At 37.2% G+C, this 72,089-nt stretch overlaps 2 protein-coding genes and 1 long non-coding RNA gene across 7 annotated transcripts; 1 reads left to right on the top strand and 2 right to left on the bottom strand.

Moving 5' to 3' along the window:
• Positions 1 to 20,890: 20,890 nt before the first annotated feature.
• On the top strand, positions 20,891 to 31,540 carry LOC129438031 (uncharacterized). Of its 3 annotated transcripts, XR_012365634.1 has the most exons (4): positions 20,891 to 21,124; positions 21,392 to 21,430; positions 22,387 to 22,510; positions 30,398 to 31,540. It is a non-coding gene; the product is annotated as an uncharacterized lncRNA (long non-coding RNA). The 3 variants fall into 3 exon arrangements; XR_012365633.1 differs by having other exon boundaries at positions 21,076 to 21,124; positions 21,392 to 22,510; XR_012365632.1 differs by lacking the exon at positions 20,891 to 21,124 and having other exon boundaries at positions 21,280 to 22,510.
• Positions 31,541 to 39,074: 7,534 nt separating this feature from the next.
• Positions 39,075 to 43,193, bottom strand: dleu7 (deleted in lymphocytic leukemia 7). Its single transcript, XM_055204629.2, has 2 exons — positions 42,639 to 43,193; positions 39,075 to 39,910 (listed from the first exon to the last, which is right to left on the bottom strand). The coding sequence occupies exons 1-2, from the start codon at positions 42,933 to 42,935 to the stop codon at positions 39,704 to 39,706; spliced, it is 504 nt and encodes a 167-aa protein (XP_055060604.2). The 5' UTR covers positions 42,936 to 43,193; the 3' UTR covers positions 39,075 to 39,703.
• Positions 43,194 to 48,257: 5,064 nt separating this feature from the next.
• Positions 48,258 to 69,517, bottom strand: agpat3 (1-acylglycerol-3-phosphate O-acyltransferase 3). 3 transcript variants are annotated; one of them, XM_055204627.2, is made up of 10 exons: positions 69,317 to 69,517; positions 60,144 to 60,202; positions 57,971 to 58,228; positions 57,649 to 57,818; positions 57,217 to 57,378; positions 54,312 to 54,465; positions 51,726 to 51,828; positions 51,385 to 51,460; positions 49,962 to 50,160; positions 48,258 to 49,356 (listed from the first exon to the last, which is right to left on the bottom strand). In XM_055204627.2, exons 3-10 carry the CDS (start codon positions 58,146 to 58,148, stop codon positions 49,265 to 49,267), a joined length of 1,134 nt encoding a protein of 377 aa, XP_055060602.1. In that variant the 5' UTR covers positions 58,149 to 58,228; positions 60,144 to 60,202; positions 69,317 to 69,517; the 3' UTR covers positions 48,258 to 49,264. The 3 variants fall into 3 exon arrangements, with proteins under 3 accessions (XP_055060602.1, XP_055060603.1, XP_073717351.1); XM_055204628.2 differs by lacking the exon at positions 69,317 to 69,517 and adding an exon at positions 61,234 to 61,506; XM_073861250.1 differs by lacking the exon at positions 69,317 to 69,517 and adding an exon at positions 61,234 to 61,506 and having other exon boundaries at positions 57,971 to 58,225.
• Positions 69,518 to 72,089: the final 2,572 nt, after the last annotated feature.

Genomic DNA, 72,089 nt, shown 5'->3' with positions numbered 1-72,089 from the left:
TTTTATCGTAGTTTTTGCCAACTCCATTGACTTGTATTAGTTGTGCTGTGAGGTACGGTATTACTCCGCGCCGGGAACTTTGTTTCTATTCTTGCAATTGGCAATGGCGGATTAGCGCCACCAACTGGTCTGGAGTGTCTATTATTCAAGCTCTAAGCGGAAGAATATACGTGTGTGAGGCGTTTGGAAAAATAGATCCACAAGTTAACAACGAATGCTAAAACAGCTGTTGGAAAGCATCTTTTAACGCGATTTTTGTGTGAGCATATCAGTGAACACCCCTGACCACTCGATAAGTTTCACGTCTTTGTAAACGAAAGTTTAATGCATTTTAGGAAGGATTGTTCCAGTGCACCATTAAACTCATTGTAAAGGTAGGAGCTGAAACACAAACACCCAAAAATTCTCGGGGCAGCCGCACAAGTCGAAATTCCAGTCAAAACCGCTCCATTTCATCACAAACAATCCGAAAATAGGGCTTTAGGTGTAAAACACCAAACCTGTCCTTTAACGGAAGTAACGCTTTGCAATGGAGCGTGGCCAGACTCTCTGTACAAATGAAATGAATGTACGAGAGTCTGGTTGGATCAGGCTAGCGCAACGTAACCATGGCAACCAATGCTCACTATGCTAAAACTCTTGTGAATTGTGTGAGTCCAAGATGTAAACAAGATGGTAACCTTCGTTACCAGAAGCTAGTTATTATAGCTTATAAAGTTCTGGGTTTGAGCTAAATTAGCTAACCTTGTGGTATGATGTGTATTTATGCATGATTAAACTTATTCCTCCATTAATCCAGAGCATTTCAAACATTTTACACACTTTTTCTTATAAATCTGTATAGATGTACAGTATAAACAGTGTTTTAGTGCACTAAACACTGTTTACGTATCTGACAGAATGTTATGCTATCTCAAAGTAAATCAAAACATTAAGCATGTTGGTGGCTGATCATTCCAGGCCCAATTCACTTTTATAATATGAAAAAAAGAGAGTAGTGTCAGCATTTCTACTTTTCTGCTTTACCATGAAAGTGATATAAGCTCACTATAAAGCTCATATATATATACACACGCAATATTTACAGTGTATACAGTATATGCTATAAACACTGGGGCCATTATGAGATATACATCAGGGCCTAATGGTTAAAGAGTTGGGCTTGTAACTCAATTATTTGATTCTCATGGACAGAAAGAAGCAAATAAGGTGCCTAATGGTTTAATAAATACTACATATAGCTCACTAATAAGTCAGCTAAGAGAAGTAATAGGGTACTCCCTAAGCATGAGTACTACACGTTCCTTTAAGCATTTGCCAGATGCTTTTCTTCAAAGCAAAGTGATAGTGACAGATGCTAATAACGCTGGGTTGTTTCAACCGATGGCTGTGTCAAAAGTAGGCAAACTCAACCACTGATTTAAATGAACCTATACGTTATGCTGTTTTAACCCATGGTTGGGTCAAATATAGGGTGTCCATACGTGCCATTTTTCCGGGACGTGTCCTTGCCTGGATTTTGTGTGTATCTTCTAGAAGTTGTATTTGTCGACCGTATACATCATCGAGGTTTCTTATTTCAGGTTCTACCATTACAACCATTACATTTCCAGGTAAGAATGAAACTACAATGATTGTATACAGGGTTCCCACACCTTAGTTATCTTCATATTCAAAGACCTTTCAAGGACTTTTCAGGTCCAATACCCTCAAATTCAAGGACTAAATGTGGGGACACATTTCAAGTGAGAGCAAGGTCATGTTACCTTTTAAGATACATTGTTACAGTTCCCTTTTGAGGGAACTTGCGCTGCGTCACTGCGGTGACACTTTGGGGACGCCTCCAAGGGTAAGTGCATCTGAATGTGTATATCAAATTCAACCAATGGTGAGGCTTAACGACAAAGACATGGTGATGCAGGAGCCAGGAAGTATATCGCTATCTGAAATAGTGCCAAAGACGATGTTACAGGGGCGCAGGAAGTATGGCAAGGGAGACGCAGCGTCTCGTTCCCTTCTCAGGGAACAACAGTTACATACGTAAAGAGAGACATTTTCATGTGTCAAACACAACTATGCAAAAAAGCATTTTGGTATGAATCAACATTTGCATACAAAAGATATAATCATTTAAAGCAAACAGTTTAGCACGTGTTAATTAAACATTTTATAATAAGCTTTACTTTTTATTGAATAGTTTATAAAACAAAAATTTCATTTTATCTGTTTAGTTACTTGTAATACAGTTTACCATTGAAGAAAAGACAAACTCTATTGCCCATCATAACTGAACACATCTGTATGCAAGGTGAGCTTTCTACTGAAAGATAAGAACAGAAGAGACGCATCTGGACTGCACTGTGACCTGGTGCTTGGCAGGACTCTGCAGAGAATAACGAAACTGCAGTTGTGGTTTCCCAAAAGTGGGAAGATTGGGGAGTCCCCATTCATTTCCAAGCCTGACTAAGAGCTTTCCCTGTGGTCTGAGGGACGGGGCACGGCCCTTGCCTACAGTGATGTCCAGAAGCGACTCGTTACACTACAGACCCTCGCATCTCACTCCTTCTCTGATTCATTGGTGCGTCTGATGGAAAATGCAGAAAACAATTTATCACTAAAATATGCAGACATGAAACAACTCAGTTATGCTACTGTTATGTCTCGCCCTGTGAGGTCTCAGGCGGCGTGCATGACTAACCGTCTACATTCTTCACACAGGAACCACACACACCTTACAAAGTCCTGTATCGCTTCCCCACTTCCACACAACATAAAAAAAACATTTCCTCAATAACATTCCATTGATGTCATCACAGACAATGCGAGCGATTGGGCACCGGCCTCTCGTGAAATAGCTCCGGCTAAAGTATCCCGAGAATTTCCAGACCAACACTTGAGACATTCTTTCCCGTCAGTCCTACACAAAAGTTCCCACCTCACCTTCGCAGGGGCGACGCGATGTCATCGTGCACTTTGAGAACTTCTGTGAGGGATGTTTCACTGACATTACGCTTTCCAGACCCGAGTTAAAAAAAGAAACGTGAATGTGTGAGTCAATGACTATATTCAAGGAGAATATTTATAATAAGGTGAGCCGTGTAGATCTCTCTCTCTCTCTTTTACACACATACCTAAACATGCACTCTCCCAAAGCATAGTTTCCACAAATATGTTGTAGCTACTTCAGGAATTGCTATTTTGATAAAACCTGATAATACAAATATTAAGGGGATGCCTTTGTAACAAATTCTTCGCATTTTTATTTTATTTTAAGCAATTTAAAGAGAAACATCTGAGACTAAGTTGATACTTTTTAATAAAAACACAACTGAGAACTCCAACAAATCTCCTGAGCTATGAAAGAGCAACCGCTGAGCAATAACAAAAAACACGTAAGAGTCCTTAAACGATTAGTCAATTATCTTTTAAAAAAAATCCAGATAATTTACTCACCACCATGTCATCCAAAATGTTGATGTCTTTCTTTGTTCAGTCGAGAAGAAATTATGTTTTTGAGGAAAACATTCCAGGATTTTTCTCATTTTAATGGACTTAAATGGACCCCAACATATAATAGTTTTAATGCAGTTTTAAATTGCAGTTTCAAAAGATTCTAAACGATCCCAAACGAGGCATAAGGGTCTTATCTAGTGAAACGATTGTCATTTGTGGTAAGAAAAATAAAAAATATGCACTTTTAAACCACAACTTCTCTTCTTCCTCCAGCAGTGTGACGAGCCAGTGTGACCTCACGTAATTGCGTAATGACGTTGAAAGGTCACGTGTAACATATATGAAACGCACATTTCCAGACCATTTTAAACAATAAACTGACACAAAGACATTAATTAGTATCAGTCCACATAAAACAACGCCACTTTCTCCACACTTGTATACACTGGGGCATAGTTTCGATACGTCATCCGTGACTTCTTGACGTGATGACGTATTACATGAGGTCGCGCTGGCACGTCACACGACCAGAGGAAGACGAGAAGTTGTGGTTTAAAGGTGCATATTTTTTATTTTTCTTGCCAAAAATGAAAATCATTTCACTAGATAAGACCCTTGTGCCTCGTTTGGGATCGTTTGGAGTCCTTTGGAGCTGTGTTGAGGCTGCGGTTTTGACCTGCATTGGAACTTTTGGGTGTTGGTGTCCATTAAAGACCATTCAAATGAGAAAAATCCTGGAATGTTGTCCTCAAAAAACATAATTTCTTCTTGACTGAACAAAGAAAGACAACATTTTGGGTGACATGGTGGTGAGTGACTTGTCTGGATTTTTTTTAAGAAAATGGACTAATCCTTTAACAGACATCACATAGGTCTCATTTTACAAAACAAGCAACAATATTATCCACAATAGGAATCAATGATGTCCGTATAGTAGCAAGCACCAATAAAAAACTCAAATATTGTAACTTTGGAAGCAACTATTCAGTAGTAAATTTGTTGTGATGATTTCTGATACCTGTCACTCAACCAGTAATGCATTGCATTAAAGGAATATTCCATTTTCTTTAAAGAAAAATCCAGATAATTTACTCACAACCATGTCATCCAAAATGTTGATGTCTTTCTTTGTTCAGTCGAGAAGAAATTATGTTTTCTGAGGAAAACATTGCAGGATTTTTCTAGTTTTGGTGGACTTTAGTGGAGCCCAACATTTGGTACTTGGCTCAACACTTAACAGAGTTTCAAAGGTCTATAAACGATCCCAAACGAGGCATAAGGGTCTTATCTAGCGAAACAATTGTCATTTTTGACAAGAGGAATAAAAAATATGCTCTTTTGGACCACAGCTTTTCGTCTGGGTCCGGTCCAGCGCGACCTAATGTAAATGCGTAGTGACGTAGGGAGGTCACGTGTTACATATATAAAACACACATTTGCGGACCATTGTAAACAATAAACTGACACAAAGACATTAATTAGTATCAGTTGACATACAACAACGTAGGAACGGTCCTCTTTCAACACACTTGTAAACACTGGGGCGGAGTTTCGTGTTCGTCCTCTGTGACCTCTTGACGTTATGACGTATTGCGTGAGGTCACGCTGGCGCATCACGACCGGATCTAGACGAGAAGTTGTGGTTTAAAAGTGGATATTTTTTTATTTTTCTTGTGAAAGATGACTGTCGTTTTGCTGGGTGGGACCCTTGTGCCTCGTTTGGGATTGTTTGTGGTCCTTTGAAACTCCGTTGAAAAAACTGTTAAGTGTTGAGTTAAGTATTAAATGTTGGGCCCTATTAAAGTCCATTAAAATGAGAAAAATCCTGCAATGTTTTTCTCAAAAAACATAATTTCTTCTCGACTGAACAAAGAAAGACATCAACATTTTGGATGACATGGTGGTGAGTAAATTAACTGGATTTTTCTTTTAAGAAAATGGAATATTCCTTTAAGTGCACTTATTAATAAAATGTATACCCTCAATGCACTGTAGATCCCTATGGGGGAGCATCTGCCAAATGCATAATGCAAATTAAAATGTAAATTTCGAAAAAGCTCACCTATATGTTATTTTTTTTCCTCCAACCCTTTCCATGAGCGGGCTATGACGTCACCCCTGGAAACGGGGTTCATTGTGATCAAATTGATTGTTTCAACGCCTTGCTCTTAATCCATTGAATGAGCCACTCAGGGGGATTGAACAGACACGTCTAAATCACTATGATTCATATGAGAGACTGACACATCACAGTGTACCACTGCCCACCCCTGCCAAACATGATTTTACAATGAACCTTTATATATTTGGGCTAATCTGTGTCCAATATAATACACGTGTATAAAAAAAGCATATGCGATACCAATAACACTTTAATTTTATTTTAGATTGAAAAAAGCTCATAAAATTAAGGCGTACATTTTACCGGCTTGTATGCCTCAAGGGATTTTAATCTACGACCGTGCCATCGTAAGCATCATGCTCTACCAGATAAACTAATAGGGACTGCCATAACCACAATAATAATATATCATTATAGCATAAGAACACCAATAAGCGAGCACACGTGCAATGCATACAGCTGCAGATTATTAGAAACTTTGGATAGTTGCAACAACAGAAGTAAAAACGTGTCATCTGTTGTTGGTTTGTATCCAACATTCCTGTCCTGAGATGATGAGTCCTAGTCTGTGGGCAGTTGTGAGACAAAACAGTACCACAGGAGACTGTTAATATAACCCCCATGGTGCCGGCCAGGGGAGGATGATGATGTCATCATTACACACCTATGAATACAACGCCACATGTATTGAACACACATGCACCCATGTGTGATGAAGACACCACACAGTGAGCTTGATAAATGCAAACACACACATTCTGTGACCAATTGTCCCTTTTTGTGCATGTCAGTGTGAATATGTGTGTTTGGGTGTAGTAGGCTTGTTTTTTCTCCTGGCCACTTTTGTCTCTTTCATACACTAGACTAAACACAGAATTTGTCTCGCTCCCAAAGGGATAGTTGCGGGGCCCCGTTTAGATCCGTGAGACTCTCAAGTGTTGCTTGGAAAACTAGAAAAAACCAGTTGCAGAGAATTTAAAGAGCGCTTATTTCATTGCTAAAAAAACAATGTTATTTTGTGTATTTGGTATAATACAATGTGTTAGCGTAGTTTATGGTTAAAAAACACATTATTTTCCACATACCGTACATTTTTGTAGCTACAGATTTTATTCTCTTGCTGAAACGCACGAATTTGAAAAGCGCCAGCTAATCTGTACCTTGTGATTGGCCTGAATAACTCTGACGTCAGCCGGAAACATGACGCTCCTTACCATGTTTGAAAGATTCGGTTGCTAACAGGAGTTAACTTACAGGCTGTAAGTCCAAAGCGGGAGGAATTATGATAATGTCGGTCTTGTCTACATCAACAATCCTAGGAAGTAAACTGTTGCCTACAATCCGTGTATTTGTTGTAGTCAAAGAAAAGAGATTTACGTTGGAGACAATAACTCACGTCATCGTTTACTTTGGGGTATGTACATATTGCATATGGTTAACATGTACTAATACACACCAAAGGAAATAAAAAAAACGTGAATCGGACAATAGGTGCTCTTTAAATACATCTAGCTGATATCATAGAGACGTGTATTTCAGTGTCGACCGGTGACTTCTTTTTTCGAGGGCGCTCGATGCAAAGTTCGTCACAACATCATGTGTGTGGTTCCTTTTTTCAAAATATGTGTTCTGCGCATCGAGAGATCCTGTGTGCATCACGTCTCAAAATAAGTGCCTGCTGCAGATGCGTTTAAAGGGTTTGTGATAAAAGAGGCGCTCGCGTTTGCGTAATCAGAGTTTACTGTTAAGGGAGTGTCTTGCAGGTATTTTTTGAACGTGTGCGTCTCTTTTATCATAAACGGTTTTGACGCGTGTGCAGCAGGCACTTATTTTGACAAAACATGTGATGCACATGGTTTACATGACGCAACAAACACATATTTTGAAAACACAAAAAACACAAATGACACTCCGAACTCTTAGTTTGAATATGCGTCCCTCGGATGAGCAGTCACGAGCCGCCACTGGTGTATTTTAAAGACACACTATGCAGTTATTTTACCTTAATATAACAGCTTCAACGTTATTTCGGTGGTAAACAAAGTCATAGTAAGGCGAATCATCCTCCTGTTGAAGCTCGGGGAGGACGCCGCATCCAAAACCAGCAATGCAAGCTTGAGAGAACCGCCCCTGACAAATCTCGCGAGAATCACGACTTGCTTTACGGCAACGACTTCACACACGTTAGGCTTGTTCGACTTTGTGTGGCGCTGCAAGAACCGACTGCCGGATGACGTCAAAGTACCGCGAGAATGATCCGAGATGGCACTTTGACGTCCTCCGGCTGTCGGTTTTTGCAGCGCTGCATGAAGTCGATCAAGCCTACAACAACAACTGCACTCGCGAATTTGAGACGTGAGGCTAAACGATTTAAAAGTTAAGAGAGCGCGTTCGGAAGTGAGTAGGAAAAGAGAATCTGACCGCGTTAGGAACCGGACAAGAGTCCCACTCTGTCAGGTTTTTACTCGTTGCCGTGAGCTAAAAGACAGCACTGGAGGGATGCTGATCTGGCGATCTTGTTAATGGACTAGTAAGTAAATCTCTCATTTGTAAACTTGTTTGCGGTCTATGTTGTATGTTGTTGCACTTGCTTGTAGTATGTCATGCGATTATCATGACAACAGTTGTCAATATCTCAAATAATTATCAGGACATAAATAAGCCTAGAGGTTGTAAATAGTATAAACATGCACAATTTGCAAACTATTATGATAAATAGCAATAATCATGTATAGTGACATTATAATGTAAGATAATTTCCTGAATAAATATAGCACCTCCCCAAAGGATACTGCATGGGGGCAAAGTGAGTGCTCGGGAAAGCAACTCTCTACGATTCACAGTGGACTTCCCACTGAGAAACATTTGGGTTTCAAAGACACACCTTTAGGGTGTCATACATTTGTATTCTTATTGTCTCAAAGCAAACTGTATATGAAATGCTACATGCACAAAGAATCTAAAATCTGTATCTTATTTGTTTTTCATTGAAATATCTCATTGCAAGTGGTTACAATGGTCTCACCCATATAACAACAGAATACAATGTTAAAGTATATGTGAAACTTCATTCAATGTTAATAGACACCTCCCACTCTAAGCATAAACCAATCACCCACTGTATACAGATTAAGGACAGCCCTTAGTTCTACAACAACCAATCAGTACCAAATTCCTATATGCTTTGTTCTCTGGTTATTTAAGGAGATGTGTAGAAGATTTAGGGGGACTTTCAATATCTAGAAATGCACCCCCATGCTGCTGTATCTTTGATATAGCATCATGTATTTTTATTTTATTTTGAGGAATCTGTAACCAGATCTTCATCTCCTTACCAGGTATGAAATGGTTTTTCGTTTGTTTTGTATTTGAATTGGAATGTAAATTGGCTTCTGAATTATGTTTTTCCTTACCTGGTTAATAAATTGTTATGTTTGATTTTATTCTGTGTTGCTCGGTAAATGTTGACACTGCAAGTAATACCGTTGTATCCGTAGTTACCGTAAGGACAGAAATCAGGCTAGGATCGGCCCAATTCCCAGTTAGATAGTGAATAATACATCAGCTGAGGATTTGTGAGATACGACTAGCAAATTGGCGTTAGTTTAAGTGTACTTAGAAGCGTGGAGGCTGTGTTTCCGTTTAGAGTAACATCTCTGATTACTCTAAATAGGGTAAGTCTCAACCTCTGTTTATTTCAATCTTATTCTATTCATTCATTTTGATTAGAAATAATTATTGTAATAATTAAGTGTCACCTCTAAGGGGACTAAATAAAGTATGTTTAAAGTTGAGCACGCAGAGAGCGGCCGCTTAAGCGTATAGTCCAACCTCTGGCAGCGACCAATACTGATTCGCTTATGACCGTTGACCAGTATATTAATTATGAGGCCCGTACTAGGATCATGTGCGACTATGAGAACCGAATGAACGAGTGTAATACCAGAGCTTTATCAGAATAAACAAACAAACATCCATCTAAATTCTGTAAGTTTTAAAAGTAATAATCAATCTGATTTGTAATATAATATAAACAAAATCTTTGTCTTTGGAGTCAGATAAGAGATAATAATACAAAATTACATAAATGCCAAAACGTCACCTGCAAGCGCCGGAAAAGACTGAACGCGCTATTACCCTTCGTTTGGATTCCGTCGTTGGGCCAAACGGATGGATGGGGTCATATTTGGACCCCTTACAATAACGAACAATGTTATGAGATAATGCAACGTACATAATTAACTTTGTAATGGCATTTTGTAATGTTTACTTGTGATTTAGCTGCAATCATGTAAAAACGCTATAAGCTAGCAAACGCGGTACTTTATTATTATATGCACTCTACACTTGGAATAAACTTCTTCTTATCCTATTACCATCATCTGTAGTTTAGTAGACTATGCAGTAGCCTAATATTTGTATGAAATTGTGAAACATTACCTGGTCATTATCTTCGGAGTACTAGAGTGGGAAGTTACGACAGTTGCAAGTATTCTCCAGCGACTCTAGGGGTCGCTGTTTGACAAAAACGCCGAATTGCATAGAGCGGCTTTAACTGAAAAATGTTTCTGGCTTTGATTAGGAAGATATAATAAAGCTGTCACTTTTACTTTTTATTAAATTACATAAAGCAAGAAAAAAGTTGTCTCGTCCCACTTCAAGACTAAGAATCCTAAAAAAAAAAATAGTACACTGTAAAACATTCCTGTTTGAGCTTCAACTTTTAGCTTAATAAACCTAAAATTACGATTAATTTAAATTTCCTAAGCTAATCCAACTTTGTTTTTATAACTTATAGCACCTCCTCACTAGTCAAGAATGCTACCGTCATGAATGTGTTTCTGTTTGATCATCATGTGGTTGTTTGGTAAAACATTTGATCTCAATCTTAATGCTTTAAACATTTTGGTTAGTCTAAACTAGGCATTAAGGGGGCAGTTTACTCAAAAATAAATATGTATCACTTTCTCACCTTCATGTAATTTCAGCCCCCTTTGACTTTCTTCTGTAAAACACAGAATGAGAAATTCTGAGAAACAATTACTGCACACTTAAATGATGGATGATGGAGAACGAGGGATGTTGAGTTCCAAAATTAACAATAAAGGCGTTATTAAAACAGTCCATATGACTCATACACGGTTTCTACAACTATGTTGAGGAACTGCCTGAAATTTATTGGTTGTGTGCAGAAACTCTTACTCTGAAAATCTTATTTGACATCCATGGTCAACATTCACTTTCACTGAATGAAACTCAACAGACTTTCTGCTACAGTATAAGCAACTTTTGGTTTCAATGGAAGTTATACAAATATAAAAAGGAGTGAAAAGCGGTCCTAACAGCTTTGGATAAAACTTACTGCTACAGTCATTGCACAAAAACTGCACTAAAAATACTTATACTCAATCTTCACTCTAAAAATGGCTGGGTTATTTTTAACTCATGCTAGGTAAATATTGGACTGAACCCATCGCTGGGTTAAAATGACCAAATGTTAAGTTGTTGTTATGCAACCATGGGTTACAATAACCCAGCATTTGGGTTAAAACAAGCCAGCATTGGGTCAATTTTAACCCAACAGTGTGTTCTGTCCAATATTTATCCATAGCTTAAAAATAACCCAGACATTTTTAGAGTGTTCATAAAATATCTCCAGCAGGCTTTCAATAAACCAAACTGTAAACAACAGTGATGCATGCTACACTGTCAGAAAAACTGTTCAAAAATGTGACCCTGGACCACAAAACTAGTGTCAAGTAGCACAGGTAACAATAGCCAAAAATACATTGTATGGGTCAAAATGATGCCAAAAATCATTAGGATAATAAGTTAAGATCATGAAGATATTTTGTAAATTTCCTATATAATTATATAAAAACTTTTATTTTTGTGAGTGAATGCATTGCTAAGGACTTAATTTAAGATGTAAAATAAGTCTTTGGTGTCCCCAGAGTAAATATGTGAAGTTTTAGCTCAAAATACCATGTAGATAATTTATTACAGCATGTTAAAATTGCCACTTTATAGGTGCAAGCACAAATGTGCCATTTTTGGGTGTGTCATTTAAAATGCAAATGAGCTGATGAAATGCAAACACTGATCGTCATACTAGTGGTTTGTTGAAATTGAAACTCAATTGTGCTGTCAGTTAATTTCTCTCTCTCTCTTTCTCTCTTGGATAGTACAGATTAAGGGCCGGTATTATAATAACAAGATCCCCTTTTGACATCACAAGGGGAGCCAATTTCAATAATTTTGAATAATACAAATATTTTTTTCACATGCTTGCAGAGAATGATTTACCAAAACTAAATTACTAGGTTGTTCTTTTTCACATTTTCTAAGTTGATAGTAGCGCTGGGCCAAATATAGCACTTAAACATGGAAAAAGTCAGATTTTAATGACATGTCCCCTTTAAAAATTGATATTCTTAATATTTAGATTTTTTGCAACAGATTCCAGATTTTTAAATAGTTTTATCTGGGCCAAATATTCTTATATCATAACAAACCATACATCAATTGAAAGCTTAATTATTTTACTGTCAGATTAAAAAAAAAAAATCGCCCTGGTTTTGTGGTCCAAGTAGGGATGCATAACTATTCATATTCATATATACATTATTATTATACACAGTTCACACACATATATGATGTAAACAAAAACTTTTATTCTGCTAAAGATTAATCACGATTAATCGTTATGCATCCCTAGTGCCAAGCTATCACTGGGGCAGTAGGCTACTCTTTAAAAAGTCCATAATGCGCACCATTTATGTCTATAATTGGTACTAATACTGTATGTACCTTTGAGGTACTAATATGCACTCTTAAGGTACAAATGTGTACTTTTTGACCATTTTATTCTGACAATGTAAGTAAGATATGTACCAGTACTTGTGCATCATAGCATGCAAAAAGGAATACACATTGGTGTTTTAAATACATTACCTTTTAGGTAATGTGGGAATGTGTGTGTGTTCTTAACCGCTTAAGTCAGCATACATTAGAGCAAAAGACTCAGAATAAGCACAGTGACATCACTGTATGTGGCTTGGGCCCAAGAAAGATTTCAATGGTCTTGTGTGTTTGGCGTTTGGCAGTGATTTTGCGTGTGAGAGAAACTTCATGAGCGTGCACGAGACCCGAGCGCAAGACAGAAAGAAAGATAACCTGACAATAAATCAAACTGGTAAGCAAAACTTAGTGCTGATGAAATGTACCTTTACTGCTTTATTTGATTTATGCCATTCATATCATGAGTATTTGGTGTTGCCTTTCATATATACTGCTGATGTAAGCTTGCTATCAAGAAACCCTAAATTTACCCGAAAACCATTCTAGACTGTGTTAAAGATACCTGAAAATTAGTCTCATTCTCATGTCATGGCTGAACATCTGATGCATGAGGCAAACAAAATTAGAAACACTTCAAGAGTTTCAAAGTCATCATCTGATTTGTTGACTTCTACAGAATTTAAGGGATATGCGTGTGTCGCTTTCTTTATACAGTATTCTTTGGAAACAAAGCCAAAATGTGATTGGTTGCTTTACATGTCAGTCATACAGCCTCTTGGGTGGTCTTTAAAAAGCTGCTTTGGAGTCCAGAGCTTTTGCTTATCGGTCTGAAAGTCTGGCTACACAAAGCTACCTGAAAATAGTCAACATTGTTCACAATTAATCTTTGTACGGCGCTTTGTGAATGTGTTAGCATTTAGCCTAGCCCCATTCATTCCTATGGCTCCAAACAAAAGTTTTATTTTGTGCCACCATACTTGCTCGTGTAACTACTCATGAAACAGTCTTTAAATAGAGAAAACATGGAAGTGTTTGGTGGCTTCTAAATTCATCCCTGTTTGGATCCTAAGGAATGAATGGGGCTAGGCTAAATGCCAACACACCCACGACGCGCTGTACAAAGATCAAATGCACGCATTGAAAAAAGATAGGCATGTATTAATTCGTTTAAGTAAAGGTAAGAACATAGTAAAATATTGAAAAACGGTGGTGTTTTCCTTTAATTATTTAATTTCTGTGTGTGAAAATCAGATAGAAAAAATGTAGGGCCTTGATTTTATTCTTTGGAAATGGACCTGCCATAGGCCTACCAGAATTGAGCTGGGTGGTTAAAGAAGATGGACGGAAAATAGTAATGTCAAATAAAAGAGAAATCAATTTCAGACGAACATGCAAATTTTTATATGTCACATTAAAGTGAAGATATCAAAAATTGAAATGCTAAGGTCTATGAACATCAACAAATCTGTCTGTCAAATCTTTTAAACAGAATTCAATGACAAATCAATGGCTATCCAATAAAACCTGCCATTCTCCACAGTCTATATAACATAAACAGCTTGTCGTTAAGCATCACCCAATGTAATGGAAGCTACGGAGCGATGTGATTGAACACGGGCCCGATGCGATCCCTTGCTCGCTTCATCTATCATCAGACCTCACTACTGACGGACATCTCATGGGAATGAGCTAGTTCATCTCGTAGAGCCGATCTCTATTGACCTCTGCCGTGGCTGTAAAACAAGCAGCCATTTGTAAAAAACCATCCTGACAAAATATTTACTGGGATTGACAAACGGGCAAAGCGTGTGGGGGCAGGATCTGCTCTTCGGCTGGTCCGAGGAGCGCCTAAACGCAGTTAACCTCTATTAACTGGCCTTGATAAACCTGATATAGTGATTCTCTGGAAGTCTGTGAAAAAACAAGAGATTGATGACTGGTAAGAAAGAGAGAGGAAGAAAGAAATTAAATAAAATAATGCAGATGTGTGGCAATACCTCACGACTGTCTACTAATACACAAGATATACTGTCAGAAAAAAATGGGTCAAAGGCCCCGTTTACACGTACATGGTTATTTTAAAAAACGTAGACATTTCTCTTCATTTGCGCCCTTCGTTTACACGCAAACTGAGAATTCGCCTCTGAAAACGATTCTTTCTAAAAACTCTGGCCAGAGTGGAGATTTTGAAAACCTTCGTTTGCACGTTTGTATGTAAACTGAGACAAACGAGTGTTTAGGCAGCCACCATCACAGTATGCGCCAGAGTTCGACCTACGTCAAAAGTGCGACCTTGTTCAAATAGGAACCGGAAGTGATTCGTTGCTGTTGTTGCTATTTTGAGGATTCTGATTGGCTTACATGGGCTTGAGCTTCTCATTACACCGCCACCTACAGGTTTGGCATGCTCTTGACGGCATATATATGTGTAAATGAACACTTTTCTGAAAACTGACATGTGTGCACGATGTTATGAAATGTTGAAATGTCCACGTAGCCAAAGAATGTAAACGTAGCCAAAGAATGGTTTCTAGCTGGTACCCTTCCAAAACTTTTGTACCTAAAAAGTTCATATTAGTACCGCAAAGATACAAATTGGTACCAAATGTATACATATCTGTGCCTAAATGGTACATATTAAGCTCCAGTGACAGCTTGAAACCATTTTTTCTTACGGTGTATACAAACACAGCAGGTGTTTGTTGTTACAAACAGATCAAGGAATATTTTATTGCGAAAAGAAACAAAAGCTTGTCTTAGGCTTATTCCAAATATAAACATACGGTAAAAATTAAAAACGATTTGATAAACATGCATATAAAAGCTAATATAATTGGGTAAAGGAAGAATTTGATGCGAAACGTTTGAGTTCTTATTAAAATCTTTGACTTCGTTTTGCAGACTTTGATCTCCTGACATAACTGAGCTCAGTCTGAGACATAGATGAGATCTCTAGGTGCTTCTCTGTTTGCTCTCTATTTATTTCATTGCTGTCTAGTGGAAACGATTTAAATATTGAAAAGATCTCATTTGTAATTTTTCTTTCATAGTAAAAAGCCTGCATGTCACCTTGACATGCCTGCTTAATGTTTCAAGGTTAAGGACGGGCCATTTCCTTTACTATTCACCAGATTAATATGAAAAGTAGCCTGACAAGCAAAAAAATGTAAGCGTACACGCATTAAAAACATAAGCCGGCGCACACAGATGCAAAGAAGGGCTGACGGGGTATGATGTGATCTGAATGAGGTAATGGCGAGAGAGGTAGTGAGGTAGTGAGTTTTTATGACTCTGGCTCGTGCCTCCAGCTGCCACTATCAGAATCTAATGAGAATGAATGTGATTGCAGCCCCAAGATGTCCTGCGGCCCGAACCTTCTCCGGCACCGTTGGTTTCTCCAAGAGGGGCGTGCGTCTGTTCGTGCATGTGTGTAGAGTACGCGGTTTATCAAATGACGACCAGTAAATCAAATCATTATGATGTCTCCCGAGAGAAAAACACAACTGGCTTCCATTCCAATTTTTTAGGACGAAGACGTCACCCTCTCTCGACTGTCCCCTTGACGAGACGTGCGTAATGATACGGAGACCGGATTAGGGGGTTAACGGTTCTCCGTACGGATACATTGACCTGAGGGTTTGTGATAAATGATTTGCACTGGGCAGCGAGAGCGAAAAATCTGCCTGACCTCACCCGTTCCTAACATGTGCCAAAGTCACCCAATAGTGATGACATCATAGAGGATGATGTAATCCAAGAATCCCAGACTTGCTCTCGTGCTTATTTTCAGATAAAAAAACTACAAATGAGTAACACATTGGTTAAAGGTCAGGTAAAAAAATCTCCAAGATAAGAAAACTCAATTTAGATTTGATATTTTGGTAACATAAAATATTTTTCCAACAGCATTTATTTATCTTTGTATATATTAATTTGTACCATTTACTAATAGGCTATATTTTTTAAATAAAATTGTCTGTTAACATTTAACAGTTAACTTACATAAACAAACAAACAATGAAGCTTTATTTTTTTATTATTAGTTCATCTATTAACTAATGTTTACAAATTGAAATGTAAAGTGTTACTGATATTACTTAAAACTGTTTAAGAAATGCATACAATGTATACACATATACATTACATAATATCTTGTATATAATATATAAAAGCAGGGTTCAATGGGATTTAAAAAAATCCAATCAAAAAAGTGACAAAAGAACCAAAATGATTTAAGATTATGTCTTATTTCCTGGTCAGTAGTCCAAAAAAAACTTGTGATACACACAATGTTCTTCTGAAACATTTTGAAATCACCAGGGTTTGCATAAATCTTTGCATACGTGACACAACAAATACTTCTAAAAGTCAAGGTTAAGGTTATTCTACAATGATATTTTTTTTACTTAAAATTTTTATGCATATAAGATTTTTTTCATAAAAGCGCATACACTGTAAAGAAAATTCCTTGTTGCACTTACATTTTTAATTAAAAAGTCATTTCAATTTTCTTGACTGGTGAGGAGGTATAAATTAATAAAATAACGTTGTATGGGCTTAAGTTATTGATTTCATTTTTATCATTTATAGCAACTCCTAACTAGTCAAAAAAGTTGTTAAAAACTAAACCTTTAAGTGCAACAAGGAATTTTTACACACCGGTTAGCCGAGCCATTAAAACACAACTCTATCAAAATATAAACACAATATCCCTTTAATTAAACCCAAAAGGCCCCAAAAATGAAAACAAAGCTTATTCGTAAAGTGTAAATGCGGTTGTGTTTTTCAGTGGGTGTATAGGAAGCCCTCACTCACCTCTGTCCTGAGGGTAACCCTCCCACCTCAGTAAGCATGACCCTAATTCAAACCATGTGCTTGCAAATTGAAAACATGGATTCAAAATGGACTATTTGCTTTTTCACTGACTAATGTCTCCCATGAGACACCTTCAACCGGTCCAATTGTGTCAAAAAGAGGGACAGGGTGCAACGGTGAGCGCGCATAAGTCTTCAATTAAATGCTCTCGCATGAGCGTAAGTGAATACAGCCCTGCAGACACATTGAGAAGTGTCAGAAACCGATCCAAGATTTTTGACGTGAAGGCTTCATTTTAAGTGGAGATACCTGAACTCTGGAGTATACGCAATATAAACTGCGAGATAAATTATATTCTAACATTTGTCGAGCCTGTTGGTGTGTGAAAGAGGCAGAGAGTTATAAGGCCCGATCCCTAGGAAAATAATCCAAATGGATTAGGATCATCTTTTTTATGCTGTTAAGGTGGTGAGAGCTGGAACAATAAGTTGGGATTGTAAATGTAATTTGCATTAAAGGAAGTGGTGTTTTAACAGAACACTGATTAAAATTTGGTACAATCGTGTTTTATCAAAGTCATCACAATGCAGCAATTCACTTCTCATTTGTTTCGCCTATACTGTAAAAAAAACTGCTGTTAAAAACAGCCAGTTTCTACAGGAAAATGCTGTTTTTTTAGCAAAACAGTAAAATACTGTAAAAAAATTACATCCTAAACTTAAATGGTTCAAGAGAACTGGTTTCCCAAATTTAATGAGTTGCTAGGGTATTAATACAGTAACATACCTTTAAATATAGGGGAGTTGTTAATTAACGGTAGTAGAACCGTAAATTAACAGTAGATTGCTGGCAACTTAGCAGTTTACAGTTATGTTACAGCACATTTTTTACAGTGTAGACAGCAGTGAGATAAAATGGTAAAACTTTACAGTATGGTTGTATTTGTTTATATTAGTTAATGCATTAGCTACCACGAACTAACAAATTGCCACATATTAATATTCATCTTTGGTAATAAGTTTTTAATTTACTCCAACTTAATAAATTTAGTTAAATAATTTTTTTAAGTTATGCCAACTATATTTGTCTTTGTTGAACAGACCAGAATTAATTGTGTGGAAAAGTTTTCCTTAACTGAATTAAGTTTATTGAACAAGATATTTTTATGACCAATGAAAATATATTTATTAAGTTGGTGCAACAAAAGATTGTTTAAATTAACTTACTGTATTCTTGTTGTACAAGCCTTTTGAGTGATCTGTGTGCATTAACTTATGTTACAGACACTTTAAAATGGTTAAAAAAAATTAAATTAACATTTAATAAGATTAGCAAATACTGTAGGAGTTACTTGTTAGTTCATGTTAACCAATGTTCATTATTTATTGACAATATTAACATTTATATCACCAATACAATTTGGTAGTATACATTTAGATCTGTCAAGATACTAAAATCTGCAACATTTTTCTTTTCTAAATGAAAGATCCTTTGTTTTTTAATCCCTGGCAGCATTGTAAACCCGTTCACAGGTGTGGGCTCAAATTTAGACTGTGGTTTTAAACAAGAGTTTACAGTATTACCCACTTGGCTGTGGTCAGGTTAGTCAGACAGTGATGCATCTTGCAACCAAAATGAGGTCTCTTGACATTAAAACCTAAGCTGTGAAGACTTGATTTAATCTAAAATACATGGACATGAAAGAAGTAGGAATAAAGAGGTTTAGTCAAAGTTAATTGACTTATAAGAATTTGATTGATGCTTGACTTGATACCCCAAATTTACGTTCCTATGATGACATGGCAACCACAGGATGACCTCAACATTCCATGACATCATATTCACAACCAGAAAAAGGACTCTTCCCTGAGGCTGACTCTCACACACACAATGACAATCAAATATGACTATCTGTAATTTACATTTATGCATCTGGCAGACACGTTTATCCAAAGCAACTTACCGTACAATGCATTCAATCTATACAATCATTCAGTCTTTCCTTGGGATCTAACCATGACCTGTGCATTGTTAACACAATGCTCTACCAACTGAGCACAGTGATACTAGGTCAATGTTATTTTTCTCATGCAAATTGTTTGTGAACTATCAGTTTTCTTTGATAAATTTATACTACAACTTACAGCTGCAGTTTTGAACTGGTATTGTCCTACCAACTAAATCAGAATTAAGAACATGCATTATCCAATATCCACCATGCCAATATTAAATAGTTTGGGCCTCAGAAACGGTCCCTTATTCAAGTTAAGAATGCTTAACCTCCACTCCACTATTTCGTTTCTGCTTATAAAAAATACTGTAGCCGTAACCCCTCATTAAAACGCTCAAAGAAATGTTTTGATGACATTTCCTTGAGTTCAAGCATAAAATTGGCCATGAGCTTCCTGTTTTCTCGTAAAGACTGACTTACTCACAAGAGTCAGAAATGAACGACTAAAATCAATATGAAATAAAACTTTGATGCTACTAATCTCATCATTAGATTATGAATAGGGTGTACATTTTAAACATCAAAAGTGAAAAGATATTCTTCTTCCATGGTGCACTAAAACACGTATTTGAGCTTCCTATCATTCATTTTGACATTGGCATGCATATATATATATATATATATTAGTGCTGGGTGTAGATTAATCTAGATTAATCTTATACAAAATAAAAGTATTTTTTGCATAACATATGAGTTTCTGCTGTGTGTAACTATTAATATATATACACACACATTCATGTATGTATTTAAAAACATTTACATGTTTATATATATTTATGTATTTAAAAACATTTACATGTGTATATATATTTATTTATATTTTTATATATTCCATATTATATATAAATAAAAAAGATACATAAATAAAACATTTCTTAAATGTGTATATTTGTGTGTGCGTGCGTGTTAAAATATACATAATATTTACACACAGAAGAATCTCATATGTTATGCAAAAAATACTTTTATTTTGTATAAGATTAATCTAGATTAATCTACACCCAGCACTAATATGTATATATATTGACATGTCAATGTCAAAATGAATGATAGGAAGCTCAAATACGTGTTTTAGTGCACCATGGAAAAAGAATATCTTTTCACTTTTGATGTTTAAAATGTACAACCAGTCATAAGGGTAAATTTGTTGAAATATCTGAATAAATAAGCTTTCAATTGATGTATGGTTTGTAAGAATAGTACAATATTTGGCCAAGATAAAATTATTTGAATCATCTGGAATCTGGGATATCTGAATAAATAAGCTTTCAATTGATGTATGGTTTGTAAGAATAGTACAAAATCTGGCCAAGATAAAATTATTTGAATCATCTGGAATCTGGGGGTGCAAAAAAAATCTTAAAGGGGTCAGATTATGAGATTTTTTTAAGATGTAAAATAACTCTTTGGTGTCCCCAAAGTGCGTATGTGATGTTTTAGCTTAAAACACCCCACAGATAATTTATTATAGCATGTTCAAATTCCAATTTTGAAGGTTTAAGCAAAATATGCCGCTTTTGGGTGTCCTTTAAAATGCAAATGAGCTGATGAAATGCAAACACTGATCGCAATGATGGTGGTTTGTTGAAATAGCAGGGAGCTACACTGCGACCAAAATGGTCGCATATGCGACCTTTTGAACTGCCATTGCGACCCTAATTTTTAATGGGTCGCAAATGTGCTACCTACACTGTAAAAAATTTCCGGGATTTCACAAGATGTAACTGTGATATTTCACAGTAAATTACATTATTAGCATGTCACAGGCTTTAGCTGTGACATTTCACAATATAGTACAGTATTCAGACTTTTATTGTGAAAATAATGCCATCGGCGAAATCACAGGGGACGGCTGTAAGTTCCGACGCGCGCTATCTGTTTTGGTTCTCTCATCTCTGCGGTCTCATCCAACGGATTCTGTGGTAAGTGTTAAAATGTCAAATTTTGTCAAATAAATGATTGATTTATTTTCAAAATATATGTCATAGTGCATGGAGTATTATCCAAATGTCGTTATTTGTAGGTTTCGCGTGGGTTGAACCGCTGAATTTAAAAATAAAGCAATGAAGATGTTGGTAGTGTTACTGTGAGACCTTTTAGGAGCTTTATTAAAAATAAAACATTATTTGTTAACTTGAGCTTTTCTTAGTGCTAAGCTAACAGCTTTCTCTCTTTTTCTTCCTACACAGCATCTTTCTGCGGTATCCACTGGGGAGTAAAGTTATGAGGTAAACTGTGGCTTATACGAACATTATGGCCGTTATTATCAGATACAAAAATTAACTTAATTTATATGCCCGGTTTCAGTGAAACCAGATCATGGTGTCGTGGATTAGGGCAGACGTAAATTCATTTAAAAATATAACTTAACGTTAACATAGAGGTGTGTGAGAGAGATACGGAGCAGCGGTTATCTGCCGCGTTACCTTAAAAATAAACTAAGTGCGTATGTCAATGTTTTAAGACATTTTAAGGGGTGATTCATATCGCGTCTTTTGCGCGCTCAAGTTCGTTATTTCAAATATAGGCGAAGCGACGCATGATAGCAAAAAATATCCGCATGGCTTCTTTATGCCGCCAGCCTCAAGCTGTCGGCTATAGGTGCGTTCCGCTGGCGGGGATGAAACTTTTGCCGCCGAATACGTCACTCTCATTTGTTGCGAGATGCCGCCAGCATGCAGCCGGTGGACCGACTGCTTAATTTATGCAAAAGCGGCTGCCGCGGCGGTTCGCCGTCAGACCTGTTTGCGATTACGCCCTTTATGACGCTTACTGCCGCCAGAGCACCGCCGGTGGTCCGCCGACTCATTGCTATCTGCTCGTTTTTTCCGGCGCGTCCGCACCGCATTGATTTAAAAACATTTCAACTTTTCAGAGTCATCTGTGTTTTTGCAAGTAACTTACACGAACGTTAATGTGATTTCCAGCTGTAGGTAATTCATACGTTTTAATCATTATCTTGTGATGGTGTTTTTATTTATGAGCAGAACTGACTACATGGTGGTGAGATTTCTACCTACACACACAGTTCATTTTAAGGTTGACACCCTAGTTGTCCTGCCCTATAGTTTCACATTTTAACTAATCTGTATATATTGTTTAGTAGTGCTTAGTAACTTTCATGTGTGTGAACCTGCATTAACGTATACAACATGAAAAGTGAAGCCTTCTTCATTGTTTCCAGGTATTTTTTCCACACTTCACAAGGATGGGGACATCACTCAGAAGAGGGAAGTTTCGAGAAGCCCTGGATAACAACTACAATAACATTCTGAAGTTCGTCCAAGGAGTCAACTATCATCAACGGGGTAAAGATGTTTTGTCTAGGCTGCATTCATTCTTCTCTTTCTGATGGCAAACTTCAACGAGCCCAATGATACCATTGTGCTTAATGTTAAAGGAACATGCACACATTTTGGGAATTTAGCTTATTCACCTTATCCCCCAGAGTTAGAGAAGTCCATACATACCTTTCTCTTCTCCGTGCGTGCTGTAACTCTGTTTAACGCAGCCCCCGCTAGCTTAGCTTAGCACAAAGACTGGAAGTGAATGGCCCCAGCTAGCAAACTGCTCCCTATAATTGACAAAGTAAGTTAACGTGAACAATTTCCTATTTATTTGTATAAGCACACCGTGTACAATTAACAAGGTCATATGAGACACAGCGATCTTTTAACAGTATACATACTGGGAACTATATTCTCAGAAGGCGAAGCACTGCTACTTGGGCGGAGTGATTTGCACGACTCTGACCAAACTCTCTGCTCCTCACCAGGGGGCTTCTCAGGTGCTGCGAGCAAATCACTCCGCCCAAGTAGCAGTGCTTCACCTGAGAATATAGTTCCCTGTATGTATACTGTTAAAAGGCGGCTGTGTCTCATATGACCTTGTTATTTGTACACAGTGTTACTATACAAATCACAACATATAAATAGGAAAATGTTCTCGTTATTTTGTCACTTATTGGGAACAGTTTGCTAGCTGGAGCCATTTACTTCCAGTCTTTGTGCTAAGCTAGCGGGGGCTGCGTCAGGCATAGTTACAGCACGCACGGAGATGGGAAAGATATGTATGGACTTATCTAACTCTGGCCCAGGTGAAAAAGTAGTACACTTTCATAATATGCTTAAAGTGCTCTATTTTCGCACACTAATTTTGTACCTACTAAAAGTTCGTTTTTAGTACTTTTTAAGATGTTCTTAAGAGTATCTAAGTGTACTTCACTGTGCTATTTTGAGACACCATGAATTTAAACTAAAATGCACTTTTAACATACTATCTCTGTATTAAAAATGAATTTATTTAACACCTGTATTAAATTTGAACCCAACTTTCATACAAAGATCTGTTGAAGTTTACTACAAGTGGTACCTAAATACATTTTTAAAATACATTTTAGTTCATATTTATGGTGTCTCAAAATAGCACAGTGAAGTACACTTATGGCGCTTTTCCATTGCATAGTACCCCACGGTTTGGTTTAGTTTGGGTCGGGTCAGCTTACTTTTGGGAGCTTTTCCATTAGGTGCACAAAATGGTACCCGATACTTTTTTTCGTACCACCTCGGTTGGGGTTCCAAGCGACCCGAGCTGATACCAAACGTGACGTGAAAACACTGTAGATCACTGATTGGTCTGACAGAATCGTCACTACAGCGTCATCACTATATGTAAAGATTAGCTTTACCTCAGTGTGCTAGCTTGCGCTGTCTCGAGCAAACATGTTGTCTTCTGTGCTCTGCTAAGTTTCCAAACTCCCTTTTAGCCATAAAAACATCCACAGAATCAGGGACACCATAACAGTTTTTTCCATTCTTGCAGTTTGTGGCGGACCATTCGCGATGCGCACGTTCGCATAGATGCTTAAATGCAACTATATGAGGCTCAGCGGAGCACCGTCGGCTGACGCCACTGGTGTTTGAACAGAAACTGGCATATGAGACAGAGGTAGTGATAAACGCGATGTGCAAACATCTATTTGTGGTGGCCAATTTTAATTTTGTGGCGGACTGAGAAATAAATAATGTATGGGAATGTACAACAACGCTCTTACTTGTATGATGTCACAGCAGGAGGCAGCGCAAATATAACGACACGCCTATTATCCCTCCCACTGCGAAGTGATACTAAACTCGATGGAAAAGCTAACCACGCCAAAGTGAGGTGAGCTGACCCGACCCAAACTAAACTAAACCGTGGGGTACTATGCAATGGAAAAGCGCAATAAGATGTTCTTAAGATTATCTTAAGTACTAGAGAAATTTTTTTAGTATATTAGGTACAAAATTAGTGCACGAAAATAGAGCACTTTAAGTACACTATGGAAGTGTACTTCTTTTTCACCTGGGGGATACAGTAAATAAGCTAAATTCCCAAAATGTGAGCGTGTTCCTTTAATGTAAATATATATTTTACCCTTAAATTAGCATTAAGTCTATTATTTTTGGGTAAATGCACTGTACTTGTATATTGCCTTTCTAATCTTCTGGGTCCGGTTGCACCAGCTAGACGTAAAATATAAGAGTGTAATAGTTGTGCGTAAAGGGTTCATTATAGTTGTGTGTAGGTCCTACAGCTTAGCCGCATTGGTGTAGGTAACATGTCGGTTTTCGTATGCACTTCTGCGTAGTCGCCTGCGTCAACATGCAAATACACATGCAGACCGCTGGTAGTCAGTATCCACGCGTGTAACCACAGTAGAAGCTCAACCGCCAAAGAAGAAGCAGCTTGCCCAGTTAACCCACAAACGAAGAAGAACAGCAACTTGTGTATGTTTTGAGAAGACCAGCAATGATGGAAGTAAATAAACACTCCTCAACTTGGCCCATCTTTGTTCTCACTGGCGCTAACAGAAATACCTATGACACAGTTTTTTTTACCAGACAGGAAAGGTTCTAGTTGACCAGTCACAGTGCTTGCTGTCCGTGTAGAACTGACGCGCTGTTAAAGGAATAGTCTACTCATTTTCAATATTAAAATATGTTATTACCTTAACTAAGAATTGTTGATACATCCCTCTATCATCTGTGTGCGTGCACGTAAGCGCTGGAGCGCGCTGCGACGCTTCGATAGCATTTAGCTTAGCTCCATTCATTCAATGGTACCATTTAGAGATAAAGTTAGAAGTGACCAAACACATCAACGTTTTTCATATTTAAGACGAGTAGTTATACGAGCAAGTTTGGTGGTACAAAATAAAACGTAGCGCTTTTCTAAGCGGATTTAAAAGAGGAGCTACATTTTATGGCGTAATAGCACTTTTGGGAGTACTTCGACTCGCCTCAGTAACACCCTCCCTCTCCCATTATGAGAGGGAGAAGGGGAGCGGACTTTTCAGGGGAGTCGAAGTACTCCCAAAAGTGCTATTACGCCATACAATATAGTTCCTCTTTTAAATCCGCTTAGAAAAGCGATACGTTTTATTTTGTACCACCAAACTTGCTCGTATAACTACTCGTCTTAAATAGGAAAAACGTTGATGTGTTTGGTCACTTCAAACTCTATCTCTAAATGGTACCATTGAGTGAATGGGGCTGGGCTGGGTGCTGTCGGGGCGTCGCAGCGCGCTCCGGCGCTTGCGTGCGTGCGCGCGGATGGTGGAGGGATGTGTCAACGGTTCTTGGTTGGGGTGGTGACATATTTTAGTATTGAAAATGAGTAGACTATTCATTTAATAATTTGGCGAGGGCACGTCAGGCTACCCAAAGCTATGCTCAGGCTACGGATAACCTACAGCATGGCTATAACATGGGCTTAAATGGATAGTTCATCTTAAAATAAAATTTTTGTTTATAAGCATACCCCCAGGCCATCCAAGATGTAGGTGACTTTGTTTCTTCAGTATAACACAAATGTAGATTTTTAACTCCAATCGTTTCAGTCTGTAAGTTGTATAATGCGAGTGGATGGTAACAAAATCTGAGAGAAAAAAAAACATACACAGACAAATCCAAATTAAACTCTGCGGCTCATGCAGACACATTGATGTCCTAAGACACGAAATGATTGGTTTGTGCGAGAAACCGAACACTATTTATATAATTTTTTACCTCTAATACAACACTATACCCAAAGCAATACGTGCGTACACATCACTGTCTGATTCCTGTAATGTTTAATGGCGGGTTGCGAAACAACTTCATAGGTGCATACCCCCACCTACTGTATCGGGAGCCCCGTATAGTGTATATGGGCCCTCATGCCGTGCACCCAATACAGTAGGTGGCGGTATGCACCTATGAAGTTGTTTCGCATCCCACCATTAAACATTACAAGAATCAGACGGTGATATGTATGTGCATATTGCTTTGGGTATAGTGTTGTATTAGAGGTAAAAAATTTAGGGCTGCACGATATACCGCATGCGATTATGAATGTAATATTGTCAACTTTTCAGTGAACTACGGCTCTATGTAGTTAATGTCACTCCATCTAAAAGCAGCTAATAGTGACTTACTACTAATCAAGGAACCGGCTTCACTGAACAGAGGCGCGTGACAATCACATGCGATTTATCGTGCAGCCCTATAAAAAATGATATAAATACTGTTCGGTTTCTCCCACAAACATATTGTTTCGTGTCTTAGGACATTGAAGTGTCGTCATGAGCCGCAGGGTTTAATTTGGATCTCTGTGCATTTTTTCTCTCTCAGATTGTTTTACCATCCACTTGCATTATACGACTGACAGATTAAAAAGGTTGTAGTTACAAATCTACATTTGTGTTCTACTGAAAAAACAAAGTCACCTAAATCTTAGATGGCCTGGGGGTAAGCTGACAAACATTAAAAATTCATTTTAAGATGAACTATCCCTTAAAGGGACTACACCGTAGCTAGGCCGTAGGTAATCCGTAGCCTGTGCGTAGCTTTGCATAGAAATTTTAATTATAAAATTGCCAAAATTTTAACAGCGCGTGACGCGTCAGATCTACAAGGTCCACAAGCGCTGTGATTGGTCCACTAGAATCCTTCCCGTCAGCTAAAAAAAATCCTGCGTCATAGGTATAGACGGTTTCATCGGACGCACAAAATACGCGTCTGGATCCGACCTTTACTTCCGGTTTCGTTTTTTTTAATGGTCTGACTAGTTGCTAAACTGATCTCTTGAACAAATGCCTCGTCGAAAATGACAAATGTTTTGGTTTCCTATGTAATCTATGTGTTGTTGTTTTTTTGCTTGTTATATAAATAAACTAAGTTTAAAGAACTTTGTTGTTATTTGTTCTTAGCGGAGTTTACCGGAAGTTACGTGCGGACCACGACAGCCGCTTGTTTATGTTGTTACTGCTGAAACATTCTATATCCGTTTGCGATGGTGAGAACAAAGAAGGGTCAATTTGAGGAGTGATTTAACTCAAACTGCAAAAAAAGTCACTGGCTTTTTATTTCCATCACTGCTAGTCTTCTCAAAACATACACAACAAGCTGCTGTTTCTTCTTCATTTGTGGGTTAACTGAGCAAGCTGCTACTTCTTTGGCACGCAAAAGTACATATGAAAACTGACGCGTAGCCTACGCTCGTCAGATCGCATAACATTATAACAGGAATAGGTACGTAAAGAAACGATGGTGTTGTAGAAATGTAGTAAAGTAAAAGTACAGATAATTTGTTGCAAAATGTAACAAAGTAAAAGTCAAAAGTATGTTCTATAGATTATACTTAAAGGAATAGTCTACTCATTTTCAATATTAAAATATGTTATTACCTTAACTAAGAATTGTTGATACATCCCTCTATCATCTTAGTGCGTGCACATAAGCGCTGGAGCGCGCTGCTACACTTCGATAGCATTTAGCTTAGCCCCATTCATTCAATGGTACCACTCAGAGACAAAGCTAGAAGTGACCAAACACATCAACGGTCCTCCCATTCAAGACAAGTAGCCACACGAAAAAGCTTGGTGGCACAAAACAAAACGTAGCGCCTCTCCAAGCGGACCTAAAAGAGGAACTACATTGTATGGCGCAACAGCACTTTTGGGAGTACTTCAACTCGCCTGAAAAATCTGCTCCCCTTCTCCCTCTCATAGGGGCTGTTTACACTTGGTATTAAGATGTGTTTTCATCGATCGGATCACAAGTGGACGAGAGAGACACATTACGTTTACACCTGGTATTTAAATCCGTCTCTTTTGTCCACTTTCGACCGCTTCTGTGCTGAATACTATGAGGGGGTGGTCTGTCAGACGGTGGGCGATCTCTCTGCTGTCATTCAAACCCGAGCGGGAGTAATTATGAGTTTAAATGGACGCAAACTAGTATTATGTCGGAGTGCAGTGCTTATTTAGCAAGTAAACATGCTGCACAGTGTTTTGTACATGAGTATGTAAGAGCTTTCTTTGAATTTTCAGCGCAATTGATGAAATAGGATCGCGCAACTTTCACATGCTTTCAAAACGAAACTACGGAGATCAGCCGCTTAGTTTTATCAGTAAAAGGCTAAAAATAGCGCTGTTCACCGAATGTTCACGCCAGAAGTCAAAAAAGACGTAAAACTTGTGTTTAATACCTCAGATTAGATAAATGGGCAGAGAGAAGGCGGTCGCGTGTGGCTGTTCGAACGCATTCAACCACATGTGCGTTCCGCAACTCCAAAGCGATCCGATCGAAAGTGGTTTCGACCACCTCTGGATGTGGTTGAAAGTGGTCGAAAGTGGACGAGCTCAAAACTTTTGAACACCATTTACACCTGGCATTAACGTCGTCCACTTGTGATCCGATCAACGAAAACACATGTTAATGCCAAGTGTAAACAACCTCATAATGGGAGAGGGAGAGTGTTACTGCGCCGAGTCGAAGTACTCCCAAAAGTGCAATTACGCCATACAATATAGTTCCTCTTTTAAATCCGCTTAGAAAAGCGCTACGTTTTATTTTGTACCACCAAACCTTTTCGCACAACTACTCGTCTCAAACAGGAAAAACGCTGATGTGTTTGGTCACTTCTAACTTTATCTCTGAGTGGTACCATTGAACGAATGGGGCCAAGCCAAACGCCATCGAAGTTAAGCAGCGCGCTCCAGCGCTTACGTGCACGCACTAAGATGATAGAGGGATGTGTCAACTGTTCTTAGTTGGGGTAACAACATGTTTTAGTATTGAAAATGAGTAGACTATTCCTTTAAGTAAAGTACAAATACATGGAAAATTTACTTAAAATAAAATACTTCATTAACTTAGGCCGGTGACACACTGGAAGCGTGGCATAAGCGTCTCAGCTGCGTGGCGTGTCCGTTTTTAATTCGGCTCCCATGTTAACAGGTTAGAGCTTGCAGAGTGCCTGCTTGAGATGTGCGTCTCAGGCGCGGCTCGAGCTGTGCGGAAAACGAGTGCATGCTAGAAATAGAACCGACGCCTTTTTTCATGTGACACGCAAGCCTGTTGGAAGCGTTTCCAGGCAAAATAGAATAGGAAAATATGTTTAAATTTAATTTTGTACACAAATACATAATAATTAATGACATTTTGATGTTTGAAAGTCTATAGATTGACATAAATTCAGATATAAGTGTAATTTAAATTTATATATATATATATATCGATTTTCAAATATTGCACCTGTTAACGGTGTCCTTTATCAGTAGGCATTATATTTATGCCTGGTCTGTCAGCGACATCCCTCTATGTCACCTACTGCAGCTGTAGCGCGCCAGTGTGTCAGCGGCCTTACATTTTACCACTGCCTAACAGGATGTTATATACCTAACCTAACTGCACCAGAAGTGGACATGCACAAAGTTGACAAGTCCCGCCCAAAAAACACGGAAGCATGATAATCCCCTATTACTTGACGTTGTGAAGACCACCCACCGATTGAAAAAGAAATTGGCTATTAACACATATGTTTGTTAAGAAACGTATATCTGATCCTTATTTACATTTTTATATTAAAAGCCTATATTATATATAAGCCTATATTTATCAATGCGCGTGTGGACAAACATACAAACATTCTATAACCACCGCACCGCAGTAAATTGGTGCATTACCATCGCGGTGGTAAAATACTGTCACCGTTAACAGCTGTAATATACTGTATATATACATACATACATACATACACACTACTGTGCAAAAGTCTTTGACCAGCTTTGTTGGACCACCTTGTCCAAACTGAGCTAACTTTAGTTTGCTCTGTACTGCATCCCACTTGAAAAAAACTAACAGCTTTTCTCTCTTCCTTTTTGTTTATAGGTGCTTCTTGGGCATTAATTCGGAGACAGACAGGCAGAAAGGACAGAAACAACAAGCTGCAAGTCTGTACACTGATTAGAAAACTTATGACTTGAATGGATGTCAGTCTAGTGTGTCACAAATACTAGTTCTTTGTTTAGCTAGATTGTACACTTTGTACTCTTACAATGTTCTATATCAGGAGTCTCCAACGTGGTGCCCATGGGCAGCAGGTAGCCCGCACAGAGTCTGTGAGGTGCCCACCAAATCACATTCTATTAATAGTCTCAATTGTAATATTTGTTGATTACATATTTTTTATATTGACGTGGCTTGGTTTACATGTGTTAACATTTTAAACAATACAAAAACGTATCAAAAAGTACAATGAAATAAAATCATCAAGTAAAACAAAAAAAGTTTTGAGTAGACTATATCAAAAGGTAGCCCTCCAGAATGTTTTATCCATTGTGGTAGTCCTTGCTCACAAAAAGGTTGGAGACCCCTGTTCTATATTGTGTCTGTTACATAAAGATACATGAAGAAATTAGTGAATGTCAGTCTACATTGTAAAAATAAAATATTTGTTGCACTTATTTTTTAAGTTTAATTAACTCTAAATTACAATTTATTTCAACTTTCTTGACTGGTGAGGAGTTGCTATTAATTATAAAAAATGAAGTTGAAATAACTTAAGCTAACTACTTTAATTTTATAGTTGATGGCAACTCTTCATTAGTCAAGAAGGTTAAATGAATTATAGATTCAAGTTGATTAAATTGAAAAATGTAAGTTCTGTTTTTTACAGTGTAGAGCGGGGTGGGCATTCCTGGTCTTTGGGGGCCGCTGTCCTGCAGGGTTTGGCTCCAACCCTATTCAGACACACCTCAATGTCATTTCCAAGTCATACTGAAGCCTTTGATTGAGATTTTCAGGTGTGTTTGATTGGGGTTGGAGCTGGGCTTTGCAGGGCGGTGGCCTTCAGGGACCTGGAATGACCACCCCTGCTGTAGAGTGTAAGCAGTGTTCCAATGCACGAAAGGAAATATTATTCTGTGTAGTTATTATTCTGATGTTATTTATACTATCTGAGATAGTCAATGAATAATATGTAATAATAATATGTAATAATATGTTATGTACAAAATAAAAGTATGAAATCGATTGTTTTTGTGTTTATTTGAATTTAACATCTTTTTAATTTTAATATATTGATATAGCCAGTAACATTACAGTGAACACTGTAATTCTACAGCAGACTACTGCTTAATAGCAGTCCATGAACTGTAACTTAATGACTAAATACATTTATTCTATGGGATAATGCTGCTATATCACAGTAATCTAAAATACATTACTTGTAATTTCACAGTAAAATAACGTAATATTACAGTAACATACTGCTAAATCACAGTAATATGGAGGACTAACTACTGTAAGATCACGGTATACAGCTGTCATTTCACAAGTATTTACTGTAAAAATGACACAGTAACATACTGTGAAAGTACAGTACCTGCATGACAGTAATTTACTGTGAAGTTACATACTGTAACTTCCTGTGAAAGTAATGCAACTGGTTGCCAGTAATTTACTGTGAATTTACAGTCAATCTTTTTACAGTGTAATGTTTTAGACAATATGCTATGATTTACTATGAGCATTTATTAAAACATAAATGTGGATTTTAAGAATACGTTTTATAACGTGCTCTGAGCCATCAACACGTTGGCTTCATTTCGCGTGAAAGCACGTCGTGTCTCTCCCTATCAGTGTGCGTTTGCGTGCTCAGCTGTTTCTCAATGAATTGGGTGCGACGCGACGCAAGCGCGGTGTCTTCCATGTTTCTGAACTTGAGCAGAGGTCTTTCTTCACTGAGGACGCGGGACCCGTATGGTTCTGGGTTTATATTTTAAATGGTCTGTCGGGTCCGGTTAGGTCCTAGTTTAATTACTTTGGGTCCCAAGTCTGATTAATATTGAGTTTATAACCCGAGTCGATCGGAAAACGGCCATGAGCGCTACCGCGCTAAAGCTCGAGTGCAGTTTAGCGTGCCTTCGGTTTCTATGGCGATGGTTCTTGTTACGACCACGCGCTGCGTTTTCTTTCTCACATGTTTTTAATAATCTTATTATTAATAAACCATATATTTTCTAAAACCATATCCATATTAAGTTTGCACAGATTGTAGCAAAAAAGCAGTGCTAATGTCAAGCAAAGCAATGTAAAATTTGTCACCGGGACAGCAAGTAGATTTGAAAAAAAAATAAGTGGAATAATATTATTGAAATAATAAGTGGATTAAGCTTTTTAAATCGGCAAGAGAGAAATAGAAAGATAGAGCAGAAGCAGTAAAAGTGCCTATTAAATAGAAATTATTACCATTATAACATCAGTCATAACATCAGTCACATTTATAATCTATAGACCTGCACTGTCTATTAATATACTATACATAGTATTGTATTATATTGAGTTTGATAAAAGGGGTCTAATTGCTTCATATATCAGTGCAAAAACAGTAAGTGTTTTCGTGGTGGTTTGACAAACAGTGTCAGCTTTGTGAATGGCAAAGAAAGTTTGGAGTGTTTAGATTAATTAAATATAATGTGAAATTAATATTAATTTTCAATAAATCAAAGTATTGTGTTGTGTCACACATTATTAGTTCTTCGTCATATGTATAGTAGACCATTATTTGTCAGTGGGTAATGACCGGCTACCACCACAAGTAAATTTCAGATCTATGGGAAACACTGACTTCAACGTTTAAGAAAACATGGCGGCATGTGGTTTAAAAGATGGCAAGTAAAATAAAAAGCATATCTGTATGCAATACAGTTTCATTATTGTTCATTATTAACCAGAGCGCCTAAATATTACTTGAAAAAAATATGTGCGACCAAATCATATTTTGCGCCAGTAACTGAAAAAGTTGGTAGCGCAAGTGCCACCAGTGGAAAAGGCTAGTGTAGTTCCCTGAATAGGCGAAAACTTTTATTTATAGCACGCTATGACCCCTTTAATATTGAGAAAATGGTATTTAAAGTCGTCCAAATGAAATTCTTAGCATTGCATCTTCTTACAAAAATAAAAGTTTTTAAATATTTACAGAATGAACTTTATACAATATCTTTATGGAACATCCTAATGATTTTTGGCATAAAAGAAAAATCGATTATTTAGACCCATACGATGTATTTTAATTGCTACAAATATATCCTTGCTAAGACATTAAAAAACATAAACTCATAAACATGTATTGTTCTCACAAAAAATGAAAGAGACTCACGAAAAGACCGTACACACGAGTCACGAAGTTTATCGTGACTTCATCCCACTACGTTTCTTCTCAAATACAGGCCGTGATCGTGAGAGGTCCCACCACACCCTGTTGAGCCTATTTTAAGATTCCCCAAACTAAAAATAGCTCTATTAATTCTGTTTCTTTAGCAGAGGGAGCATCTGGAGGCTGAGCGTGGGCATCGGGTTCGATAAGATCCATCAAGGATGCGTCACCCTCCCCCTGATCAGATAATGAATCATACATTGAAACCAAAGCGTGCGGGAAAGCCCCGCAGAGAAGCACAGTGGAGGTTCTATTCAGCGTGAGACCGGACCCTCGGAGATAGACGTCTGGGGGCCGGGGCTCCAAGTACACACACACACGCGGAGTCAAAAGTGCTACAAAGTGAGGGGTCATCACCCAGCACCCACTCACAGGGTGTGGTTTCACACACACAGATGTGCACATACACACTCAGGGCTTCCAGTCATAACCTCCCAAGAGTCCACCGCTGGCTTTGCATCAAAGAAGAAGAAAAGAAATGCAGTGTGGAAAGATGATTAAAAAAGAAAATTTAGCAAACAATGTGATCCCTAAAGAATAATCTAAACCCTAAACCAGTGGTTCTCAATCCTGGTCCTGGAGGTCCACTGCTCTGCACATTTTGTATGTCTCTCTTGTTTAACACAGCTGATTCAAATAATCAGCTCATTAGCAGAGATCTCATTGTCTGTCAGATAAGAGAGACATTCAAAATTTGCAGAGCAGTGGACCTCCAGGACCAGGATTGAGTACCACTGCCCTAAACCATAGACTCACGATGTACACATCACACCCACCGTCTGCCACTGCGTGAGAAGATCGAGGGAGAGTTACCCGTAATCGGAAGTAAATGTGTGTAGATAAGTGGTGTTGTAAGAAAGATCGGGGCTAGTTGTCACAAGGGTTATATCTCAGAAACTGTAGCCTCATAACTACAATTTTAAGGTTAACATAAAAAACTACCCTAGTAGTATAGTTTAAGCCTTACACCTCCAATTGTTTGTGATTTACATAAATTCATCCTAATTAATGTAAAAACATAAATAGATTTTGAGACTTCAGTCTGAATTTCCCATGGGGGACACAAATAAGAAAACGGGTAAACTCTTAATCAGGTTGGGAGGATGGAAACTGAACACACAAGACCATTCAAAGACAATCAGGTTCAAATCAGGATAGATACGGTAAACCTAATGTTAAGCATTAAAAGACAGCGTGGGTGAACAGACAGACAGATGGAGAGAATCAGACCCCCAACAGTGCCTGGCTTTCTCCTCTGATGTTCTCCTCACACAACACTCATCCATTTACTCATCTGTCTCAATCCGGTCTCGCCGTATCCCAGGAAGTGACATCATGTCCCAGCCATCTATCCCACTACATACTGTCTGCAGTCGCCACAATGTCTTCTCATGAGCCTGTCAGTGAGCTCACAGCGGCTCAACCCAGACCTCCTCGAACCTCAAATCAAGAGTTCAGATCAGCCTTGTGGAAAGATACGGATCTGAAACAAAGTCACCACAAAACACATCCCTTCAGATGAGCTTTATAAAAGCATGTTGGTGTACTAATAAACCAAGACCCTGATATGTTATTTGAGGAAGAAGATGAGTATGGTTGACTAGTTGGAACTAGTTTCAAAAGTTGGAATACCGTTTGTTCTGCTCTTATGCTTTGGCCTACTTTAGTATTCAAATGGTTTGTGGTTTAAGCCTGAAGAGATATTAATGCAAACAACAAAAAATATTCATCTTCTGATTTCTTTATTGAGTGAATCACAATTTACAGATTCGTCGCGTGGAAAAGCATAAGTTTTACTGTAACTATGGTTAATTTCTAAGTAGATGTACATATGTAGCATTTGTATGTTTGGAGAGTCATTGAGAGAAGCTTGCATTGCGAAATTTTGTCAATATTAGCAACATGCTAAGTTTAAAAATTAGCGGAACAGTTCAATCCCACATAAAAAATAATGTCCCTTAGAAAACTGACCCATGGTTACTAAAGTTAAAGCAATCCTTAGAAAATTAACCATGATTTTACTACAGTTAAAAAAACATGGTTACTGTAGTAAAACCATGGTGACCACAAAATAAGCAAGGTTTTGACAACCATGGTTTTCAGAAACCATAGTTAAACCATGGTGAGTGTAGTAAAACCATGGTTTTGCTGATAGTAATCAATACACCAAAAAAACATGGTTACTACAGTTTTACCACAATAAAGCCATGGTTAATTTTCGGTAGGGAAAAACATGGTTATTACGTACTACGTAATACTAACAATGTAATACTAATAATGTTTAGGCAGCCGGTAGTTATCGCAGAAATGAGGCCCGACAGTGTAATATTTCACGATAGCAACCGTCTGCCTGTACATTATCCCGCTTATTTCACGTCTATTTACCTCATAAGTAAGGTAAGGAACATTAAATATCGATTTAAAATATTTAATTAGCATATATTTTTTAATGAATGCAGACCTTCCGCGAGGTAAACCCATTGATTTTCGGTTTTAAGAAAAGACACGACGTTAAAATGTCACGAACACGCTATTTGGTTTAATCATTTGTAAATATAATGTCATATTTGTTATAAAAATACAGATTTATATTTACTTTTGTGTCATATTAAACTTTAGGCCTACCTGTTAATGGTTTGCAGCATCCGGGTAACGTTACGTGTTATTAGTTTTGACCGGTTAACAAACCTGCAGACGTAAAAAAACTGAAATGTCGCGATTGGCCAATCAGAATCAAGCATTTTGTGTAATAAAAATAATACCCAATATTGTAATAAATATACAAAAACATACAAAACACATAGTTAATTTACTTAAAGTAGTGTACTGTATGACCCTTGTAGTATATGACCAGTTCTAACATAAAAAAAATTGTAGCATACTTTTTTGCATTTATCAATTAAATTGTATAGTAAAGAGAAAATTGCAGTACACTGTGGCCAACACTATATTATATAATGAATTAATAAAATTATAGCAAATGTTGTAGTATACTTTAATATTTACTGTGGTAAAATTCAAAAACACGTTTATTTTAACACAGTAGTAGATTGAAAAGTACACTACGGTAGCTTTTCGTGTGGGAGTCATAAGCATTTGCTCATTTAAAATGGCATATAAATATAAAATAGCATACCGTTATTACTCACAAGTCGGGGAATCTTTCACACATAATAATCCAATTTAAGATATGAAACAGATGGCGTATGATGCCATCTAATAAACACTCAAATCTGAGTGTTTTTGCATCCGTTGCGTTCTGTGAAGTAGTAAAGCAAAGGCCTATAAAATGTGTGCATGGCGCCATCTACTGACCAGACTTGATTATTAGAAATATGAGGATTCAGTTTAAATCCAAAAATTGCAAATTTATACTTTATTTCAGAGAGACTACACAATAATTACCCCCATAATTATTTTATTTAATGGCTCCTTTAAAGATTATCTTTGCTTAATTATGCCTGTCAAAAAATAAGTGATCTATATCTCCAACTCGTGACCTCTAAATGTTTAGCAGACAGTTTCTGGTGTTTTGTGATGCACTTTTCCCCACTGTGTTTCTCCATAAGGAACACATTTCAGTAACATTTAGTAGCTCTGAACTTCTGCTGACCGCCATGACCACAGGCCACACCACAATCAATTATCCAGTAGACACTTAACACACAATGTATGGATTTAATCAAATAATAACTACCAAATAAATTGGACATCTGCAAACATGGAGCTGGAGTTTTTACAGGACTACTTTAGTTGAAGTTTGTAATCAAATTCCCTTAAGTTGTGTAACCACAGGTGTAGTTGTGTAACTATAGAGTAAATACAGCGTAACTATGCGCAACTGTATCTTTCAACCAGTTAAATCTCCACTCTAGTACTTTCCTTTTGTTTATTTATTGTTTTACAATCCCTACAAACTTTTTTTGTGAAACTTTTGTTTAAAGCAGTGGTAATTAAACTTTCTTATGTACGGTGGTCCCCACTTGTACTTTTTGTGGCCCCCCCCAAAGAAAATGTATGATAAAACATTGTAAAACATAACATTTGAATTAAACAAAACTTATTAAAATATACAATGTAATGCTGTTGGTTGGCAAAATGTCATAAAACTGGGGCCTACCTGGCATAATCTCAGGGCCCCCAGTTTGACAACCACTGGTTTAAAGTATGCATGTCCATCTTGTTCAAGTGTCAATATACTTTTGTGGCGGCTGGATCTTTATTTATTTAAATAAATGTTCAAGACAATAAATATGAAGCTAATACAAATTTTTTCAGTTATGAGGCCAGTTTCAAACAATAAAAAAAAGATTTTTTAGCAGTTTAGAGGCCTTGTTCTGATCTGACGATGGTGAATATTAATGTTTTTTTTTTTTCGTTCTCTAGGCTATTAAAATTCATCATTTCTAATGTTTATATATACATAAATTCACAAAATGTATTACTAAAGTAGTGATTTGAGTAGTTGGCCACATCCAGGAAAATGAATGGGTCTCTATGGGCCTCTGCTGGTTGAAATGATTTATTTCCTAAACTGTAATTATTTAATGTTTTTTTCTAAACACCTGATGGCCGAATTCAACACATAACATCTAAATCAATATCTAAAAACAATTTAAATCAAATTTAGATCATAATCCATGTGAATTCTCACAAAAATGTGATATTTTACAGGCAAGTTAATGGTGTAGTTGAGGAATTTAGTGGTAAACAGGTACAAAAGTACTTCATATCTCGCAAAACACAGCATTAATGTATAGATGGGAAGTAAACAAAAAAATGATATATTATTTGTATCATTTAAATTTAAGTAAATTTAACTTCTATTAAATGTTGTTCTTCTTAGTGTTGTTTAATTTTACTTTTTGCCAACTCAAGCATATTAAATTAAAAGCAAGCGAAACGTTTCTTATGGATCACTTACACAACATAATTCTCACAAAATGTGAATAACAGCCATTTGTCATATGATGTCTGCATATATATTACTGTAAATAAGCTAGTTTAGTTAGTTGTCAGAGCATTGTGCAATATCCTCTTACTGTGAAATACAAATGCATATGCAGAAGTATTTTATCACTGTGTGCAGATGTTTTGATAAAAAATGTGTGGTTATTTAATGTGGTTACTGGGATTTACTGAAAAATGTTACAACTGACCTGAACCCACTTTACCCCTGGAGCACTAGACTCCTACTATTCGTAATTTGCTGGTTTTGTGCACCATCTAGTGACAAGAGATGATCATTTACAGACACTACAGTTGGCAAAATCCGTAGACCAAAAAAGTGGTATATGGATTGGGTTAAGAAACAAACAAATAAATGACCTTGGAACTCGTAGCCAACTCTAATGTAACAATAAAATGACTTTATTTAGAACATTATTGTAATGTGATGTCATTTTACTTGAACAAAACACTGGAATTCACAAATTCAAACACACCCATCCTCCACCCAATTCCTTTGAATTAATGTCCAGCTGTTCCTTTGTTTACCATCAGGTAACAAAGCCTTCCATAACAAAAACATCCCAGAGGTGTGACTTTGCTCAGGCATCCCACCTGTCGAGCTGACTGGATTCAGCACAATCACCAACCAACCAGACTTGTTTTACTTGTACTGACTGTCATGCTGAGAGACACTCTGGTATGATTCAAGAGAATTTCATTCTTTGACCTGATTTCGACTCATGATAAATAGGAAAAACACTTGATGAAGATATCAACTTTAAACAAAAAACAATACTATAAACAAAACTGTCTTTTGACACATGGACCTTTTGACACATAACCTGAGAAAACTTCAGTCTCTCTCAGAGTTTATTCATGTATATTTTAATGCTTGCTTGTTATATTTCAAATACTTCGAGTCATCTTGAGGCCCGCATGGAAGCAGCAACCTGATTGAAAAACGTTGATTTTGATTTCAGAGGCTGTTCCTTAGAATTCATGCAAAGAAATCCCACATCTAGAGATCTTCAGATATCAGGGAAGGACTTGTATAGTTCTCTCAGCTTGTGTCTGGTTACGGTGGAGGTCAGACTGTTCTCATCTCGCACATAGTCGAGCAGATTACTGACTATGAGCCGAAGACAGTCCCGAAGTTCCCTCAAGTCTCTATCCGAGCGGGAAGCACCTTCACCAAGAGCCATCCTCAAGCAGATGTTCTTCAGGTCAACACTGTCCTTCAAGATGAAAACATAAAGATTAAATGCAATGATACAAACCTAAGTAAAAGCATTTACGTTTGCATTTTGGAGTTTTGTGTCACACAAAATTCACATTCATTACGCTAACCCAGCAAGCATATGACCAACCTTCAATGTTGAAATATGGTTGAAATAGTGTCAGTTCTTGTTTCAATGTTGAAACAACATTGATACAACAGTTAATGCTAAAAAGGTTGATAAAATGCTTAAAAATCAACGTTGAAATATGGTTGAAATAATGTCAGTTCTTGTTTTAAGGTTAAAACAAAGTGATACAACAGTTAATCCTAAAAAGGATGATAAAATGCTTAAAAATCAACGTTGAAATATGGTTGAAATAATGTCAGTTCTTGTTTCAATGTTGAAACAACGTTGATACAACAGTTAATCCTAAAAAGGTTGATAAAATGCTTAAAAATCAACGTTGAAATATGGTTGAAATAATGTCAGTTCTTGTTTTTCCGTTAAAACAACGTTGATACAACAGTTAATGCTATAAAGGTTGATAAAATGCTTAAAAATCAACGTTGAAATATGGTTGAAATAATGTCAGTTCTTGTTTTTTCATTAAAACAACGTTGATACAACAGTTAATGCTATCAAGGTTGATAAAATGCTTAAAAATTAACGTTGAAATATGGTTGAAATAATGTCAGTTCTTGTTTTTCTGTTAAAACAACGTTGATACAACAGTTAATGCTATAAAGGTTGATAAAATGCTTAAAAATCAACGTTGAAATATGGTTGAAATAATGTCAGTTCTTGTTTTTTCGTTAAAACAACGTTGATACAACAGTTAATGCTATAAAGGTTGATAAAATGCTTAAAAATCAATGTTGAAATATGGTTGAAATAATGTCAGTTCTTGTTTTTCCGTTAAAACGACGTTGATACAACAGTTAATGCTATAAAGGTTGATAAAATGCTTAAAAATCAACGTTGAAATATGGTTGAAATAATGTCAGTTCTTGTTTTAAGGTTAAAACAAAGTGATACAACAGTTAATCCTAAAAAGGTTGATAAAATGCTTAAAAATCAACGTTGAAATATGGTTGAAATAATGTCAGTTCTTGTTTTCCGTTAAAACAACGTTGATACAACAGTTCATGCTATAAAGGTTGATAAAATGCTTAAAAATCAACGTTGAAATAATGTCAGTTCTTGTTTTTCCGTTAAAACAACGTTGATACAACAGTTAATGCTATAAAGGTTGATAAAATGCTTAAAAATCAACTTTGAAATATGGTTGAAATAATTTCAGTTCTAGTTTTAACGTTGAAACAACGTTGATACAACAGTCGATGCTAAAAAGGTTGATAAAATGCTTAAAAATCAACGTTGAAATATGGTTGAAATAATGTCAGTTCTTGTTTTATCATTAAAACAACGTTGATACAACAGTTAATGCTATAAAGGTTGATAAAATGCTTAAAAATCAACGTTGAAATATGGTTGAAATAATGTCAGTTCTTGTTTTTCCGTTAAAACAACGTTGATACAACAGTTAATGCTATAAAGGTTGATAAAATGCTTAAAAATCAACGTTGAAATATGGTTGAAATAATGTCAGTTCTTGTTTTCCGTTAAAACAACGTTGATACAACAGTTAATGCTATAAAGGTTGATAAAATGCTTAAAAATCAACGTTGAAATATGGTTGAAGTAATGTCAGTTCTTGTTTTTTCGTTAAAACCATTGTGATTCAACAGTTAATGCTATAAAGGTTAATAAAATGCTTAAAAATCAACGTTGAAATATGGTTGAAATAATGTCAGTTCTTGTTTTTCCGTTAAAACAACGTTGATACAACAGTTAATGCTATAAAGGTTGATAAAATGCTTAAAAATCAACGTTAAAATATGGTTGAAATAATTTCAGTTCTTGTTTTTCCGTTGAAACAATGTTGATACAACAGTTAATGCTATAAAGGTTGATAAAATGCTTAAAAATCAACTTTGAAATATGGTTGAAATAATGTCAGTTCTTGTTTTAACGTTGAAACAACATTGATACAACAGTTTATGCTATAAAGGTTAATAAAACGCTTAAAAATCAACATTGAAATTTGGTTGAAATAATGTCCGTTGTTTGTTCAACAGTGAATCAACGTTGAAATGAAATAAATATATTTATATTTAGCAAAATATACAATGCTTTATATAAATCCCCACTAGTAAATTATAGTGTAATGTGTATATTATAGTAATTACTTCACTCTGTTAGCGTGTACTACATCATTCTGTAGTATTACCTATAGTGAATTGATAAACTGTAGCAAATACTGTAGTATGTTTTAATATGGTAATGTTCCCAAACACTGTAGTATCTAGGAATTTTGTAACGTTAAATACTAACCCTACTGAAAAATTCAGCATAAGCTGGCAGCTGGTTTAAGGTGGCAGTAGCTGGTTTAAGATGGTCCTCCCAGCCTGGCAAAGCTGGTGGGTCAGCTGCTTCCAGCCTGACCAGCTAAGTCCAGCTAGACCAGCATAAAAAGTGATTAAGACACAGGTAGACCAGCTTAAAAAGTGACCAAAATACAACTAGACCAGCCTGCTACACCAGCAATACAAGCTAAAACTAAGCTGGGAGACCAGCTAAAACCAGCTCACCAGCTTATGCTGGTCTTAGCTGGATTTTCCAGTAGGGACAGCATCTTTGTTAAATCACAAAATGTGCAAAACAACAAATAAAATGTTTTTACCTTGCACCTGAGCAAACTCGTTTCGTGTCTTGAAGCGCTTTTTATAAAATCTTGCTCTATAGATATGAGCTGCGTCAATATATCGATGAGTCGCGTGAAGCAGCTTTCTCGAGCTCTCTCCGCGATCGTCTTCAACCTGCGCGACTGCTTCGCGGACTCGTGCCCGCGGACAGGTGGTGTTGTTAATCCACACTGACCTTCACCGTCTCCATCACAGCTCCTGTTTATCTTCGGAGCCCGCAGCTCGTAAAGTATTTTCAAGGCATCGGTTTGATGCGTTAAAGGGCAGCGTCCCATTCTGAGCGCGAGCACACACGCGACCGTTCCAATGTGCTGAATCGGATCAACTGATCGAAATAGATCCACCGCTCTGTGGCTTCCTCACATGTTCATTGTCAGGCTTGCAATCCTGCGCACATTCACACCGATAGGATCATATCTCTGTGTTTTCACGACTGAGCGAGTTTGTTTTTGCTGGCACATACCGTTTTAGTGACTTCCCCCTGTTAGGAATAGACAGTTTAAGCTAATGCTTGCATATGCAAATGTCACCTGATAGATATCCTGCCTCGCGCTGGAGCTGGAGGGGGTCATGAAAACCGTTGATTGGGGGCAGGGAAATCTTAAGAAAATTACCACCATGGTTTTTACTACATATCGTTTAACTGTAGTAAAATCAACCACATAAATACTACAGCATTAAGGGATAGTTCACCCAAAAATGAAAATTCTGTCATCATTTACTCACACTCACGTTGTTACAAACCTGCATAAATGTCGGTGTTCTGATTAACACGAAGGTATTTCGAGGAATGTTTGTTACCAAACTGTTCATGAGCCCCTTTCACTTTCATAGTATTCTTTTTCCCTACTATGGCAGTGAATGGGGCTCATGATCGGTTTGCTTACAAACATCTCAAAATATCTTCATTTGTGTTCATCAGAACAAAGAAATTTATACAGGTTTGTAACAACATGAGAGTGAATGACACAATTTTCATTTTTCGTTGAACTATCCCTTTAAAATGTAGAATACTAGATCAGTGGTTATCAAACTTTTTCTCCCCAAAGAAAATTTATGACAAAAAACTGTTCTAAAATTTAACATTTTAATTAAACAAAACATTTTGGGGCGGTTTCCCGGACAGGGATTAGCTTAATCCAGGACTAGGCCTTAGTTTATTTAGGAAATATAACTAGTTTTAACAAACATGCCTTACTAAAGACATTACCTGTGTGCATTTTGAGGCAAAACATAAAGGGCACTGATGTATTTTAAGATATGTTAGTGCAAGTTGTTGTCAGTTTGGACAGCTCTTAAAAATGTTTTAGTCTAGGACTAATCCCTTTCCGGGAAACCGCCCCATTAAGCTATATACAAAGTAGTGCTGTTGGTTAGTAGCCTTATTTCTTTTAAGGTTTAATTACACAGAATTCATGATAAATGAATGTATTTTTATAAAATGTCATAAAACTGGGGCCCCCCGGCACCATCTCGCGGCCCCCCTGGGGGCCCCGGACCCCAGTTTGAGAACCACTGTACTAGATAAAATGCAAACGTAATGTTTTTTAACTGTGCCAATAGTAAACTACTACACTGCAGTTTATGAAGTCACAGGTATTTCGACAAGGTATTTGTTTCAGAGATCAGTTTAGCCAGTAGTCAGACCGATAAATAAATACTGACCGGAAGTTCACGTCGGTTCCGACATCCCTGCTGAAAAAACCAGCATCAAACCAGCATGGAAATTATGCTGGTCTATGCTGGTTTAGCTGGTGGTCACCAGCATAGCACCAAAACACAACTGGTCTTGTTGGCATGACTAGCATGGGATGCTGGTGCTAATGCTGGTTTGGTGCTGGAGCTAATGCTGGTGCTGGTTTAGCTGGTGTTCACTAGCATACCAGCACCAAAACACAACATATGCTGGTCTTGCTGGTATGCTGTTTTTTCAGCAGGGATAATTAACTGCAAAAACGCCCATGCATCTGATGAAACCATCAGCACAACAAAGTAATAACTGTAGGGTAACAATTTACTATAGACGGTTTCATCGGACGCACGTGATACACGTCTGGATCCGAACCCTACTTCCGGTTTTGTTTTTTAATGGTCTGACTAGTTGCTAAACTGATCTCTTGAACAAATGCCTCGTCGAAAATAACAAATGTTTTGGTTTCCTAGGTAATCTATGTGTTGTTTTTTTGCTTGTTATATAAATAAACTACGTTTAAAGAACTTTGTTGTTATTTATTCTTAGCGGAGTTTACCGGAAGTTACGTGCGGACCACGACAGCCGCTTGTTTATGTTGTTCTGAAACGGTCTATACTACTGTAAATTTTTATGTGTTATATTTAACCATGACGTGAAGTAAATGGGTCATTTTACCGAAATGTCCACTTTTGGTATGGCAAGATGTCTTAAAATTTATTTCGTTTTCTAACATTTAAACTTAGATCACATTATTAGATTAATCTTTGACTTTATGAGTATACATAAATGACAACTTAATGATTTTTGATTTTTTTGTGTGCATGTACTTGAAGAGTGCATACACCATGTTTTTTGTCACTGGTGTTACCTTACTTCTTTAGCCATATTAAAGGTGTTTATGAAATATTATTTTTAAATTTTTTCAGCTTTAATTCTTAATTCTTAAGTGTAGCAGTATTCAATTAATTTAAAATTATCATCATGTCACATGTGAAGGATTTTATTAAATGTGAAAGAAAAAAAAACACAGTAACACCAGTGACACAACAAATCACCAGTCACTGGTGTTACTGATACTGGTGTTACCCATAAGGAAGGTAACACCAGTGACAGTAACACCAGTGACAATTTTCATGAAAACGGCATTTTACAAAATTACTGCTGCAAAGTATCAAACCACATGTTGTCAATCATTGAATACTCACTAAATTAAGTAATTTAATCCATTTGTATTCTAGTTTTTGTTGCAATTCCCAAACAATAAAGGAGGTCATACCAGTGACTTAAACTAAAAGCTTCATATGAAATTATGAGATAAATGAAAAGATTTCTGATAACTGAAAAGAGCTTCTCTTCATAGATCACCAGTAAATTGAAAGAAGGAAGTCAAGTGATGTCGTCATTGTGATTTTTATTTAAAAATAAGAGCTTTTTGTTAAACGGTAACACCAGTGACACAACTCCAGGGGACCACTACTTTCATTATATATTTTATAATATTTATTTAGCATTTCGTTTTTTAATGTAATTTACATCATTTTTGATAGTTATGGACACATTATTGTATTTTAAATGGAAGAAAACACCGTTTTTGATCTCAAAATAAAGCATTTCCCTTCTGACTGTGGGGACGAGCACTTCTGTGGTGCTTGGAATTCATTAATTAATAAAAATCAAATATTGCTACATTGATGGCACAAGAAGGTGTAATTGTTCAACAACCCAGCATTGTCAGTTTCTGTATCTTTTAGCCTGTATTTGACAACATGTTGTGACTCTCAGTGCGCCTGTGGTTTTGTGAACATGATTTAGCATTCGAAAGAAGTGCCGATACGCATGACCGGATGCGACCATATCACACGATCACTGAGGAGAAACCACCGATAGCGAGCATCTAAACATGAAGTAGTTTCACAACTTAGTCTCAGACCGATGTTTCAACCGAAACCAAGACCATTAACAGCTTGACTCATACACTAGCAGTATTAGAAACAGATATGGCTGCTTATTTGTTTATCATCATTTAAAAATAGCAATGAAAAGCATTGACGAACACAAAGAGAAGCACTGCAAGGTAAAAGGTTAAATATTTTATAAATACACAGAGGTAGACACACCTTAAGTATTTTAGTTACATTTTCCAAGCATATGTGCTTTATCAGAATGTTTGGCTTGGGAAAATTTTTACTTTACTACATTCAAAAGCGTACTGTGTATTTTTTGTAAATTAATTTAATACCTAATCATATCAAAATTGTGTGCTTTACACTTTTACTTTATTAGGAAAGTACCAGATTTTTAATGTACTTAAATATTACATGTAAAACAAAAACTTGTGAAATGTAGTGGAGTAAAAATATAATGATATGCTTTGGAATGCATGTTTTCCAAAGAAAAACACTAATAAAATAGGAATACTTGAAAAATTACTTTAAAATTCTGTCCACCTCATCAAATACATTTTTCCTTTTTCAGAGTAGCCCATCCTTCCTTCCAGCTCATGAGACTCATCATGACTTCTGGGATCATTTGAACAGTATTAAAGGTCAGATGCATTGTACCTCATTATTTCAATATGCAGTCCAGCTCCCACATTTAAAAAAATAACAGCATCCGCACAAACCCTTTTCCAAACATTTAAGCATAAACAGTCCAGTTATTTGCCTGGAGTTGCTTTTTTTGTGCATAGACACTTTGTTATTACAATTGTAAGTTTCAGGGGTACCAATTTTTTTTACAATAAAAAAACATTTTCTGTTTACAGGGTTCCCACACCTTAGTTAACTTCAAACTTCTGTGGATTTGCAGAATGAAACAAAGCAACAGTTTTATTCATATAGTGAATGCTTTAATTGATCTGAAGAGAATACAAAACGTTGTGAGATTTAAACAGACTAAGCTTCAAGTACTACGTTGCCTTTGTTCACATCCCTCGAAAATGTGTTAAACACAAGGGACCAAACTCAAATTAGCAAGCACTCCTTAATATTTAGTGTCGGTCCCAAATCTCCCCATGAACTAGTGGTGGTAGCCCATCAGTGTGTATACAGTAGCAATATTTAGTAGAAGCAGAGGAAAACCTGGCGTCAGATCAGGGATCACATTCAAAACACTTATTAGCATTGGTGCACAACAGCTGACCTGGGCTCAGACTCTTTCCCTGTCCATACCCGCATTAGCTGCAAACCTGATCCCAGATCAGCAAACTTGCTGATTCGTGCAGTGAATCATCTTTATGACCAAAATACACAAAAACATTTCCTGTAATTGAAGAATAATTCAGCCAACAAATAAAATCAGTCGCTCTAAAAATGTTAAAAAATAAAATTCACATAGGCGTATTTACTCCCAAATGGGGTAAGGTAAAACTAAAGCGGCATTCCCATATTTTAGTTTTATTAACTTTGGTGTTTAACCCTAAATGTCAACTACATCTTATATTTCACAAGCGTATCACACACAGTTTTTCTGTGCAAATCACTTGTATATCAAACGGCGCACACTTTTACAGTACCATAGTCGTCATACACCACCACGATTTTAGCTGCGAGTCAGCCAAACTGCCCTGAGCTGCGTAATTCACATAAATCCCAACCACGCTGGACTGTTGCAAGGTCAAAACGGCTCACGCTAAACGAACACCGAATAAAGCTGCACTTTTCTGTCATTTTAAGGCTTGCAAACATCTGGTGTTATTCGATTACTATGCGATTAAACGACGAGCTGTTTTGTTAAAATTTTACATATTATACAATAGCAGACAACTTTAAAAACAGAAACGATGTTAAAAGCCTAATGGATTTGTTTTATACTGATCATTATGTGCTCATATGCACTCACATACACCCAAAGCAAGATTTTAGGATTGTTCAGTGCTATTAGGAAACAAGTTACCAGAAACCCCTTAAAGTCCACAAGAATTTTCTAGTTTATTTACAACTCAAGTCATAAGTTATCACACTATAAAGTTTCACAATCTTTGCGTTTATTGTTTTCTTCTTGGTCATTCAGCTTTTCTTAACTCTTTAGCCCTATAGATTTTTTACGTTACACATGTTTAGAGTGGGCGAGTATCATGGTAAAGACCATTATGGTAGACAAAACTACCTTAAATAAAAGATAACGTCTAGGTGAAGAGAGTACATATAACCTTTACAAAACATACTCCTTATTCAAGTACACAATGATGGCAAAAAAAATGAAGACACCATTATGAGAATAGGTTTTAAAGGGGGAGAAATGTTATAGACGACGGATTAAAAGACATGCTACTAAACCCTGCTTAACCCATATATATATATATTGCTGTACTAATGTCTTAGCAGCATAAGACCCCCTTAAAGGCTCTACCTGTGACCACCTTATCTCTGATTGGCTGGCTGCCCTGGGAAGGGAGGTCTTCTCATACACAATGGTTGGCTTGTAACGTAAAAGTTTGATTGGGTAAAATAAAATAAAAAAGGCCATACAGTAAAATAAAAAATATTGACAGAAAGTGGGCTTGAAAATGATGTATTTGAGAAAATGCAAGACCATGCACCAGTGTGTAGTCCCTTACTGGAGAGGTGCACAGTGAAAGGGGCGGAGCTAAGAAAAGGTGATCTGTATCACTCAGCTTTATTTTATTTCTAAGCTTGGAAAGATCTCGCCTTTAACCTGCATCAAATAAACATTTCGTTTTCATCTCACACATTTAGTTAGCTGATAAAAAGGATATTATTCATGGCATTTTTACATTAGCATCTTAAGTTGTATCTAGAGTTACACATCCCCAATGCTGCATTGAAGAGATTTTACTGTTTCATTCATTTTATATTATGTAAAAATAGGGATAACTGCACACGGGGCAGCTCAGTGCTCAAGGCTGGAGTGCAGGGTAAACGGTACAGTGGTCACACAGTGTCGACGCTTTCAGTTTTCTTTCTTAGCCTCCACGTTGCCGTAGCTGGAGCCCGTTTTGTTTACTTCAGTCACTCCGATGAGCCGACGGACTGCTACAGAAGCTGTGGAGAGAGAGAGAAAAAATAAAATAATTATAAATCCTCACTCCTGTTCAAAATGAATAGGAAAGAGTTCGCATTAAAAGGACAATAAGTTGGATTTTCCTCCATCTAGTGGTGAAATTGTATTTTGCATTCAAATTAATATTACTCTCTAGCGCCTCGCTTTTCCAAATATGTGTTTCAACTACGGTAGCCGTTATGTACTCGCTGATCTCCTTGTCTGTTTCAGCTAGTTCACGTGTTCTGAATGAAAACGCGTTGTGGAAACATGTTCTTTTTGTCCCTCTCTGCTATTATAGTTTATCAATATGGCGGAACGACATGGAAGCGTCCTTGGACTTAACCGTTCAATGTAAGTAAAGAGAAAAAATTCTAAGCTTACAAAGAAAAGTCAGATCACTGCCAGAGGTCATTCCAACGAGAACATATTTATGAATAAAGACATTGATTTTGATTAATAAAACATTTAAAACCCTATTTACTGTCAGTTTAAAGCGAAACTTAAATGCATTACATGTGAATCAAACCCATAACCTTGGCATTGCTAGCATCGTGCTTTGCTAGTCAAACTACAGAAAAAATTGGTGATGAATCACGACACTAACCGACAATGAGAAAGATCATGAAGCCGATGATGAGGAGGGGGGAGCCGCTCACAAACACATCCCAAGCAAAATTAATAAGCGGAGACAGCAGAAGCGTCGCCCACAACAGGAAGTTCAGCAGCGTCCAAAGTCGACGTTTGGGTTTAATAGATGTTCCTGGGTAACATCCCTCCTTCTCATAATATTCTTGTAATGCATCCTTAAAATAATACAGAGACATGGAATAAATTATACCGAACATTGATGCCATCGACGGAGTTTGGGGGGGTAAGGGGGGCACTGCCCCCCTCAGACCAGAGCCAATTTTGATTTTGTCTGAGCTATGAATGAAATAAAAATAATATAATTCATATTTTATCATTTATTTGTCCCAACGTATTATTTAAGTGGGTAGAGTGAGTAACTTAAGGCTAAAATATTTTTTATTTATTTTAATGATATTCGAAAATGATAATCTTAAAGGGGACATTTCACAAGGCTTTTTTAAAGATGTAAAATAAATCTTTGGTGTCCCCAGATTACATATGTGAAGTTCTAGCTCAAAATACCATATAGATAATTTACCTGATCTCACAAAGTTCCGTGGGATAGTCATGGAATTTTTTGCTAATTTTTCCGTGGCATCCTCACAGATCTCCGCATTTTTTCATGGCCCTGCTACGGACTGTCTTTTTTCGTGGCACTCTCACGGATTGGTCACTCAACTGCTTTCTCCCATCCCCAAACAACTTTCGCTTCGGTTTAGGGTTAGATTTGGTGTTTGCATTAGTATGTAACTTTAACTATTGGTTTATAAATTTTTTTTCTGATTTATTCTTTTATATTTTCTAAACTTTAAACAGTTGTTGCCTGGCGTTGGGGTTAGAGTTGGGTTTGGGTAGGGATGTCATTTCATGTAAATCCAACCCTAAACCAAAGCGAAAACGGCAAGAAAACAGGACAAAACAGTCGAGCAAGCAATCCGCGAGAATGCCACGGAAAAAGACAGCCCGCAGCAAGGCCACGGAAAAACGCGGAGATCCGTGAGAATGCTACGGAAAAATTAGCAAAAAATTCCATGACTATCCCACGGAAATTTGTGAGATCAGGCTGATAATTTGTTATGGCATGTTAAAATTTGCCACTTTGTAGGTGTGAGCAAAAATGTGCCGTTTTGGGTGTGTCCTTTAAAATGCAAATTAGCTGATCTCTGCACTTAATGGCAGTGCTGTGGTTGGATAGTGCAGATTAAGTCTGATTTTCATGATATGTCCCCTTTAAATCTTAAAGTACTGCAGTTCCCATGTCTGCCGATAGGTGCCTCCCCAATCACAAATATGAAACTCTGCCTATGATTGATGCAACAAAACAGACTGGAAGACATTCATGTGTAACAATAAAAATAAACTTCTTGAATTATTTAACACAAAAATACATTTCAGACCTTCTCTTGGTAGAGCTTGTGTAACCATTGAGCGCACTCCTTTTCATCATCTGGGATCTCCTCCACAGGAAAGCGTCTGTGGATGGAAAGATGGGAAGTGTCAGTGCAGCACTCTACACACACCACTAGTAGGCACTACTACTGTATACAGCAGAGGGGCTTAACCAAGTTCAAATCCTATTAGTTACAACCCTAATCCAAATGCTTACAAAAAATCTCAAGTCAGCAGTAAGGTACAAAAGCTGCAGAAGTTTAACTTACAGATGGGTTGGTGTTCAGATATGTAATGATATATGAAGTTGTGAACTTGAATTGAGGTCGTCTCCAGATACGCGACTCACCTGACGCTCAAGTCTGCTGTGTATTTCTTCCCATTAAGAACGCCCAGCAGGGTTGGGTTCTGTTTGTCTTTGAAGTTCAGTGTAACATCATAGACAGCTTTCACTGTTAAAATAAGATAAATATGATAAAAAGGCATTTTCTTTGTATCATTGGCACAAAGACCCTTACAAAAATACTGGGCAATAGTATCAAATGATCCTTATTTATTTATTCATTCATGTGCTATATCCCTGACAAAAATACTATGGTACCAGCTGCATAAAAAGTTTATTTTGGTTGTATTTAATAGGCTATTTGCATTTTGAACGGAAATAGATCACATTAATATCCATTTAGCCAAGACTCATTGGCTATGTTTACATGCACAAAATTTTGTCAATCCGACTGAATTAAATACGATTGAAGGTTACGAAGATACAGTTTACATGAACCCTAAACACTGCAATCTGATTTAACTGTTCGTTTACATGTACATTACATAGAATCTGCGAAAGTCTGCGCAAGCGCACAGCCAGAGTTGCCAGATTCGTGTATCAAAACCATCCCAAATGGACATTCAAAACTAGCCCAAAAGCACCCCAATGACTATTCACAGCACAAAAACCAATAACTAAGCAACAAAATCTTTTAATCTTTAACCCGCAGAAAAAACAACAACTGGTGGAAACAGTTTTAAACAGTAGCCCAAATCTAAACTCGAAAAAAGCAGAGGACAGCATCTCTCGTCAAGTTCACGCTTTATCTCTGGATAAAAGTCAAAACGGAGTTGGAGAAAGTTATTCTTAAGAAGTTTTCAGATATAGGTAATAAAAACACACTTTTCAAAAGGCACAATGCTATTTTATTACTTTAAGTAGTAGCCTAATGTTTTAAAAGTACACATAAACGCTGCAGAATTTAGTACAGCGCGTGACCCCATTAACGTTACCTCAATAATGCGTGATGCAATTGCCTTGCTATTGTGTGTTTCTGTGATGAGAATCATGTGATATAAGAGTTTAATATAACACATAAATGCACAAATGTTCTGCGCATGTGCATATTGTATTTTTGCATCCGATTTAGAAAATACTACAATTCACGGGTTTACATGCATACTTTTTTCCTGCTGATCAGATCACAGTACACCACCCCCTTCAATACGATCCAAATTTGCATCCAATCATCCTCAATCATATTGATTAAGGTTTTACATTAAGATTTTTTAATACGATTGAGCCATCAATACGATTACAAACAGATTATTTGTTTGCATGTAAACCTACCTACTTATGTTGTCGAATGTAAATGTACCAGTTTTAATAAGTCTATCTATAGCCATCTAATCAGAGAAGTGACCAGGTGCAAAAAGCCCTATAATGACTGCTAAAAGTAAAAAAAAAATCATTAAATAATGTGAAATAAATATAGTAAAAAGGACATTATGAAAATGTAACTTGTGCAATGGTGAGAAAATTGGCAAAATAATTCGGAAAATAAAGTTCGGTATTCTGCATTTCATTTTTTGTGTACGCGAACATACACGCACAGGCAAACGCACAGCCTTGCAGAGCATAGTTTGACCCGTACGTGTACACATATATTCAACACATGCACATTATTATGATAAAATGCAATGCATCTACACATACAAAGGACGCAGAGTTACAAAAATTCGTTGGTGCGCGAAATTTGCATTGTGCGCAGACCCACACATTTGCATAAAAACTGAACTATACTTTTAGCTTTAGTCATCTAGCTACATCATCAGAAAAGGATCAACACAAGGGCGGAAGTACATTTTCAGATTTAATGAAAATATGCATTTTTTAAATAACATAGATAAAATTTTATAATGAACACTGCAATAGTCCATGAAAAAATAAAAATGGTGCGTTTTGGGTGACTAAGTATGTAAGGTGCTTTTCAACCCTTCTGGCCTAAACGACACTATTGGGAAAAAGTAGGACATCTTACCCCAACCTCCCTTACTGTGAAACAATAACAATTATACAATGTTGTATTGTGAATTTAATAAGTTGTGAAATTGTATAGCAACTGGCGAAATCTATACCTATAAGAGAGACACTTATGTACCAAAATAACACACTAAACTGGTCCCTAATGGTTTATGCATCATTGAAACTTGCAACATATTTTAAGCAGCAAGTGTGAAACAGAAACATCTCAGCCCCAAAGAGGTGCTGAAATTTGTGTTAAAAAGTCAGACATGTGACTTGCTTAGACTGTTAGTTCTGTAGATAAGTGCAATTTGCACTGCTTTGGGTTTAAGAGGACGATATGCTAAAAGCACATTACTGGCCTGTACCTCCGCATACAAGAACATTAACAATTGACATAAGAAGTGAAGAAGCTAGTTAGGATAATGGATGAGCTACAAAACATATACTGCAAATTCTTATACTCTGAAAGTGAAGGTGGTCTTATGAAAGCTCAGTTGAATATCGGTTGTATAGTTATTCAATGTTTAGAAACTAACAAAATATACCTCACAATTGAAAATGTTGACATTATATTGAGATTATCTGCTTTATTTTTTTATTTTTGTGAGTGTATTTAGTTTGTCTGTCAATCATTTGTCTAACCTGTTCCCTTCAAGCAATGCAGTGTAGTGGTAAATCCTTTGGTGCGGGGCAGCAGGTGATATTTCAGTTTGGGGAGTCCTTTCGACTCTGCAACCTGCATGCTTATCTGATGTTTCTTTTCTGTAAACCTCGTTCCTTCACAGTACAACAGGAACTGCAAGACACACAAAAAGCACAAGCTAGTCACTCTTAGGTCAGTGTGAAACATGGTAATCTCAGCCTCCTCCCCATGGAAACTTCTAATCCGAATACGAACCAATAAAACACTAAACTAACAAAATAATAACTAAAGCAAATCACATTAAAGAGATAGTTCACCCAAAAATGAAAAAAATGTCATAATTTACTCACCCTTGTGTTGTTACAAACCTGTATAAATTTCTTTGTTTTGATAAACACAGAAGATATTTTGAGCAATGTTTATAACTTAACCAGACAATGACTTCCTATAGTAGTGTTTTTCCTACTATGGAAGTCAATGGTGCTTCTGTTCTGCTGAACACAGGAAGATACACTTACCTAAAGGAGTATTAGGAACACCTGTTTAATTTCTCATTAATGCAATTATCTAATCAACCAATAACATGCCAGTTGCCTTAATGCGTTTGGGGGTGTGGTCCTGGTCAAGACAATCTGCTGAACTCCAAACTGAATGTCAGAATGGGAAAGAAAGATGATTTAAGCAATTTTGAGCGTGGCATGGTTGTTGGTGCCAGATGGGCCGGTCTGAGTATTTCACAATCTGCTCAGTTACTGGGAATTTCATGCTCAATCATTTCTAGGGTTTACAAAGAATGATGTGAAAAGGGAAAAACATCCAGTATGTGCAATCCTGTGAGCGAAAATGCCTTGTTGATGCTAGAGGTCAGAGGAGAATGGGCCGACTGATTCAAGCTGATAGAAGAGCAACTTTGACTGAAATAACCACTCGTTACAACCGAGGTATGCAGCAAAGCATTTGTGAAGCCACAACACGCACAACCTTGAGGCGGATGGGCTACAACAGCAGAAGACCCCACCGGGTACCACTCATCTCCACTACAAATAGGAAAAGAGGCTACAATTTGCACAAGCTCACCAAAATTGGACAGTTGAAGACTGGAAAAATGTTGCCTAGTCTGATGAGTCTAGATTTCTGTTGAGACATTCAGATGGTAGAGTCTAAATTTGGCATGAACAGAATGAGAATCCATCATGCCTTGTTACCACTGTGCAGGCTGCTGGTGGTGGTGTAATGGTGTGGGGGATGTTTTCTTGGCACACTTTAAGCCCCTTAGTGCCAATTGGGCATCGTTTAAATCCCACGGCCTACCTGAGCATTGTTTCTGACCATTTTCAATTCTTTATGACCACCATGTACTCATCCTCTGATGGCTACTTCCAGCAGGATAATGCGCCATGTCACAAAGCTCGAATCATTTCAAATTGGTTTCTTGAACATGACAATGAGTTCACTGTACTAAAATGGCCCCCACAGTCTCAACCCAATAGAGCATCTTTGGGATGTGGTGGAATGAGAACTTCGTGCCCTGGATGTGCATCCCATAAATCTCAATCAACTGCAAGATGCTATCCTATCAATATGGGCCAACATTTCTAAAGAATGCTTTCAGCACCTTGTTGAATCAATGCCACGTAAAAATTAAGGCAGTTCTGACGGCGAAAGGGGCTCAAACACAGTATTAGTGTGGTGTTCCTAATAATCCTTTAGGTGAGTGTATTTGTAATGAAGCAGGAAACAACGATATTAATACAGGTTTGTTACAACATGAGAGTAAATGATGACAGAATTTAATTTTTTGGGTGAACTACCCCTTTATAACATTGACAGCTTTTTAAATTTGTAACTATAAATGCTGATGCAAGTCTTGAAATACTTGTTTAATAAAAAACCTGATCATTTACTCACCCCTATGTCATCCAAGTTGTTTATGTCTTTCTTTGTTTAGTCAACAAATTTTTTTTTTTTTGAGGAAAACATTCCAGAATTTTTTCCATATAGTGGACGTTATTGGACAGTTTACAGTTTTAACGCAGCTATGGGCTCTAAATGATCCCAACCAAGACATAAGGGTCTCTTCTAGTGAAATGATCATTGTTTACGGCAAGAAAAAAAGTTGACTTTTAAACCACAACTTCTAGTCGTTGAAACTGCAATTTTAAACTGCATTTAAATGGTGAACTGTGGAGATCCATTAAATTGAGAAAAATCCTGGAATGATTCTCAACAAAAAAAAACGTAATTTCTTCTTGACTAAACAAAGAAAGAAATAAACATGATGGGGGAGAGTAAATTATCAGGATTTTTATGAAAGCAAAGTAACCCTTTTACTAAACACTACACTGAACACAGATGAATGGCCAAACAATTAAAAGATGCAATATATAAAATGAATAAACGTAAACAAAGTACTTCAAGCTCATCATGTTAATATTGCCTTGTACATCAACATGATTATTTACTGACAGCAACATTTCTTCATTACCTCATTTAATATTTCCTCATCTTTGTAAATTATAATATAATGTCCATTACATCCCTCAGTATATAATGACACTTACAGAAATGAGAGCATCTTTACACACTCAATTGGTTAAACAGAAGAGCTTTAGCAAGACTATAAAGCCACACAAAATACACAGATAATGTGTTAGAGGTTTATCCCGTTTTATTATGGCATGTGTTCACACATATCCCGTAAAGACACGTGACATGAGATGTAATTTCAAGCAAGCACAAAGTTACAACAATATTACTACGTCCCAATGAAGGGAGCGATCCCGGGATCATTTCTGGCCATTTTATAGAAATTTTCTGGAATCAGTGCACGGTCTAAAAGGGGTTCAAGGTTCTGTCTAACAGTCACATCATTGGAGCTTCCTCATTGGTTAGTACACTACTCACCCACATGTATTCTGGGTAATCTTTGAGACTGTTTAGCCCTTTGAAAACAGTGTCCCTGTCTTCCTCCCACTTCCTCTTGCAAAAGACAATTTCCAGGAAGTACCACGTCCAGCCAATCAGAGGCACTTTCAGCAGTTCATGTTTAGCCAAAACCTTAGAGCTCTGAAAGAGATGATAAAAGTGTCAAAACAATCCAGCAGTAAAGCAACAAATACGTTAACAAAAAACACGTTTGCGTTTCATTTACAAATAAATCAAACATGATGTCACAGAGACAGGATGTAGAGTTTTAAGGGGAATTTAACTACAATTAAAATGTACTATTTCAGTCAGAGTTACAATGTTGAAGACCAGCAAGTCAGCTTACTAGGTTTAAGACACAGCCCTACACAAATTCACAGCTCCAATAGTGGTGCTATCAGTACTACTCACCCCCAGCACGCCGTATCTTTCACAAATGGTCCAGCCACACAGGAAGTCTATCTCAAAGTTGTGGTTGAGAATGATGATCACGTGCTCCTTACCGAACTTATCAACTGTGGCCTGATCTGTGTACAGCACACAGTCTGTGTCAGACCACCACTCCAGCAACATCACCAACTCTGCGTGAGTTCAGAAAAGAAGAAATTTATGCATGACATGTAAAGACTGCAGTACAAAATGTGCATTTGCATTTATTGCATATCTGCATAATTGCAATTGCTGATATGCAAACGTTCGTAACTTGTCACGGTAGACACTTAAAACTACTTACGGCTCCATAGCGAGTAAGAGAGTCTGGTGTTGATCCTTCGGTAGAGTTGTTTGTCGATGGGCCATAGCACGCAGGTGCAGAGCTGTATGAAGTTGATGATGAGGCCGCTCACCACAAACACAAAACCAATCAAGAGGTGTAGGATAAACAGGCTCTTTATCCACGCCAGCAAACCCATGACGGACAGCCCTGTCCACTCACACACACACACACACACTCACTTACTCACACACACACACCACACACACACACTCACTGCTGAAACAAGACCAGAGACATCCCCAAATTAAAACATATTACATGTTTAAAGATTAAAGATACAAACCATGATCCTAACCCAAACATATTAAGTACATTTAGTTACCATTATACTGTTCAGTAGGTACGCTGTACATGCATGTACTGTAATTAAAAGGGCAAGCAAAATTTCTACACAAATTAATAATCTAGATGGCAAAATTAATATTTGAAAAGTTTGGTAGGGATGCACCGATAGGAATTTTTTGGGCCGACAAAAACAGACAACTTCTGACCAATGCCGATACCGATCTAGACGAGAAGTTGTGCTTTAAAAGTGTATATTTGTTACTTTTACTGTCAAAAATGACAATCGTTTTGCTAGATAAGACCCTTATGCCTCGTTTGGGATTGTTTATAGTCCTTTTGAAACCCGGCTCCGGTTCAGTGACAGTACGCGCCGGAAGTCGCACCCATAATTCGCGCAAAGCGTCATACGCACAACCGGCGCAACGTCATAGAATGTCTCTGAACAGGTTCACGCCTACTTTTGGAGGAAATTAGACTAGACCTTCCATTGGCTTCCATTCAAAATAGCGGAACAAAGCAACCTTCGTACACAGCCGGCAGGCGTAAATAACTTATGAAATCACTCAGATTAAACATGTTGAGTTATTATCTGTCCACCCTGCCTGCCATAGAGCGCGAAAGATACATTAACACATTTAATTTGGTCAATATAAAAACATGTCCCTTTCATTTTCACAGCATCAAATTTGTGTAACAACGCTCCCTATTGGCCAGAGGTGTCTTACCCGGACATTTACTCGTACCTCATCGAGTCAACAGGGAAGCAAGTGAATGATTTTACTTCGTATTTGAAAGGTACTTTGTATTTATTATTTATTATGTCTTTATATTTAGAGTAATGAGTGCACTTTTCCGTCCAGCATACAACTAACTGGCTTAGCGATATTTCCAGCAATCATTGGATGGCGTTGTTACACAAATTTGACGCTGTGAGAATGAAAGGGACATGCTTCCATATTGACCAAATGAAATGTGTCAATGTATCTTTCGGGCTCTATGGCAGGCAGGGTGGACAGATAAACACTCGACATGTTCAACCTGAGCGATCTCACAAGTTACCCACGCCTGCCGGCTGCGTAAAAACGTTGCCCCGTTCCGCTATCCTGAATGGAAACCAATGGAAGGTCTGCTTTTTTATCCCCCAAAAAGGGGCGGTGACGAAATTTACAGTCAAGTTCCCGGATGTGCCGGTAGTCCGTATGGGGAGTAGGAATAGCGTGGATAGCATTAACTAGCATATAGCGCTAACTCAGCACTCACAACTTTGTTTTTAGCATTGTAACAACATTGTACATAATTTAATGTATAATTTAATCTCGACTGTAACGTCACAGTTTGTGTTATGTTGAGATTGTCCTGTTTTCCAGCAGTCTTTTGCATGCACAAGGTTTACATAAGGAGGAAACAATCATGTTTGAGGCTCACGATATGTCATTACCATGTACAGAACTCGTATTATTCATCTATGCCTAGGTAAATACAGTTTTACATTCTACTGCACCTTTAACAATATGCTTAAAACAAGGATGTTTTTGACAAGCGAATGTCAGATCTATCCTAGTTGGCCACTTACAAAGAAAAAAGTATTTTCTTTTGTGTTACAAAATAATTATGCTGTGTCTGAAATGACAACCATTAAAAGAACTGCTGTATAATAACAACTCTCACAATTATATTGAACTAAATTGCACAGCATAGCAAACATGCAGCCACAGGTATAAATATCGTTGCAGAATTATGTAACATTTTGCAATACAACTTGCATGAGCATTGTGCAGTTGAATGTTGTGTTAAACTAATTTGACTGTTAAATTTCATTGAGGGCATTCATGCATGTTCAACTCACCACAGTGGGTTCTTCTCTACAACCCTCTTTTACACGGCCCCTCACTTAGCACCACCGACCTAAAAACAACAACAAGAGAGAACATTCAAAATCATTTTTAAAACACAATAAACATTCATTTTGACTTGTTCTGAGATCCAAAAATCAACTGTCAAGTAGGTGAAAGTTCACAACCACAGACCCTAGAGTAAAAAAATTGCAACATATGGTAGTGTTACGCACACACACAAATGCACAGAGACACACAACCTCTCACCCAGTTGGAGAAACTCCAATCACCTCCTCCAATTTCTCTCACACACGTTAGGGCAACCTCTTCTTCCCCTACAGTGTCTGTCATGCACTCCAGCCCCACAACTTCAGAAATGTACAAAAAGTTGCTCATCATAACCACACAAACTTTCTCACATAGTCTAAAATGTGTCAAACTGTCTTTAAGCACTAGCTAACAGTGCAAAGCATTACTGTAAATCTAGCCTACGGTGAAACACAGCTCCGTCCATGAAAGCAGTTTCCATGACCCTTAATCGGATACTCAAGATGAACTTGCCAAACTACTTCAAACTGCTTGTCTCATAACCTGCAGTAGACCCATCTGTCAACTAAACTTTACTGTTAGTCTGATTAACCGCTGATACAATTTTAAACAAAGTGTGAAACTGCCCTGTAGCTAATACAGTTAGATAACATTAGGTTGCAGTAAGACTTTGTCTTTGAAGGTGTTTATTTGTTTGTATGTAAAGGATCACAAAGCCATATCAATAATGAACCACAACCTCATATAGACTTTGTTGTGACCTCTTTTGACATGAGACAGTAAGCAACCACTCAGAAATCCCTGTAGAGAAGACTATAGCAACTGCACAGCAATGCCCTAGAAACCACCCAGGGCACCCAAAGTATATCAAGAAAAGGTCAAAGCATAGTTATTACCATATAAATATATCCCAGATAAACAATAATTTGCAATAACAGTAAAAATCGTGTTGAACGACAGACCAGAAGGTTAAAGTTTAAACCCACATAACCGTAGTTCCTCGATAGACAAAACCTTATATCTCCCATAACAAACAAAACCGATAACACTAACCTTGCAATGAAGTTCCACAGGCTGTGTGCTAGCTCTGAGTTTGGTAAGGACACAGTCGCACGTGAAAGATTGAGAAAGAGACACACACAAAGAGAGAAAGAACAAGTGGGAAAGGAAAGAGTTGAACTTTGTCCCCCAGCCAACAATGCAAGAACAAAAATAAACTTTGGAATCAGACCAAAGTAAAGTGTGGCTGGAAAGAGACGTTGACAGAAAGCAAATTTAAGAACAAGGAGACAGAATATCAAAACACACCATTACGGTGTGGAAGTGGATGCATGTATAAGGGGGGTGTGTTCATTTTGAGGGAGTGTACTAAAGATCACCTGATCGACGCGTTTGGGCAGGGTACATGGCAAGCCAACACGTGTCAATTGAGACCATTAGCTAGTCAGACATTAGCCAGATTGTGCTCTTGTTCAGCTCTGATCTGAATAATGAGCAGGAGGGTTATGTCCTTGCTTTGGGACAGACATTTGTTATGACTATTTGGAGAGGTAGTATGACAGAGTTTGTGAATAACACAATCATATAAGCCATTAAAGTCTTAGTATCCCGGTCGAGCCCCCATAATTTCATAATGTTTTAATCTAAATCCCGGGATACACTGCATGATTTTTGCCATCCTATAAGAACTGTGCAACATGGATCATTTAAACTTAGACTGTACGATGATGACAGCTATTGAATCATAGGCTGTGACACACGTTAGCGCAACGTCATTAGCATGCGCTAGTGGTAAACAAATACTGATACACAGGTCGTAGCAGCAAACGCACAGTGTGTTGATCATGCCGAATAACTGACACTGTTAGAAAACTAGCATAGGGTATATTTGGTTACCAGACTAGGAAAATGGTCATCTTTAAACCTCTCACTGTACGACATAGGACCACCAAATAAGAGTTACGATCACAGAAATTGCAACGATTGTTTCACGATGGCAGTCTTTCGTGCAGTGTATAACAGGGTTTACTTGTTCCCGGACAGAATGACTTACCAATCACTTTCTTCAATGGAAGAAAATGTGTTTTTTACAATTAACAATAAAAGTAAATGGGCATAGAAGTTGTCATACTCTAAACGGAGTTTTGTATTACAGAAATGAATCATGCGCTATATTCAAAGTCATGCCAAGTCTTGAGTTTTAAATGGGCATGTAAACGTACATAAATGTATGCAAGTTCAAAGTAAATGTCCATATTAATCAAGTTATGTGGACAACTTCTATCATTTATCACTTGTCCCACATTTCATGTTAGTAACATGAGAACTACACAAGGAAAGAAAAAAATGGAGGGGATTAGAGATGGAGGGATAAACCAGCTTATGTGGAAACAGCTGTTTGGCCTACATCAGCAACCAGCCTAAGGCCATCTTTCCCAAATTCTTATAGCATTCAAAAGAAAACTAAAAAACAAGTAACATAGCCTCAAAGAAAAGGTCTGAGAAAAGCAGCCACGTTGCTAATAAGAATTCAATTCAATGCTAAACAAAATCAATTCCAGTTACAATGAGTTAAACTGTATTCAGTCTGTTAGAATCTAAAAATCTTTAGAGTTTGACAAAGTATATCTACTCAAAACAAAACAGACACAGAGACAGACATCATGTGACCTTTTCGTCTTTTCAGGCACCTTAAATGCATGTAAAGCAATATCGTCTATACAATACTGTAAACATTCACTACCAACACGGGTGGGGTGTGAGAAACTCCAAACTAGTAGATTCAATACTTTGTAAAAGTAGACTTGAATGGATCCAATCAAATGAGTCATGACCCTTTACATAAGCAGCAAGTGGTCTAATCCACTGTCCATTTGGACAACCATTAGCTGGACTTACCAGTAGGCGTAGTAGGCCACCGCCATGACCACTAACGCCCCACAGATCCCTGTGAAGACCATCACAGCCCCTTGGTTCAGCATCTTTGCTTCTGGCAGTTGTCCTTTGAAGCAATTAAGAAACCTCTTCTGGTTTCTTTCAAAGACAGTCAGGTGATTATGGTTTCGACAGGCTTGGAGACAAGTGCACCACAATAAATTGGGCTTAGCCCAGATATCCTTTCAGAAAAATGAAAGAAATTTTCTTATAAATTGGTCTTGCTTTTGTTACTGCCGCATGCTAATCGCGTTGACAACACTTTGATGATGCAAGCTTTGATGAACTCTCACCGCAAGTACCCTTCAAAAGTTCCCAATGTTCTGCCAAACTCCACCAAGCTTCAATGCGTTGTTACAAAATGTGATATTAACTCCAACAAACGCAATTCCAGTTGGCAACTCCTTAGGTAGATGCAACAGTGTTGCACCATACTAGCAGCCCTCAGATAAGACACAAAAAGCCGTTCTCAGCATCCCGTGTTGCCCTCTTCCTCAGTAATCTTCTCTGGATTGGATTACCAATGATTAGCATTCTGGAGCAACACCGTGGATAAGTCACAACGCATTTACTGGGGGGGCAGCAAAGTGAGCTTATTAACACAGGAATATGGTAACTTCCTCCAGCCACTAGGAGTCCTAAGGGTCAAGCGAACCCTTGGGCATTCACAAGCAGAACAACAACTAGTAACACAGTCACTAGTAAAGGGCTCATTGTAGTTGTGCGTACAGCTTACGGCGTAGCCACGACGGCATTGGCTACGCATCTGTTTTCATATATACTTCTGCGCCGTGTTGATGTGCAAACACACACGCAGACCGCTGGTAAGCAGTATCCTCGCATGTAACCCACAGTAGCAACTCAACCACCAAAGAAGCAGCAGCTTGCTCAGTTAACCCACAAACGAAGAAGAAGCAGAAGCTTGTTGTGTACGATTTGAGAAGACCAGCAGTGATGGAAGTAAATAAACAGCTACTTTAGTTGCAATTTCAGCTAAATCACTCCTTAACTTGGCCCATCTTTGTTCTCACGGTCGCAAACAGAAATACCCATGAGTCATGACATAGTTTTTTACCTGATGGGAATGGTTCTAGTGGACCAATCACAGCGCTTGCGGTCTGGGTAGAACTGACACGCTGTAAAAAATTTGGCGAAGTGCACATCAGGCTACGGATAACTTACAACGTAGACCTTACGCACGACTATAAATTGGACTTAACTGGTCTGGTGTTTCAACATACTGAGCAACCATCCCTTTGGCTCTGCAGCAGATGTGAGCAGATATGGTCATCCAAGGTCGAGTATGCCCTAGGTTCAGTTTAGATGAGGTGGTGATGATGATCGGGCAGGTTGTGGCTCTAAGCCACAAGTGCACAATGGCATTAAAAGAGAACAAAATGTGCCATAGGCTTTCATGCCCCATAATGGCCTCTTCTTTCTAATTTATTTAACTTCTCCCATTCTTGCTCACTTTCACTTATCATTTTCTCTATCTGATTTCATCTTAGATTAATGCTGCAAGTTCCTTTTTTACTTCCTGCAAAGTAACTTCCTTGTCCAAGGGTCCCAATTATCTTTTAAGCAGAATGTCCTCTACATCCTAATAAAAGGGCATATTAAGGTAGTCAACAAATTATTTGATGAGCCATATTGGACGAAATATTGGCCTATTGGAATGCAAGTGAGGTAAAGATGTCTGAATCTCAGGTCGGTGCCTACTAGTATAAAGACTGAGGAGCCCACCAACAAACAATCAATAAAAAGTTAGTGGAATTTTTAACTTTTAAAGGGATAGTTCACCCAAAAATTTAGTTATTTTAGAAAATTTCCTGGCCGTTCCAGGCTTTATAATAGTAGTAAATGATTGAAGCCAAAAAAGTGCATCCATCCTTCACAGAAGTAATCCACACAGCACCAGGGGGTTAATAAAGGCCTTCTGAGGGCAACTGATGAGATTTTGTAAAAAACATGTTTAGGTCTGTTGTCATACTTCGATCCAATAACTACACACATTTCATTATTTTTCTTAAAAAGGAACTAAGAGCATAAGGTTGACACTGAAAACACTGATGTTTTTGAGAGTCAAAGTATATTTTCCTTCTTATCTTGAACAGATAGCCGTATAATGAATGACAGAAGCCCGTGTGAATGAAAAAAGAGATAAATAAGGGCAAACAAACTAAATCAAGGCTAAGATGATGCATGCCGTTCACAAAAAAAAAAAAAAGTGGAACTATTCGCTGTCTGATGGAAACAGAGAACTGGTAAAAGCATTAGGCGGCACAGCTTAAAAAAACATCTGACCCACATTCTAATCATGTTAAATGTAGTTGCCCAACGACAGCATGACTACATGCCTCAAATCAAGATGGTAGATACAGCTGCTCTTATCTACCTGAGGTGCACAGTGTGATACCGATAGGTTTAATTAACTAGCTGGATCACATTAAAGGTAAGGCTAGAAAGGTCGTCCACACAGTTTCAAAGGGCAATTTCATGGTTTCACCTAGCAGGGCTCCAGACTAACTTTTTTTCACTAGGAGCACAGTGGCCCCCAACGGAAAATTTTAGGGGCACACACCGTAAATCAACATGCTAACCAAATATTCAGATTTCTACTAATTTCCACTCTATTACTAATAAATACTTTCATGATAGATGCAGAAAGTACAATGTGCTGTTTCAAATTCAGTGTCACATCACAAAAAAAAGGTCAAATTTACTGGTCGCACATGTGCGATGATGTAAAATTCAGTGGCACACTCTCAAATTTTGGTGGGAAAATGCCACCATTTGGTGGCAGTCTGGAGCCCTGCCTAAGAAACATAAAAAAAAAAACAACACAATTGTAATACAATTAAACAATGTGCAATAACCATAGACTGTAAAGAATTTGGACGTAGTGTCCGTGACGTCACCCATAGGTTTGTGAAGAGCTTTTTTGAAGCCAATAGTAGGCGGTGCCTGCCGTCACCATCTTGGCCGCGCGTCACTGCACATCGCTCGCGGCAAACCGAAAATGGTTAGAGAGGCGGGACGTGGGTTAAGCTGTGTGGTTGCTAAAACCACGCCAGCTTAGCTCGATTCTAGTGACAGCAGTGGCAGTTCACCCGTCACTCAAGCGGCCACGCCCTTAATTATGCAGAACTTTAAACCCTAATACAATTTAAAAGAATGAGTAACAAAAAAAATTCACCCCCATTTACAGTTGTCATGAAGGGAAAAATTAGCTATATAAACAAAAAACACTTTTGTACCAGGCTGTTAACATTGTATTTTGCAGTAAAGTTGGGCATTTTAACATGGGGGTATATGGGAATTGACTCCCTTTTGGAGCCAGCCCTTGGATGAATTGCAGTTTAAGTCACTTCTGTGTTGTCCCTCGGCAGTAACAAATAAAAACGTATCATGACATCATGTTTTTTGTTTGAGCAGTACACTGTTATAGAATATACTAAATATAACGACTGACATCATAAATCCATAGTTTACTATCAGCATCCCATTACGGCCTACGGATGATAGTGTTAACAACTAGGAAGATAAAGTTGGGTTTAAATGTAAGAAATCAGAGTCCACATCACTACTATGATGATTAAGATACAGAGAAAAGATAGCACTGGGATTACTTTCTCAGCATTTCATCAGCCGATAAACAGCGCAAAAGTTAAAATAAAGTGCACAAACAAAGACAAGATATAAACAATGTTATCATTCAATTTATCTTTATTGTTATTGTTCTGGCCAACAAAAACCAACACAGCAGGCATGAGCTTAAATACATGTAATTTATTGGTTACGTATTAAGTCTTTAATGTTTAATCCAGTCTATTATTTATTACAGGCTGTGCCTGTAATGTTTAAACAGTCTATCAAATTATGTGCACTATGCATACTTCTATTGTCTAATGCAGCTAAGTCGCCTCTGTTTCCATGTGGGAGAAACAAAAGTCTATCTAGCAAATTTAACTTTACTTTCAAGCCTATGTTCAGAAACTAACACCAGATTTACTTATTTTGTATTAAGTATCACTTCAAACGTAGATATGCACCAACATATCGGACAATAATCTCTACAGGTTGATAAAAGCAATTTTTCACACTATCAGCCCAGGGTTTCCTGCAGCACTTTTCAGTTCGGGCGGCACAGTTTTGTGTCTGGAGGATACCCAGTTGATAAAACACGTGTCCGTGAGAACTGTAAGTGGACTTATGTTTTGGGTTTATTTAAAGGTGTTCTAAGCGAATTCACGCATTTTAGACCATAAAACATTTTTTGTTACATACAGCAAACATCTCACTATCTCCTTCCTGCCTGTCCGCTGATCAAACTGTAAAAAAAACGCTATTTCTGTAGACAGCCCAGGCTCCACAAACCGCAAAAAAAACACAGTGGCCAAACCTAGCACCACGAAACAAAACAAAGTGTTCCAGCCAATAAACGACAAGAAGGATTTGGGGGTGGGGGTTGGGCGCGTTCATGAAAGCACGGAAGGGAGGGGTTAGCTACGCACCGTTTGTTTGAAAACAGTTCAAACATCAACAAAAAGTGACGTCTCAAAGATTCGCTTAGAGCGCCTTTAAGCCTATTATAGTATTAGTCAATAGTTATTGCAAATTTAAACTAAGTTAGCTGGTGATTTTGTTGTTTGAGCAACCTGCTAGCTAGGTTTCACATGCCTGTTGATTAGATATAATTCACTTATCGAGCGCTCTTGCTCACATTATTTATGTGCATTATTTACATGCTACAGTAGTTACACTCCTTTAAAATAATGTAATTAATAGTGGGAAATAATCTGTTTTTACAATTTTTTGCGCTATCTATTATCGTTCGCCAGATGTTATACAACAGCTGCTTTAGTTTGTGTTTATTAACCCTTTAGTTTCACTTTATCACGCAGCTATTCCCGTTAGAGGTAAAAACATTTGATTAATTAAAAATCTAGTATTTTTTATTTTCTGTCATAGTTTCTTCAAAAATTAAGTTTTATTTGAGTGTTTTAAATAAAAATATTTTAATTTTCATCATGACGTGAACACCCGCACCTTTGATTGCCACGCCCCCGCAGCCCCGCCCAACCCTACCACCTTAACAAATTTTCTGCAGCAAACCCTGCTGCCGATAGTTTAAAAACAGCTGATAATCATATCTCCTGGCCGATATATCCTGTCAATCAAAGGAGAACAAGAAAATGCAAATAATTTGTGTTAAGAAACATCACTAGTTTCATGTTCAATATTAATCATTGTATAAATAATGAATAAGATTCAGAAAATGTAATCTGAAGAATTTAGTTCATATACAGGACAACAAACAGTAGGTGTCAGTTTGTGTGTAGGGAAACCAGCCAAAGGTCTTGTGAAAATTGTGTTCCTTAATAGCAACACAAAGGTTGTTTGTTCGATCTCAGGGAACACACGTACTGATAAATGTTTAGATCGAATGCACTGGAAGTAGTTTAGGTAAAAAGCATGTGCCAAACGCATTAATGTAAACGTAATAAATTACACGCGCTTAAAAAGGCTTTCAGATTTAACAGGCAGTGATTAAATAAGTGAAATCATTACATTACAGCCTCAAATCTGTAATTACCAATGTGTCAAAACTATTGAAAAAACTATTAATCTTATTTATCGTGCATGAAATGCTGAATAAGACTCACTCAGCAGCAGCCAAACTCCAGGCAGAGCTGCACAGCGCTGAATGTGAACTTTAGTAACCCTGATAATCGCTCGATAATGACGTGTACGCAAGTCGTGCATGACACACACACAGCACCCGAATCGTAAACACCGTTTATCGTTACAATAAATCTAGCCCATGCAAATGCAAAGAAGTGCTATTTATCTTATCCATCCAGCAAATAAATGCAAATCGAGATAGATGCGTATCTTAAACGGATGTTACCTCAGTTGACACACTGGCTTGCTTTGGTGTGTGTACTAAACTGGGGGGCAATGAAGTGTCCCAAACAAGCTGTTCGCGGCCACTGCAGTACGGGCGCTTGCACGCGAGTCCGCGCGCACCTAGCCAGTACCAAAACGCACTGAGACGCAGATGCAAAACAATACAACAAAGAGAGAAATGACAGTAATATGCCCCGGACACAGACATGCGCCTGTCAATGATAATAACAGCACTGTCAGCATGGTTACGAACGGGTTTAATTGAAGTCATCGTTACATGCGCGTGCATTACCTGTTTTGATGTCATCGATAGATCTGCGTGGAGGATTCGCGCACTTCAGTTTAATGCGATGCCCGTCTCAAGTTTTATGGGCGTCTATGGCTCTGGATGCTCGCTACTCTTTGTGTTCGCAGGTCGCCATCCGCACATGCACAACGCACAGACATTGCATGTTGCCATGGGACTTCCTGTCCGATTACCTTCTCTCCTCGACCGGAAACAATAGAATTTTGTAGTTCCACCCCTCCTCTACATCTCATCATTCTTCAGTAAGACGCTGAGCTAATCAATAAAGTCAATAGCTGAATTAAACACATTAAGGGGAGTTTGGACTAATTAGTCGTGATTAAAATGAACTTGATTCGGGTTAATTAATTCGAAAAGAGTTAGCAAGCAATAAATAAATAATAATGTAATTAATTATTTAAAACGTATTAAAATAATAAAGTAACTAATTCATGTTCAATTATTAACGACGTATTATTTTTTCTATTATTATTATAATCATCAACAATAATGGGTTTTAATTAAATTAATACTTTGTACACTGAAAGAAAAATTGGTCATAAAAAACGGTCCATAGTACCTTTTCAAGAAGTAATTTTTTTTGTACTTAAAAATGCATATTGGTACCAAATGTATACATAAATTGTACATATTATTTAGGATCTTTATAAAGGGTACCATCCCAGTGACAGCTTTTGTATCATTTCTGAGAGTATATGTAGGCTATAGGTGAAACTCAGCAAAAAACATCATATCAAATGTATCTGTACGATACCATAAATATTGCAATTTGCAGAAAATATATTTGACTTTTAAAATACATTTAAAATTACTCATTTGGATGTGTTCCAGCAGTTGACTGACAAGAACAGATTATGCTCTTCAACAAAAACAGGATATGATGTCTGTGAAGTCAAGCATAGTAAAAACTTTCTAGGAAATAACTTTTGCTGAAACTACAAAGATATAAGGGATCATAGATTGTTTATAAGGAGAAATATGCATATGGGTCAATGACAAAACAAACTAAAAAAGATATATTTTTAAATAGATGTAAGGCATATTTTGGGTCAGGAATAATGTAAAATTAACATTAATTAAACAGCAAGTATTTAATGCATTTTTTTACAGAAGCACATTTTTGATAGCCCTACCTCAACAATCTCAGATGGTAAAACAAATCATTGTCTATTTTCCATTTAAGTTTTAATGCACTTATTGTGCTGATTGTTTGTTTACTTGGCACTGGCATTTAAAATGATTTAAGTGTAAAACAACTTTACCATAAAACTAACATTTGAGAACTGTACATTTTAGAACAATAATTTTAAAGGTGCCAAAGAATGCATTGAAATAATATGTTAAATAGTTCTCTGTGATCTACATAGAAGGTATGTAACTTTATTAAGTGCAAAATGTTTGAGCCTGTATCAGACGAAGATACGAAATTTGAGCAATAATCAATTATTTTGAGATTGTTAATGGATGTTTCCGAGTGGTAAGTTTGTGTTTTTTCAGTATAGACCTGTAAAACATAACTGTAACATCAATAGTAGAACTTCAGCCTAAATTTTAGCATATAGCATTAACTAGCATTTAGCGCTAACTCAGCAGTCACAACTTTGTTTTTAGCGTTGTAACAACATTGTAATTAATTTAATGTTGGAGCATACATCTCGACTGTAACTTCACATATTGGCCTGTTTTCCAGCAGTCCTTTGCATGCACAAGGTTTACTTAAGGAGGAGGAAACATTTGTGTTTGAGGCTCATGATATGTCATTACCATGTACAAAACTCATATTATTCATCTTAATAAATACATTTTTACATTCTACAGCACCTTTAAAAATGTATAATAACAATAATCGTAACCAGATGAGTAGCGTTTAGTTACTTATCTTTACATATTTATTTCATAGGGACATTTATCCAGTTGTACCTTTTCACTTGGTTGCTCCACCTGACTTTTGCAACAAATTTACATTAAACGGAGTTCTGCTTGGATGCCGGTATAAACTTTTTCTTCTGATATCAAGTTTATAAATATAATTTTTAATTACAATTAAAAGATGTTTGATAAAATAGCAGTTTCCTAGTTTTACATTGGTTGTACCACCTGGCACAGAAAGTGTACCAGTCTGCCCATTACATTAAAGTAGCTATTTTTCAATATTTCTAAATAATCTAAAATCTTTTCATTCAGCCACAGGATCACTTGGGTTCCTCTGGATAATGCAATCTCATGTTTACTGTTTATACTCATTAACTTCTTAATAAAAGGCCCATGATGGTTGTACCACACTGACATTTAAACACATCAAAATTGTTTGATGGAAGTTATCAAATATCATATCTACTGATATTTATGAAATGTTTTACAGGAAATGTTTTTAACACAAAACAATGCCAATGTATTTTTATTTTATTTTTTTAAATAATTTAAAGCGACAGTTCACTCAAAAATGAAACTCCTGTCATCATTTACTATATATATATATATATATATATATATATATATATATATATATATATATATATATACAGTATATATATATATATATATATATATATATATATATATATATATATATATATATATATATACAGTATATATATATATATATATATATATATATATATATATATATATATATATATATATATATATATATATATATATATAGTTTGTTTTGGGTGAACTATCCCTTTAAACACTTCTAATAGTTGTCTTAAACTGTTAATTTGTGCAGACAGTTGCCCCGCCTGCCATTTTACAA

Source organism: Misgurnus anguillicaudatus, chromosome 3 (assembly GCF_027580225.2).
Source record: "Misgurnus anguillicaudatus chromosome 3, ASM2758022v2, whole genome shotgun sequence".
NCBI classification, from domain to species: domain Eukaryota; kingdom Metazoa; phylum Chordata; class Actinopteri; order Cypriniformes; family Cobitidae; genus Misgurnus; species Misgurnus anguillicaudatus.
Note: the sequence above shows the minus strand (reverse complement) of the source record. Positions and strands in the feature narration are given on the sequence as shown.

What these genes read in the sequence shown, in the direction of transcription:
- dleu7 (XM_055204629.2), bottom strand. Translation starts at nt 42,935, where the DNA reads ATGGGACGCTGCCCTTTAACGCATCAAACCGATGCCTTGAAAATACTT. An exon ending in CGAGTTTGCTCAGGTGCAAG is followed by an intron (nt 39,911 to 42,638) that starts GTAAAAACATTT and finishes TTCATCTTGAAG; the next exon opens with GACAGTGTTGACCTGAAGAA.
- agpat3 (XM_055204627.2), bottom strand. Translation starts at nt 58,148, where the DNA reads ATGGGTTTGCTGGCGTGGATAAAGAGCCTGTTTATCCTACACCTCTTG. An exon ending in ACAGCAGACTTGAGCGTCAG is followed by an intron (nt 51,461 to 51,725) that starts GTGAGTCGCGTA and finishes TTCCATCCACAG; the next exon opens with ACGCTTTCCTGTGGAGGAGA. An exon ending in CATGATCTTTCTCATTGTCG is followed by an intron (nt 49,357 to 49,961) that starts GTTAGTGTCGTG and finishes CTCTCTCCACAG; the next exon opens with CTTCTGTAGCAGTCCGTCGG.